Source organism: Hibiscus syriacus, unplaced genomic scaffold (genome assembly GCF_006381635.1).
Source record: "Hibiscus syriacus cultivar Baekdansim isolate YM2019G1 unplaced genomic scaffold, ASM638163v2 tig00110556_pilon, whole genome shotgun sequence".
Lineage (NCBI taxonomy): Eukaryota > Viridiplantae > Streptophyta > Magnoliopsida > Malvales > Malvaceae > Hibiscus > Hibiscus syriacus.
Window position 1 is genome coordinate 4,471,643 of NW_024062779.1, and position 71,818 is coordinate 4,543,460.

The 71,818-nt window shown below is 32.8% G+C and overlaps 5 protein-coding genes and 2 pseudogenes across 11 annotated transcripts; 5 read left to right on the forward strand and 2 right to left on the reverse strand.

Moving 5' to 3' along the window:
* Positions 1-2,141, forward strand: part of LOC120131753 — a 3,336-nt pseudogene extending 1,195 nt beyond the window's left edge.
* A 4,413-nt stretch (positions 2,142-6,554) lies between these two features.
* LOC120131505 (pyruvate dehydrogenase E1 component subunit beta-3, chloroplastic-like) lies at positions 6,555-28,402 on the forward strand. 2 transcript variants are annotated; one of them, XM_039148491.1, is made up of 6 exons: positions 6,555-6,560; positions 19,092-19,097; positions 26,087-26,256; positions 26,338-26,438; positions 26,534-26,577; positions 27,309-28,402. In XM_039148491.1, the coding sequence occupies exons 3-6, from the start codon at positions 26,148-26,150 to the stop codon at positions 28,279-28,281; spliced, it is 1,227 nt and encodes a 408-aa protein (XP_039004422.1). In that variant the 5' UTR covers positions 6,555-6,560; positions 19,092-19,097; positions 26,087-26,147; the 3' UTR covers positions 28,282-28,402. The 2 variants fall into 2 exon arrangements, with proteins under 2 accessions (XP_039004422.1, XP_039004421.1); XM_039148490.1 differs by lacking the exons at positions 6,555-6,560; positions 19,092-19,097 and having other exon boundaries at positions 26,019-26,256.
* On the forward strand, positions 10,661-14,120 carry LOC120131506 (peroxisomal (S)-2-hydroxy-acid oxidase). 2 transcript variants are annotated; one of them, XM_039148492.1, is made up of 12 exons: positions 10,661-10,767; positions 11,317-11,473; positions 11,638-11,762; positions 12,247-12,293; positions 12,404-12,481; positions 12,595-12,719; positions 12,828-12,894; positions 12,981-13,043; positions 13,128-13,197; positions 13,286-13,386; positions 13,488-13,592; positions 13,769-14,120. In XM_039148492.1, exons 2-12 carry the CDS (start codon positions 11,337-11,339, stop codon positions 13,952-13,954), a joined length of 1,104 nt encoding a protein of 367 aa, XP_039004423.1. In that variant the 5' UTR covers positions 10,661-10,767; positions 11,317-11,336; the 3' UTR covers positions 13,955-14,120. The 2 variants fall into 2 exon arrangements, with proteins under 2 accessions (XP_039004423.1, XP_039004424.1); XM_039148493.1 differs by lacking the exon at positions 10,661-10,767 and having other exon boundaries at positions 11,362-11,477.
* On the reverse strand, positions 17,637-18,460 carry LOC120131508 (protein TIFY 5A-like). 2 transcript variants are annotated; one of them, XM_039148497.1, is made up of 3 exons: positions 18,284-18,457; positions 18,159-18,247; positions 17,646-18,014 (listed from the first exon to the last, which is right to left on the reverse strand). In XM_039148497.1, the coding sequence occupies exons 1-3, from the start codon at positions 18,339-18,341 to the stop codon at positions 17,811-17,813; spliced, it is 351 nt and encodes a 116-aa protein (XP_039004428.1). In that variant the 5' UTR covers positions 18,342-18,457; the 3' UTR covers positions 17,646-17,810. The 2 variants fall into 2 exon arrangements, with proteins under 2 accessions (XP_039004427.1, XP_039004428.1); XM_039148496.1 differs by having other exon boundaries at positions 17,637-18,014; positions 18,159-18,460.
* LOC120131507 lies at positions 22,401-25,240 on the reverse strand. Of its 2 annotated transcripts, none has more exons than XM_039148494.1 (5): positions 24,849-25,240; positions 24,640-24,751; positions 24,406-24,498; positions 23,831-24,061; positions 22,401-22,840 (listed from the first exon to the last, which is right to left on the reverse strand). In XM_039148494.1, exons 1-5 carry the CDS (start codon positions 25,154-25,156, stop codon positions 22,607-22,609), a joined length of 978 nt encoding a protein of 325 aa, XP_039004425.1. In that variant the 5' UTR covers positions 25,157-25,240; the 3' UTR covers positions 22,401-22,606. The 2 variants fall into 2 exon arrangements, with proteins under 2 accessions (XP_039004425.1, XP_039004426.1); XM_039148495.1 differs by having other exon boundaries at positions 22,405-22,840; positions 23,861-24,061.
* Positions 28,403-47,584: 19,182 nt separating the features above from the next.
* LOC120131478 (F-box/kelch-repeat protein At1g30090-like) lies at positions 47,585-49,811 on the forward strand. Of its 3 annotated transcripts, none has more exons than XR_005516925.1 (2): positions 47,585-47,772; positions 48,122-48,263. XR_005516925.1 is itself a non-coding variant. In XM_039148465.1 (2 exons), the coding sequence occupies exon 2, from the start codon at positions 48,483-48,485 to the stop codon at positions 49,695-49,697; it is 1,215 nt and encodes a 404-aa protein (XP_039004396.1). In that variant the 5' UTR covers positions 47,654-47,713; positions 48,270-48,482; the 3' UTR covers positions 49,698-49,811. The 3 variants fall into 3 exon arrangements, 2 of the variants coding, with proteins under 2 accessions (XP_039004396.1, XP_039004397.1); XM_039148465.1 differs by lacking the exon at positions 48,122-48,263 and adding an exon at positions 48,270-49,811 and having other exon boundaries at positions 47,654-47,713; XM_039148466.1 differs by lacking the exon at positions 48,122-48,263 and adding an exon at positions 48,270-49,811 and having other exon boundaries at positions 47,697-47,772.
* A 14,913-nt stretch (positions 49,812-64,724) lies between these two features.
* Positions 64,725-66,976, forward strand: LOC120131510 (annotated as a pseudogene).
* Positions 66,977-71,818: the final 4,842 nt, after the last annotated feature.

Consider the following 71,818-nt stretch of genomic DNA (forward strand, 5'->3'; position numbering starts at 1 on the left):
AGTTTGTTTCTCAGATTCAAGGTAATATCATAGCGGCAAGGAGAGCTTTCTGCTTCAACTTCTGTTCAAGGGATTTAGCGTTTTTTTTTTAAAGAAAGAAAAAGACTTTAGGTATTTTTTTCTCTTTTGGCTCCTACGTATAAACAACAAAATGTCAGATAAATCTCTCATCTCAAGGTTTCAGGCCTTTAGATTTCAACCAGCGTGTGTTCTTTGCGACGGCCAATGAGTTTGTGAAATGCGTATTTTGAAGCATCAGATAATTATTTTACCCTTTATCTAAAATTCTTAACTTTTCGTTTCTTTTTGTTGCAGATTGTGGCTGCCATTTTTCAGGCTATGTTTTTGAAAGCACACAAGCTGCAAAAAGTTTAAACGAGAAGGGTGGAAGGCTAGCCTCCTGACTTGGACCGCGATATATCAAAGCAAAGAAAGGTCTTTTATCACTATACATAGAGCTGAATTACTGTCTGTGTAATCGTCATCAATGCATAGGACATTTCAGCTTCAGCCCGACCTTCAATTGGTCGCTTAAACATTTCTCCAAAATCCCAGATTTCCTTTCTTTCTTGACGAGTGAAACAAACAATAAAAGAGAAGGTAAGAGGGGGTTTGTGGGAAAGGAATGAAAGTGGAATGGAGGTGGATGAGATTCAGACACGAGCTTCTAAATTCTCAAGAATTGGTAATGGTGGGAGAAGTGAGTCAAGCAAGATAGGTCAGATAGGCAGTGACAACTACACTGATGATAAAGAAGATAGAGCGCTCGTCAAAAGGGCTAGTGCAAATGGTGGTGGAGTTGCCGATCTTAACAGGCTGCGAGGTTGGCACCATTCCTCGAGAATTATTAGGGTTTCTCGAGCCTCGGGCGGAAAAGATCGGCACAGCAAGGTTTGGACTTCAAAAGGGTTAAGAGACAGGAGGGTGAGGTTATCTGTCACCACAGCTATACAGTTCTATGATCTACAAGATCGGTTGGGGTATGATCAGCCTAGTAAAGCAATAGAGTGGCTAATTAAAGCAGCTGCTGATGCAATCGCGGAGCTTCCTTCGCTTAACACTTCATTTCCTGATACCCCAAAGCAATTAAGTGATGAGAAAAGAGCAACTGAACAATGGTTTGACTCGGCTGATGTCGAGTTAAATGGTGAGCCAAATAACTACCAACAAAGCCAAAGTCAGCAGCACCTTTCTTTGTCCAAATCAGCTTACAGTAGCACGTCTGAGACTAGTAAGAACTCGGCTTTATCCCTTCCGAGGTCAGAGACCCGCGTGAAACGTGTAAAGTCCCGGGAACGAGCAAGGGAAAGAGCAGCAAAAGAAAAGGAGAAAGAACAAAAGTCTGCCATTTCTCATCAACAAAACGTGAACCCCATTTGTCAAAGCTCTTCCTTCACCGAGTTACTCACCTGCGGCATTGTCAGTGTCAGCAACAATGGCACTAATCCTACAACTTCAGCTCATCAAAACCCCCGGCTGTGCCCTGTCACTCATATGGATTACTTCACAACGGGTCTCCTCGGACCTTCTTCTTCATCTTCCAGAAACCATTCCGCAGGTTTCCCTGGACAAATCCAACTAGGAAACCCTTTGCCCCAACAAATATTAATACCACCATTCACCGTGTCGGGTGAAAACCATCAAGAGCTGCAGCATTTTTCGTTTATTCCCAATACTGACCATCTGATCCGGTGGCAACAACACAAGCGGTTCCAGGGGTGACTACAACCTCAACTTCACAATCTCTTCCGGCCTTGCTGGTTACAATAGGGGGACCCTTCAGTCCAATTCTCCTTCCTTTTTCCCTCATCACCTCCAGAGGTATTCTTCCATAGACGGATCACCACCCTTCTACATTGGCACACCACCGGCGGAGAACCAGCACCACCACCACCAGCTTCCAGCTGGACTAGACGGCCGCTTGCAGCTCTGCTACGGGGACGGAAGCAGGAGTTCAAATCAGAAAGGAAAAGGAAAGAACTAACCAGTTTACTGGAAACGTTCCCTCTTGCCCCATATTTTTCCCTGGTAAGCTCAACACTCAACAGGCATTAATCAACACCCTCATTTAATTGAAGTTCTTTACGATTAGTGGTATTTGAATTTCAAATCTATCTTCTTTGCTTTAGTTTTCCTAATTAGGTTCTATAATTTTGTGCCTGTTTAACTATATATTTATTTTATCTTCTTTTCTTGCCTAGTACCATGAACCACACAATTTATTGGTTTCTGAAAAGAAATCAGGCATTGGGGACAGTATTATATTGTGTTTTGCCATGATTCTTGCACAGGTTGTAGTGACTAAGTATCGGCTGGTTGTCTCCTTGTCTGTTGTCTTCCTCCTGGTTCCCTTCCCCCTGACATATATGAACCTATGCTGTTAGTTTCTTGGTGGCCAGGCCTTACTGGGCACCGAATTAGAACCATTAAACTTAACATTTCAAACAGGATGTGGCTTTGTTAACCTCAGCTGCACCACATGACAATGGATCGGCTAGAATGTCAGGTTTTTTATTAGTGATAAACGGTAAGCTAGATATCTGAAAAAAAAAAAGGAAATCTCCATGCACATAAGGCCTGGAGCTCTCAAACTTCTTGACCAAGGCTTACTTCCAAGGTAAGTGTTTTTTTTCTAGGTTTAGCAAGGATAAGGCCAGCTTTTAATATATTTATATATTATTGAAAGTGAGCTGTCAGTTGTCACTGTTCTTACAGTGAAAATTGCTAAAATATAGAGGCAATATATATATATATTCAATCTAAGGTATAATTAAATTTGTATGACCTCACAATTAACGTCAAATCAAAATCAATAATGACCAGAAAGATCAATAATAAAAACATATTATCAATTTTTCATAATGCTATAAGTAACATATGACAACAGTCATAAGTTTCAAATTAGAAAAGAAAATCTCATTAACAATGAACCTTTCTAAGCAGAAATTAGAGAACTCACTACATGCACAATTGAGAAAGAAATCGGAAATTGTGAAATGTTTGAGTTGTGATGATTATTAACATAGAATTTTAAGTTTTGCTAGTTATTTTTATTCAAGAATCTAATTGTATTCTCTAAAAAAAATTAATTATATCAATATGTAAAATGCATTCAAGTCTTGTCAAATAATTTTTTAAGACCTATTACTTTTAAGTTATCTTACATTTTATTTTTCTCCAAAATATTGGTATTGAATATACATGTTTGTATAAAATTTAATCTTTAATTTAGATATATAAAAAGCTTAAAATAGTTAGATATATTTATATTGTATCATATCCACATTCAATATGAAAAATTATGATGCTTTAAACTGAGGTTAGGATATTTAGCTTGCAAGCCTCGTGCTCTTGATGATTTACAACTTTAACAGCTGTGTTTTTTTAAGGGGAAAGGAAAGAAGTGATGTTCTATCTTGAAATAGAAGAAGAAGACCATAGGGTGTAGTGTTTTGTAGCTTTGAACAAGATTTTAGGCTTTTCTCTAGGGCCTTAAAATCTAACTGGATTTTCGGCAAATATGTTTCTGCTTTTCTTGATGATAGTATGCAAACTGCAATGACAATGGGATATAGATTTCACCCTCAGAATTTTTTGTCCAGTCAAAGCTAAAATTATTGGGAAAATACAACTTGTTAGTGTTAATTCTTGAAGAATTCCAAAATTGAACCACCTTATTTCAGCTGTGGTGTTGTGCAGTTGTTTTATGTTTGAAGCAAATGTGCAAATTTTTTGGATGTCGAAAGAGAAGATGGAAGCAGTGAGCGTGTGCCATTCCTTCCCCTGCATTGTTACTGGTTTCTGGTTTTATTCATGATTGCTGCTGCCTTTGGCGTATTGGGATTTATCCATGCCTGCAAAGTCTGTGTGTTTTCCAACTAGACACTATTTGATTCAATTTCATTTTCCAATATTCTGAAATTTGTCTATATATCTGCCTCTGCCTCTTCACAACATCAAACCCCATTTTCTTGTTCTGAAATTATGGAGTTAATTACTATTTAATAAATGCATTGGACCTAGGTGATTTATTAACTTGTGCTAATTTGGGAGCAGGGACAGGCAAGGGAATTGGTCTCTTTAATTTGTTTATTTGTGTTTTAGTCCCTTGGATTTTATTAAATTTTAATTCAATATGATATATATAGTAAAATTGTATTTTAACATCCAAAATAATAAATTGTTATGCTTTCTTTTAACGTTATAACAATTTAAATTAATACAATAATAAAAGTACATTGTGCACCCTAAAAAGGCCATTTAACATTATAACTAAATTTCATGATCTAAATTCCTTCAATCGTTTGAGTGATAGCTAATTTAATCAATTTGTCAAGGTAGTAATAAAATATTTTATTTTATTAAAAGCAATTCATTATTCAATTTGTAAAAGGAAATATAGAAATCTTTGACTAGCTTCACCTGAAAGAAAATTACTAAAAGCCGTTGCTCGAGACGTCCTTAAATTCTTATCTTACATAAATCATATATAAAATTACTATAATTTTTTTAACTTTGGAACCATTGATTTTGATTATAATATATTCAAATATGTATTGTAATTATTTATTACACATTATACTTGTCATTCAAAAATAATAATAAATTTGTTATTTAACCTAATAAGGAACAAAAATTCATCCCTCGGCGTTAAAGGGTGGGGCTGTAAATGAGACGAGACAGATCGTGATTTATGCAAGATCGACTCGGTCAAGGCTCGATAAATACTCGAATCGAATGGACTCGACTCGAGCTCGAGTTTTTAACGAGCCAAAATGAGCTACTTGATACTCAACTCGAAAAGCTCGTGAGCAATTCGAAAATATAATATATTAAAATTTTATTTTTTTAAATAAATTATTAATAATATAAACATTTATGTGTTGTTTTTTTAAAATACAGTAAGATTTTCATGTATTTAAGGTTCAAGTTCGAGTTCGAGGCTTCAATCGAATTAAGATTTTTTTTTTCATTTCGAGCTTTTACGAGCTTCATTTCATGATTTTGAATTCGAGTCGAGCTTGAAAATTTTAAGCTCGCGAGTTTTTGAGTCTTTGTATATGCAGAAAATTCCCGTTGGGAGACTCACCCACTAAAATCAAGTGTGTGACCCGGGTCGATCCAGATTAGTTAAAGCGAAGCCTTGTAATTAGAGGGCAACCAATTAAAAAAATCACATGATCTTGACATTTAATTTGTTGTTACTTCTCGTATCATGTACTTTCTCGTTATGGGGTTAATGTGATTAAGGAGCTTAGTTAGTTGTTAATCAAATTCACTAACTCTATTTTCGGTGGCCATCTCGATCTTTCAAAAGTACCAATTAAGCATAGATTGACTAAACTTTTCCCTTTAAATTCAATTTATTTTATAGAAAAAGGAATGCATGTGTATCTTGCTTCAAACAATTAATGTTGCTGTAGTTATCAAAAAGTAAAGTTTATGCAAAACATCCTTAAACCAAACGCATGTAAAAGGAAGACATGACAAATGAATTAGGTTCGGTGTCGGTAGTTTCTTACTTCAATAAGTTGTTTATCAAGTCTTCAATATTCATATTGCAACTACACATGAACAAAGTAGGAATTGAATAACACAACATTAATTAGCTTATGTAAGTTACATGTTTACATTTTTTCTATGGTGCCTCGAGTAGAGGGCTTGCAGGTGTTGGAAGTGTTTTAAGAATCCCAAATGGTGATTTAAAGGCTTTATTTTTTTTGTTCTTCAGTAGATTATGGTCCGAAGTTAATATGTGTTTTACCCCTAAACTACTACTAAAATATCAAATATATACTTGAACAATGATTTTTATATCTAATTTACCTTAAAATTTTTATAAGTTTCATTTTTTTTCCAAACACCCCATCACACCTCCTTGCAAAACGAAAACAACATTTAAAAAAAAACCATCTTCATATAACGCCTGTTTCCAAATTCCTTAAAAGCTACTAAGTGCTAACGATGTTTCATCGGACGTTCATTTGGGTGGGTCTCTTTGTCCCAGATAAACTTCGTTCGATGAATGCCTAGACATAATTTCGATCAATGCTATACCATTTGTCTACAACTGAGCAGTGATTAATTTAAAGAAAATCTTGTTGGGATTCGACTCGAGTTCAATTCATGAGTGTCTTTCTCATGCATGAACCTACGGGTCAGGATTGGATAATTGAGAGGGTAATCAATGACAGATACATGATTTTATATTGGGGACAAATTTAAACTTAAGAATGATGAACTAAAATTCTAGGGAGACGTAATAGATTTTTAATAAGAAATACATAAAAAAAAATTAAAATATATAGTAATCTTAAATTTTCATGGAGGGCAACTGCCCCACCCGCCCCACGTTCCATCCCTGAGAGTAACCTTCATAAGGATATTGGCCGGCATTAGTGGTTGCATGGAGAGTAGAAGAAAGCCATTTGATAATGGTGCTTGAATGTACGAGGTCTTCACAAGTTTGCATTTTAGGCCACCATGGCTCGTCTTTCTTGTCACCGACACCGTGACCCTCCTCTCGAACTTCATTCCACCGGTTTGAAGCTCTGGGTCTTGTCGAACCATTTCATCGTTCCTGTACTAAAATGAACAATAGTCTCGAACCCATTGTTCAGCAGCAAACCAAATCTCAAATCCATCAAAAGCATATGTATAGCCCGAAGATCATTTGGTGAATCCTTATCATCGAATGCAAGTCCTTTGAATAAAGCAAAATGGAATCAATACGTTGTAGATTTATCAAACAAACCTTGTCAATTTATCTGAATTGACCAAATTTACCTTTTCTCGGGATCAGTGGGAGGGCCTGGTCAAAAAATTCCAATCCTTGAATATTGCTGACATCAATTCCATGTAGGGAAGACTGTCAACTCTAGTAATCCACCTACATTAACAACAACGGTCCGGGACAATGCATTTCTATACAACACCATGTCAAGGAAGTGAGAGTGAAAAAGCTTATTAATTGGATAAACTGCACTAAGCTGCCGATTCGTCGCAACCACAAATGGCTCTATTGTTGTATGAGTTTTTAACCTGTAATCAAATTATTTAAACCTTATTCATAAAACCCCCCTCTATATCAAATTTGAAGCTAAGCTAACCAACGTATGTTATTTGCTAGATATGAATTACCAATGGGTTATGAGCTCATGAACACCAGAAATATTTACAGCAACGTAAGTTTTAGCCAACAGCCATAAGGAACCTTCGACCCCATTTTGTGCAGGTGTATAAATCTCGCTCACATCACCGTATTAATCCCCCTTTAGATCTGGCAAACTCAATGCTTTAAACAGACGAGAGTTTGTTTAAGTATGGTTTTCATTTAGTAAGAGAGGTGATTTGAATATAGTAGAGGTGGTTGGATGTTTGGGAAAAATATAAATTAAAATGTTTTTGGGAGTAAATTAGATATAGAATCATTGTTTAAGGATTTATTTGATGTGTTAACACTAATTTAGGGGTAAAATAAAATATTAATTTTTAAAAATATCTTCACGTCATCAATTTAACGGGATTGACAGTGATCATTTTGTTACAACTCGATAACGTTGGTGATCAATTTGTAACGTTTAAAACTTCAGTGGGGAAAACAGAAGCTCACTCAAACATTAGTGACCCATTGATGTAGTTTACCTTTTTTTAACATTCAGTTGTGTGCTATAATCCAATAAATAAAAACTACAAAATAGTCCCAATACACACACAGCAAAGAACCAAAAATCTAATAAGCAATAGAAAAGAGAAGAAAATATAATACAATTAAAAAGATTCTATCTAGAGTAAGTTGTGAAGAAAGGTTCTATCTAGATAATGCAATAGAGGTGCATTAATTTTTTTTTCTTTTTTTCATTAATCGTGTGAGTATATATAAAGTAATTACTGAATGTATTTAGGGATGGGTATGGGTTTAGTTTCGACCAATCTGACCCGACCCGAAAATTTTATATCCTTCACCCCGACCCGATCTGAAAAATATATATCATCCACCCGACTTGAACTCGACCCGACTCGAAATAATTAAAAAAAAATTATTTAAAAAATAATATATAGAGGGGTGTTATTGTAATTATTCCTAAATATATAAGGTAAAATTATAATTTTTTAAGGTCAGATCGGGTCGGGTATTTTTTAACCTAAATCCGGATCTTACTCGACCCGAACATCATTTTAAAAAAAACGACCTGACTCGAACTCAATTTAAAAAAAAACCAAACCCGATCGAGACGGATCGAAACCCATCGGGTTTGAGTCTCATGCCCATCCCTAAATGTATTATCAGTAAATATATTTGTGATAAATAAGAGTGGACTATAGTAAGTATCCTTATTATAAATTTTAAATTTTTAAAATAAATAAATAAAACATGTGTCATAATATTACCCTTATTTATGAAAAATAATTTGCACCCTCGATGCAATGTAAATGATTTCTTTGAAAATGTATTTTTTTAATAATCTAAAATAATTATAAAATAATATTTATTCATGATTTTTTTAACAATTAATAATGTATAAGCACTATATAGATGCATCCTTTAACCAAAGACCTCAAGAGATAGTAACATTATCTTTAACCATCGAGATCATTTAACAAATTTAAAATATAATTAAGGATAAATTACACGTTTAGTACTTAAATTATCAATTTGGATTCGTTTTAGTATCTAAACTTTCAATTTTCCAAAACCATACATAAAGTTTAGCTTTTGTTTCATTTTAGTATCTCATTAAAAACTTTAGTTTTTGTTTCATTTTAGTACCATGTTCAAAATTTGACGTTAAATTTTGATTTTTTTTTGAAAATTTAGGTATTAAAACGGATTAAAATTGATAGTTTATGTACAAAACGCATTAAGTTTTAATGGTGGATACTAAAATGAAATAAAAAATAATAATTTAAGTACTAAATGTGTAGTTTACCCTATAATTAATTAAATGTATCAAAATTGTGAAGAGAAACCCTCACTAGTATCAACTCTACCCTAATTTACTTTTATTTAAATGTGTTGTGTCTTCCTTTTAGATTTATTATAAGTATTTATCTATAATATATTTAAACGAATCATATCTACTATTAAGTATTTTATCTCACATGCATGCAGAATAATTTATTAAACACTAAATTAAGTTAAAGGTAAGTTCCATTTTTTCTTTTCAATAATATTATTTTAATTAAAAAAATTCTAAATCCATCTGGCATTATTCTATTATCAATTGGTTAAAATTTAAAAATCTGAACCTATGTAGTATTAGAATATTGGTAAACTGAGGGACTCATAAGTCGGCCCACAGAATTGGAAAATATTATTACTTATCGTAATATAATAAACGAAAATATAATTTTGTAATGTAACCATGGAAACATAAATATTAGATAGCCTAATTGGACACCCACTCTCTTCTATTATTTTTAATTAATTTTTAGAAAATGTTAATAAATACTTATAATCATGGATCAAGTAACATTTATAAAATATAATTAATAAAACATTTTTATTAATTTTAGTAAATACTAAGATATTATTTTCCTGGCACTAGAGATCAATAACACAAGAAAACAACAGGGCGTTTTTTAAATAACATAGTAAAAATATTTGACAACAGATAGAAATTAAAATAGAAAATTATTTAATTTGTAAAATACATTTTCATTAATCCTATTTGGTTTTGTTAAACCCCCCCCCCCCTTGCAAACTACGTTTAACTTCTTATCTGAGCCGTCAGCCACGCAGTTGCGTGTCAATGTTTTAAAAGAATTTAATAAGAAAATAACATAATTCTAATTTTATTGCTCCATCTTCTTTTGTGAGGTTTTGCTGGTTCTCCTCAAATAGTTGTTTCAAAAGACCACACGCATTTGATGTCCGTGAGGGCCACCATCCCAATATAAGAAAGCGAGTAGTTCCACTCGCGGCACTCCGAAAGTTGACAACGGAGACGTGATATAGATAAGGTCTTCTTGCCACCTTGTTTGGATTTTTTTTTTTGTTTTCTACCCTTGACCTGTTCCCCTGTGGAATACTTAGGACGTGTACGCACTTATGGTTTGGAGAAATATAAAGAAGGAAACATCAATTTCTCTTCCAATTTTACTCTTAAACAATAGGTTGTGTCCGTAACGATGTAAATATAGTTTTAGATTGAAATTTGATTTTCGACTCGATTGAGTTAATTTTTCATAATTCATGCATAATAAGATTAATTTATTTGTTTTTTATATAATATAAAACTCATTAATCTTTTAGAAGCTATATAGAACAAATAATAACAAATTTCGACTTTTATCAAAATATTAACAAGTATTTAATTAATAGAGCCATTAATATTTTTATTTATTAATTATAAAACACGAACCAAATAATTTAGTGATTAGAAAAATGATTATTATTTATATAAATTTTCAATTAAATTTATTATCTGTTAGTATGTTTAAATATTTATTATTAAATAATTAAAAGTATTTTAAATTAAAAAAATCAAACAATCATTCAGTGGACTATTTTATATTTGAGCGACGGGTGATAATGAAACAAAAATCTTTCCACACAAGCTCTGACGTTTCCGTGACCCGAATTTGGCTTCAAGTGCTAACCTTGGGAAATCAAGCCAGACAATTCTCTCCCTGTATATTTCTCTCACTTCCAATCTCCACACCATATCACTTGTTCTTTTTTCATTTGATTCTCTCTCCACAATTATTTCATATCCTTTTCAGTTAATCTGAGCCTCTCTCTCTCCATTGTTGGAAGTAGCCAAGGTCTGCTCTTTGCTCTTCATTTCTCCCCTTCTTATATTATTCTGTTTGATCATAGTTTTCTTCTAAAACCTTAGTTTACGTGATGATGGGTTTGAAACTGATATCCGGTTTCGGTTGAATAATGATTGAAAGATCGAAACTTGTCAACCGTTTTCTGTTAATTTTATTCATGTGGATTATATATGCAATCATCAGCTTTTTTTTTTGAAAGTTGCAATCATCAGCTTTAGTTACTATCATATGGTCGTTTTCACTATGTTCCTTATAGAGTTGGATGTAGTGGAGATCTCTTAATTCAACAGAAGATTTAAGTGGATTTGTAAAAAGTATGGGTAAAAGTGCTGAAAGGACTCCTAATTGTTCTGTGCTGGGGATTTTTGTGTTTATTCAGGGATTTAGATTGCGGTTGCTGGTTTAAATCCTGGGTCTTATTCACTTAACGATTTGTTGTTTCCTTAAACTCTTGATAGTCACCTTTATTTTAGCTCTCCTATTATGTAATCTCTCTGAATGATATCACTCTGACAATTTTTTTCTTCCGGAACTCAGATTAGTTTGGGAGAAAAAAAATGGAGATAACTAATGTGTCTGAATATGAGGCAATTGCAAAGGAAAAGTTACCCAAGATGGTTTATGACTACTATGCATCAGGTGCAGAGGACCAGTGGACTCTCAAGGAGAATCGAAATGCATTTTCTAGGATTTTGTAAGTTCTGTTAATTTACAAATGAATTAGCTTTCGTGTTGTGGACTTGCACTCAGAAAAGAATCATTACTTAAAAGTTTTCCGGCTATCCTTTGTAGGTTAAGATATATGATAGTTTGTGTTTTCATTTAGTGATGCTATTCATTAATTTTCCTGGAAAATAGGTTTCGGCCCCGCATTCTTATTGATGTTAGCAAGATTGACATGACCACTACTGTCTTGGGATTCAAGATTTCGATGCCTATCATGATTGCCCCAACTGCTATGCAGAAAATGGCTCACCCTGACGGTATGAATACTTATGTTTTGCCATTAACTGCTTAGAACAAGCATATAATCTATACACCAAAGTTATATAAGATATTCACAAGGTTAATGAAATTGCAATGCCAATCATCATTTTTCTACCTACATGATGATTGACATTGCAACTTTGGTGTTTTGGAAACAAAATTCTTTTGTAGAATAGTGATTCATAGAAGCAAAGCTGTAAATAAGATATAAAATTTAAGTTTCTTATTGTGATATAACAGCAAATTCTTTATGAAATTTGTTTGTAAATATTTACGATTTGTTCACCAACTTTGCCATAGAAGTTGAACAACTGGACATAATGTTTTTTTAAGATAGCATTGTTCGATGTTACTTATGGAGCTGGTTTGTTGTCTTTTACTGGAATACTATTATAAGATTGTGTGTATGTGTTGAATACTTGTTCTAAGCGGTTTATCCGTGTCCTAAGTCCTAACTTTAAAGTGTGTTTCTTTATGCAGGAGAATACGCAACAGCCCGAGCAGCTTCAGCTGCTGGAACAATAATGGTTTGATTCTAATCATTCATTCATCTTTACTTTAAATCCGAATTTTTCCATGGCTTTTGTTCCACATTCAGCAGTTCGTTGTTTTAGATTATTTATGTTTTCCCCTTCAGACACTATCCTCATGGGCTACTTCCAGTGTTGAGGAGGTCGCTTCAACGGGACCTGGCGTTCGCTTTTTCCAGCTCTATGTGAATCTGAGAACTCATCTTTACACTGTTCTCTATTTAGTATTGCCTGTGAGCATTGAGATATAAATTGTCTGAATCATCGAGTAATCAATGGTTACTGTTTTTTTGATCAGGTATACAAAGACAGGAATGTGGTTGCACAGCTTGTGAGAAGAGCCGAAAGAGCTGGTTTCAAGGCGATTGCCCTTACCGTGGACACTCCAAGACTTGGTCGCAGGGAAGCTGATATCAAGAACAGGTGAGGCAATAAATGCAAGCAAATTAATTAATTAACAATGGGAAGTTTTGGTAAAAGAAAGGAGGTCTTATTTTGGCTTCATTATTTCTTGCATGGACTCATTTGCAGATTTACTTTGCCACCATTCCTGACTTTGAAAAACTTTGAGGGTTTGAACCTTGGCAAAATGGATAAGGTAGGAGATATGTATCTCTAATCACTCTCTGTTGTTCGTTATTTACTTTACCCATTGTTTCATCAAATCCTGCGATTATCTTGCAGACCGATGACTCCGGACTAGCTTCCTATGTTTCTGGCCAAATTGATCGGACACTTAGCTGGAAAGTAAGTTTCTTTTATACATTACGTTTCCGGTACTGCATCAAATAGAAATATATACTCAAATTGTGTTTATGTTTTATAAAACAGGACGTGAAGTGGCTTCAGACAATCACATCATTGCCCATTCTAGTTAAAGGTGTCCTTACTGCCGAGGATGGTAAGCAAGCTGACCTTAAAGAAAGAACCAACTCGATGAAGCTTCTTTTCGTTCTTGCCATGAAAACTCTACAATGTTAATATTGCAGCAAGGTTAGCCGTAGAATCTGGAGCAGCAGGCATTATTGTATCCAATCATGGAGCTCGCCAGCTTGATTATGTACCTGCAACTATCATGGCCTTGGAAGAGGTACAAATGCTTCTTCTTTTTCTGGTTTGAAAGATGTATTATCAAATCGTGTTTCTGTACTACTGCTAGAGTTTTAATACCTTTTTGGAGCCGACGTACAGGTGGTTAAAGCTGCCCAAGGCAGAGTTCCTGTTTTTCTCGATGGAGGGGTTCGGCGTGGAACCGACGTCTTCAAGGCATTGGCTCTGGGAGCATCGGGAATATTTGTAAGCACTTATATAATTAAGATACGAAAAACAGACATTGGTCCAATTAGCCTATCCTTCCTTTCTGCTGTTCCAATAGACGACTTGGAACATTGAGAATGTTCTGTTTGGAGAGCATTTGAAATCTCAATGGCATAGATGAATTCATTGGGTGTGTTCCAATTTTTTTATTTCAGATTGGAAGGCCGGTGGTGTTTTCGTTGGCTGCTGAAGGCGAAGCTGGTGTTAGGAAAGTGCTTGAGATGCTACGTGATGAATTTGAGCTGACCATGGCATTAAGTGGTTGCCGCTCGCTGAAGGAGATCACGCGCAACCACATTGTGGCCGACTGGGACAAACCTCGTGTTGTGCCCAGGCTGTAACCCGGTTGGTGTGTTTCTATGAAATTGCGCATTGCAAATGGGAAATAAGTTCTGAGAATAAACTTTAATTATCACCTCAAACTCGGCGCTTCATACAAGTGTAAGAAATTAGCTCGTGCAAAAGGCGTTAATTTTATAAATGTTTGCTCCTTTTTATTCCTCCAAATTATGGAATGTCAAACTGGCTCAGCTCAATCTTGACGATGATATATTATAATGTTATATCCTGATTCCAAGAAAATGTGCTTCGTTAAAAAAATTATTGGTTTAAAATAAAAATTAAATTATATATTCGATAAAGTAAAACTAAAATAACCTTTTTAAAACATTCGAAGGTGAAAAAAAGAAGTCATTGAACTCGAATACTCGTACTTAAAATTTTATCCTAATGGACAAAACGTATAATTTGTCGGTTAAATTTAACTTTGTTTTAATAATACAAGATGATTAGAGGATAGTATCTACTCAAAATCTTTTATAATCAATGATAATGTTTCGAACTTAAGTTCACTAAGAAGGATTATCAAATTTAAGGGTAAAATACATAAATAGTCTCCAAACTTTTAGGTCGCTTATATTTTGGTTATCCAACTTTTGAAACTTACAATATATTCATCAAACTTTTAGTTCATTTTCATTTTGGTCCCTGCCGTTGCCTCTTGCTGATGTGGCACTTAACCCGTTAACTTTTTCTGACGTGGCATCTTCTACTTCTTCCTCCTCCTCTTCTTCCTTCTTTCTTCTTCCTCCTCCTCTTCTTCTCACACACTCTCTCAATGAAATGTCATATTCAAAACCTTGCCATTTCTTGAATTCCTTTTCTCACTATTTTCCCAAAAAAATTCAGCTTCTCTCTCTACTTTCTTGGGAAAAAGAATAAAAAAGAAATATGACGGGTATACTTGGAGGAATTTAAAGAGTGGATGGATGAAAATTTGGCACAACTTGGAAGAATTTATCGTGCTTTTAACTAGTGAATCTTGATTTTGGCCCTCAAATTCCAAGTCATCTGCTTCATAACTCCATGTTGACTGTTGAGTTATCATATCTGGTTCAAAATGAATAGCACCATAGACAAACTGAAACATAGTAGAGCGTATCCCGAACAAACATTGGAAAAAAATGCTCGAGAAGTCTTCGTGACGTGAAAAGTTAGGTGTAAATTTATTATGGTCTAGGGAAACATAACTTCCAAACATTATAGAAATGATGAGCATTTATTCTATTTTACTCGTGTTTTATTAGTTTCATGAATCTTCAATGTCAGGTGCTTATGATCAACCGCTTCTCTAATTTGGCTTCGTGGATGTTTTGTATTGCTATCATATAATTCCTTCTTTTTTGCTAATATCCGATCACTTTTTGCTGATATCCGATCCGCCAGCTTCTCTAATTAAGAATTCCTTTTGAGTTTCCATTGCTGTTTATGACGCAAAACTAGCATACTATTCTAAAATATGTTGGGACTGATTGGATGATCCCCGCAACTCCCTCGATGTTTTCCATGGGAAAGTATGTTTGGTGCTTGCCATGGGAAAGTATTCTAAAGCTCTCTAATGCATGATTGTGCGGTATCAATACCTTCTTATGTGTCGGTACTAGATTTTTTTTGTTTCAGATGCTTTGCCCCTGTAATTTTTTTTTCAATTAACTAAATAAATATGAGTATTTTATAATTTCGAAGCTAGAAGATGCTATAAACTGAAGACTGAAGTAAAAGGATTTTGTCTTTAATCCTGTAGCCCACATCAGTTTAAAGGCCTAAAAAACTGTGTTCTATTCGATGCCTAAAGATGTGTGATTCTGCATGTTGAGGGCCTTTAGATAATGATGCATTTTTATCAAAGGACTTATTGTACCTTTGCATTATATCTGATTATCTGAGGAGACCTTTTTATTTGCTGCTACTTCCCTAATCTTTTTTATTCTTTTTCCCGAGAAAGTAGGGAGAGAAGCTGAATTTTCTTGGGAAAATAGAGAGAGAAAAGGAATTCAAGAAATGGCAAGATTTTGGATCTGAGATTTTATTGAGAGAGTGTGTGGGAAAAAGAAGAAGAAGAAGAAGAGGAGGAAGTAGAAAATGCCACGTCAGGAAAAATTAACGGGTTAAGTGCCACGTCAGCAACCACTGACGGAGGTAATGGTAGGGATCAAAATAAAAACGAATTAAAAGTTTGATGACTGTATTGTAATTTTCAAAAGTTAGGTTACCAAAATACAAGCGTCCTAAAAGTTTGGGGATTATTTATATATTTTACCCTAAATTTAACTTTAAACAAAGCTTTGATGGTACGGACTGGGATCTGATTCGATTTAATGTACATACTAAAAACTTGATGCCAATTTAGGCGTTGGTTGGTTATGTTTTGCCATAAATTTTGTGGACCTACTTAGCAGAACTGATGTTTCGGCTTCAATTTCTGTTAACATAGAATCCATACGCGTCTTCATTAGCAAAGGCGTGAAACCCGCGGGCGGGGAACTTAGTTTCCTTGCGATTTCATGTTTTTCGTTTTCTGCCCGTGCGATATGGTCACATATGAGTTACTGAGATTGTCGAGTATTTTGCTTTCTCTTGGGTCGGCTCTTACTAAATTTTATACGCGTTTGCATCAAGTTGCCAGCTTTCCCATTTCCCAAATTCTCAAGTTTATTTCATTCTTTTGGTACATGATATTATAATTTTTGTGTTTCTAGTGTTTTATCTTTCATATAACATTGTATGGTAGTGTGATATTAAAAATTTAATGTTTTAGGGTTGGTTTTGATTTTTAGTAAATTTAAATCAGTAGTTTTTTTAAACAATATTAAATTTATCGTCAAAATCATTTAATTCTATCAATTTTGTTTTTTTTACAAACACTAGTAGTAACACTGATTACGTGGCCGTTAACAACATTAATGTAGTGATCCACTGTAATAATGTGGTGATCCGTAATACTTATGTAACAATTCACGTGTGAATACTGACATGACATGATAGAAGGATAATTAATTTTTTTACTCGAGTTTGAGGATATAATTGATTTTTTAACCGAGTTTAAGAGTTTATTTTATCTTTAATTTTTTTAGAAATATTAAACATTATTAAAATATTCATAAAATTATTAGAATAAAAAATTCAATAAAATATAAAATATCATATAATATCAAACTATAAACATAAAAAGTGTTAAATCAAACAAACAAACACTTTCATCGAAAAGTACTTGATTATCTCTCATTAGCTCGAATCTAGCATTATTATTATTCGAATATATTTTCAATCGAACCAACTTTTGTATTAGACTAATAATAAAGTAATGGAAAATATTACGTAAAATGGTGTGAGAATAGTTTTGACGATTAAAATTTATATATTTTATCAATTTAATTTTAATTTAAAATAATTAAATAAATTTGAGTAAGCATATTTGAGAGCTCATCTTTATTCCCTCCCCTCTAAATTTATTGAATGGTGAAATTTATTAAAATGCCTAGAATAAAAATGAGGATAAATTAATATGTTTTTAAATATTTAAAAGTTAAATTTATTAAATTATTTTAATTTACAATTAAATTGATAAAAATATATAAATTTTAAAAATTAAAATTATTATTATATACTACATTTTTAGTGACTGCGATCATAAAAATAATAGGAATGATTAAACTAACAAAAAGATAAATATTTTAGGGTTTTTAATACGGTAAAAAGAAACAACAAATTAGTGTAACAAAAAAATTGGCTTCAAGCTACTACTAGTCGCTTAATTCATACATAAATTTAGAGGAAAAAAGAAATGGGCATTAATAGCTAAACAGAAAGATAGATCAGTTTCTTAGGTTCCACAAAATCCCAAGCATTGATGATGATCTATTTATGATAATGGTAAGGAGAGGTAGCTTGGATTCGCGTCTGTCGTTTTTGGAGGAACCGTTGTAGCGATCTCTTCATGGAAAGCGCCATGCTTGGGCTATTCACCGGAGATTTTAACGTCGGCATCGCCGGTTCTAATCCGGTCGGGGTTCTTATTGTTTCATCCCTTTCCCGGCTTGCAAGCATTAGAATGGCTCTTGCCTGCAATAAAACAAACCCAGCAATCTGTTTTAGATCTAAAAAAAATTTAAACATTTGATTTGAACGAACAAATAATCAATGATCCCTTAATTCAATTCTAAGGCATGAATTGCATAAAGTTTATCAACTAAAATCAATCCTAACCTGAAGCTCTGTAACATCACAAACGCAAACTCTTCCATTGTAAAAAATCGTTAGCTGTTGCTGCTGGTTTTCGCTTCTTTCTTCCAGTACTCTTTGATCAGCAAAAAAATCCATCATTTCGTGGCTGTCGCCGGCACAAGTAGAAGGAAGAAGGCGAAGTTCCAAGTTGCAGTTTCGTCTCATGTTGATTTATGAATATCAAAGTACCGTTGTTCCAAACAAAGCGACTGAGAGAGGGAGAAAGGTGTGTTTTGGCGAATATGAAGAAATGGTAAATTCAAAGGACAGAAGACAATGATAAGATGGAGGGGGGAGATGAAGAAGAAGAAGGGATTTTATACAAAGGGGCCGGGTTGGAATCTTGTGGTGGGCACAGTTGTTTTGAAAGCAACGCTAAACACGTTATGCACTGAAACGAGGCACACAACACGACTACGTAAAAAATAGCTGTGGAATATTGCTTTTATTTAAGCACGTGCAACATGTATTCTTTTGTTTCCTAATTACGTTTTCCATTTGTATAACAAAATTGAGATTCTAAAGAAGACAGACTAATATAAGTCTAAGAAAATATGTTATTAGAAATGTTAATATCTTTTAAACATTTTTAATAGAGTGTTACCTAAAATATTTTTTTATACCGAAAATATTAACATTAGACACTATCAGAAATATTAAAAAAATATCAACATTTCTGGTTACGCCTTTCTTTTGGTTTATATTATGATGTCATGCATCAAAACTATCCCACAAAAGTACAAAGACCTATTTTTAATTAATGGGTAAATTACATACAAAATCACTTGATTATAGTTTTAGTAGTAAATATATTTCTTTCCCTAAAAATTATAAGTATATTATCTAATTAAAACTTTATTAAAAATATATCATCATGAAATTAAAATTTAGACAAGTATTTTATCTGGAGGGTAGAACAATATTTTAGTCTTTAAAATTTATATATTTTGTTCACACCTTGTAAATATTAAAATTTTAAATATTTTAAGTATTTTTTTATAATTTCTAATGATAATTTAATTTTGTATCTTCTAAAATTTAAATATAAAATTTTAAGTTCATACTCCTAATATAAAATCATATGTCTATCCCTATCGGTGAGTATTAAAAGATTATATTTAAATACTTAGAAAGCTAATATCTAATCAATGTGGGATTTGGTAGTGCAAGTTTCACATTGGTTAGATATTAATTTTTTTACCCCTTTAAATATAATCTTTTAAATATATACTTATTTATTGATTAAAGATAAAATTCATATGTATGTATGTATGTATTATTATTGTTATTTAACTCATGCTCATGCCTTTAACCCATATCATATATATATATATATAATTTAAATAAAATTTATTTATTTTTTGTTTCATTTTCTTCTTTTCTTTTTCATTTTAATTATTGATACATGGTTATTTTAGAGATCATGTGTGCAAAAATATGTCTAATCTTACAAATTTTATGTTAACATTTAATCTTTAAAAATTATATATTTAAATAAAAAACTTTATTTATTTTATGTTATTAAAATATTAGATGGTTAGTTTTTTTAATAGTCTAAGGTAATTATAAGGTATTTTCTATTTAATTTTTTTAACTATTGACAATGTACATACATCGATCTTTCAAAGATAGTTGTTCAAACCCAAGATCTTAAATAAAAATAAAAGGATACAAAATATTTAAGGGTCAAATTTTAAATTTTGAATACATGTTCAACTCACATATGTGGCAATATAGATACCACCAATTAGGTCTAATTTAAAATAAAAAATAAAAAGTTTAAAAGCCACTTAATTTCTTTCGAAAGTTTGAAGACCTTAGGAACTAATAATCCTATTAATTAAATAAATGAATGGACACTGATTTAATTTAACATCACAAAAGAAAGGTAAATATACTAAACATATTGATAACGTGCCACTAATAACATGCATTGAAATGCACCACTAATATAAAACAGGGTAAATTTCATAAATAGTAACAATTGTTTTTAAATTTGTTTTATTTGTCATTGAATTTTTAAAAGTTACATAATAGATATTAATCTTTGAACTTTGTTAAATTAAATAAATAACAATCGTTAAATGTTATTAAGGTAAATTAATGAAAAATATCTTATTTAGCCCCTCAATTATAACTAAAATTTCACTTTAATAGTTTTCAACGTTTTTAAGTAGTAATTCTAAAAAAAATAGGATTTTTAGAATATTTTTAAAATATATGAAAATAAATTATTTTTAAAATTAAAAAATATTTTCAAAAAATTCAGTCATCAAACAATGAAATTAATTTTTTTATTAAGCAAAAATTATTTTACAACTAATTATTTATTTAACTGTTGTTGTATTTTTAAAATAAAAAATTTATAATTTTTGACGTCCGAAAATTTATATTATCAAATAATAAAATTATTTTTTTTTATTAATGATGTGATTTAAGCATTTAACTTTTATTTAAAAAAATTTAATGTAATTTAAAAATCATACATCCATAATTTTATAATATCATATCAAATAATTTTTAATTTATATGGTACAAATTTAATATTTATAATATAAAATTAAAAGATTGTGTTTATTTTATCTATATCTATTTTATTTTCAATTCAACGAACCTAATAAAAAATATTTTAATTAAAATTATGAGTAAATTAAATTTTAGTTATAATTTAAGGGTCAAAAGAGATATTTCTTAATGGTTTTGTGCCCATTTTGTAACAAAATTAAAATTTAATATTCATTATGTAACGTTTAGAAGTTAAATGTTCAAAAGGATAATTTTCACATAGTTTAATGACCATTTGTAAATTTTACTGTATAAAATTAGCGGTGAATTGCAACGAATCACATGCGTTCTAGAATTTTCCTTGATAATTTATTTATTCTTGAAAGCGATGTATCTTTGTATTAAATGAGACAGAAATGGGGTGGATTTCTCTTCGGAAATTCCGAGACTGTTGTTTCTGTTTAATTGTCTTTCTATTAATATTAGTGTTTTAAATAAGTAATATAATACAGATAGACGTAAAATGACAATATTTTGTTTGTTTGTTTTAGTTGGTTGCTTACAACACATAATCAAAGTTAAATATGCAAAGTAAATCGTTGTTTAAAAGTTAGTTATAGACAAATTTAAAAATATGTAGTTTTATTCTTTTCTTTTTTTCATAATCTTCTTTTGGATAGTTTCTTCTAATATTAACTAGCGTTTGAGTTTATGGTAACAATTCTAAAATTCAACAATACTGTTTTATAGGCAATAGGATGGATGATACTTCTAATTAATTTGTTTATAGGGTAAATTATGCAAATAATCCCTTGATTATAATAAATTTTCATTTAGGTCCCCCGAGTATGAAATAGTATAATTTGACCGCTGATTTTTAAATATAAAATTAATGTGATAAATAATAGAATTGATATAATAATTTATTTAATCTTTAATACCTATAAATTATTTTAATTTGATCATACATAAAAATTAACTATTAATATTTAAATCTTACATTGATTTTATTCGTTTACTAACTTATTTTCATCATTATCCCTTTCACCATCATCCACTCGCACCAATCACCGTTACCATATTTCTTTTTTTTCTCTTTTTTAATGAATCATCTTGAAACAACATCATCAACACACTCGCACATATGGTTAGGTTCACTTGTATTTAGTAAATCTCTTTTAGTTTCACATTTTTCTAGACAATTGAATAAAAAAATATCAAAGACTGTGATTAATTTATTATTTTTTTCAATGAATATCTTTTCATTTTTTACTATTAATAGGTTAAGTTCTACTTACGCTGTTTAAAACTCTTATTGTTTTACATAATTTTAGAAACATTAGATTGAAAGAGATCAAAGATTAAAATTACCTCCTTATTTTTTTCCAGTGAATATTTTTTCATTTTCTACCACTATATATATATATATATATATATATACTCACACACGATTCATATTCAAAGATTAAAAAAAAGATTAATTAGAATTTTAGGGTCCAACCATTACGATGACAGTCAATGTCAGTGGCCGACAATGACCGGATTCTAGGATCAAACTGATAAAATAATATTTAATACTAATATATTATCATACTAATATATAATGAACTAGGAGAACCTGTGAAAATAATACAAAATAATTTTTGGTCAAGCATGAACTATAATTAAAGCATAGTTTTAACATAAAATTCAAGTAATAAACTTCACAGCTATTGTAATTACTCAATTAAGCTCTTCAAGGGAATATCTCCACCTATATATAGACTTGGTTCATGATATTTAATTACCTTATTGCAATAGCCAACACCAGTCTCGAATAGAACACTATTCCTTCTTTTGTTTGGCCTGCAAGCTCGATATTGTTTGTAATAAAGCATAATGGGCTCAAAATGATAGGGAAAGCTCACTCATCACTCATGTAGTATTCAAGACCATGGCCACTTAGCATCTCTCCATACAAAACATCGTTCCTCATGATCTGTCTCAACCTCGGTTACCGAATCACTTCCTCCAACCTGCATGTGTTTGTCTTTGTTCCATCTTAATCCAGGACAGCATAGCAGTTTCCTATTTCGATTCGAAGCTTCCTCTCTGTATGACGGCTTAGTGTACCTCGGATGTTGTATGAATGACACATTTTTCCACCATAGCTTTAGAGCCTGGGAAAAAAATAGTAATTGGGAATTATGAACACAATGATTATATCCTAAAGCATCCAGCAATCCAGACCAAGCTCTGTGAGGCTGAGTGAGTTCATAGACCAGACATTCCTAACGGCAACACTAAAACCAATGGTCACTCAACCTCTGGGGTATATCCAAATAAAACACAGTCCAGCTGAAGAGTAACAAACTAATCTTGAATTTCTACGTGCTCCCGAGCTTGTAATGGTGAATGGTGTAAAACATTGAAAGTAAAACTTTTATTACAGGCACCTAAATGCATAGTTGTTCCCACAAAAGATGTCAATTTACATAGCTTACACTGTTGAACTGCAAATTGATTCTGATATATCAATTCAGCACTCAGATCATAATTGCTAAACATAAAAGTTCAACAAAGTTGCAATACAGGCAATAGGCCTTGAGATAAGTCCATATATCTACACTTGAATAGCTTAGCTGATCAAGAAGCATAATTAATTAGAGTTTAAATAAACAATTGACTATGCTTGAAACTAGCTGAGTATTGTACTTCTCTTTCAAGATTGAAAAATGGAGCTCTCTTTATACCTTATTTTCATTAAAAAATGTTTGTTCTTATTTTTGTTAAATCACCCAAGCAATTCCCAAGAATTCTACTGAATTTCCTCTATTCGTCTTACTCTCTCCGACATCTGCAAAGCATGTTGTACTAGTCCGCATTATACAGCTAATGTCAAGGATACAAACCACAAGCAGAAAAACGGGTATTTTAATTCCTTATTTCAGTATAAATGAAAATGCAAACCCTTCTACCCAGTAAAATTCGCCAGAAAGATTTTAGAGTATTAATAGTCTTAAGGGTGATATAAGAAACAAAGAAAAATAGAAGTGACTATAAAACTGCTTTTAGGCTGTAAAATGCTTTTCTATCAACATAATCACACGAAGGCCGAAGCAGTAGAGAACTGATGGAGTTCATAGTAAGCTCAAGAGTCCAACCCATACCAAAGTTGAGCACTTTTTAGTTCGACTTACATGCCAGTATATCCACAGGGCAACTTTATGAGGCATCAACCAGAAAAACAGTGCATGGTCATGCACTGATTCCTGAGAGACTCTTTTGGCTTTCAAGGTGGCGAAAAAATAATCACCAAGCTCAGGATGTTGAACAGAAATTGTAACCAGTAAATTTTGATCAGGAGCATTTGCTCTAAGGCTCCAATTCCCGAGCATATCCTGCACATTTTCCCCACGATGCTCACATGGTTAGAGAAAATGCAATTCTTGAATGATGCATGATAGAATCAAAGTCTGGAATGAATATTTAGTCATATTGATTAATTTATCTACACCAAATAGTCGCCATATTCATGCTGGAGTAAAATTTATAGAAGAATTTGTCAACACTTATTTATAAATCCAATAATGAAAACATCTGAAATTATAATGAGATGTAAACCCCCTGAATTCTTAACGAATAACAATATGTGGATATATAAATACATAACACTAGAAACTAATGAAATGGGTAAAGCTAGAACAACAAATGTACAGGAATGAAGGATTCACAGAGAGTGTACCATGAAAGGGCTGACATGCAATGGTTTTGCCACTAAATCAGAATCTGGGTCGAAAACAAATAATACTCTTTCGCCCCAGGGGGTATTAGTTACCTAAAATACAAATCAACAGCGATGTCAACAAATAAAGTAGTAGAATTCGACATTGAATGAGTTCTATAGCAAAACTAAAGTAGCTAGTATTTATAAGCTTTGGTTTCCATTTGGGGAAAATTCAACAAAGAAAATACAAACCTCAGCAATGCACTTCTTCAGAAGCTTAGCGTTTCCTTCCAAATCATAGCAATAATATATGCTCAATGGATTCTGTTCGTACCCCACGCTTGGAGGAATTGTTAGCAGAAAACTGTCACAGTTATTTCATCATAATACTCAAATAATTGAGATAAAACTTTAAAAAAAAGTGTTGACAAAAGAAGGGGTAAGAAAATTCAGGAACTTACACAGGGCCGTCAGTTTTGGTAAACCTACGAGCCTCTTCGACGGAAAGGTGGTCGGGAGGCGTGTTGGGAGCGTGATCTAGGTCGAAAAGAGCGTAGCGAACGGAGTACCGGAAAGAATGGCGGATGGGGCGGCGACGCTCGTGCCATACAGTACCTTCGTAGAGAGAAACAGCTTCAACTTGGGTGGTGGAGAGTGGAGGATGAGGACGGTGGCGCGTGAAGTAGAAGCGGAAGGGAAGGAAGAGAGAGAGAGCGAGGGAAGTGAAAAATGTGGACAGGATTGAGCATAAGAGATAGAAAACTTCCATTTTCCCGTCGAGCAGCACTTGTTACATGCGACTCCTAACTTGACCTTGTTGTGGTTGGTGTTTTACCACCGTTTCGCATTGCCATATGCAGAAGAGATATGCCTATATTTTGGTAAAATTCATCTGAAGTCTATCCTAATTTAAAATTAAACAAATTGATCCCAATATAAAGGAGCTTCGTGTCAATTTTGAAAACGGAGTACTTAAGAACAATAATTATAAAACGATCAATTTTATGTACTTTTAATTAATATGATAATAAATTAAATATTTGAAATTGTCATATTATATTAAATTAATCATAATTCTAATTATTAATAAACATCATAATAAAGAATAGAAGAAAAAATATCCTATAACAAGTCACATTCAGCAACAAGCCCAAAGTTCTGTCTCAAATACACTCCTTTAACTTCAACGAAACATTACTCTTTATAAGTGAAACCATACCCTCAATGCCTCTAAGACTAATTCTATGCAATCTATCATTATTCTCCTGTCAAATATGATAAATATAACAACACCAAACAACATAAATTACGATCCCTAAAAAGATTTTTCCTTTAGTATGCGCTACAACTAACTCAACATATCACTCTAACAAACCCAAACCAATTAATATGATACCCAAATCATTATTAATGTTATTTAATAAAAAAATTGGTTACTAATGCATCATCATAAATTAGTGTTACATCATTATTAAAAAAATCATATAGAAAATTATGCTAAATTTTTAACGACCAAAGATTAAAATGAATTTAATACGTAATGTTAATGATGATTTAAAAAAATAATTAATTGACCAAAATGAATCTGTTGAAATAATTTAATGACTAAGTAAGAATTTTCCCTAAAAAGAGCCTCAAATTCTCCGCCCATTTTCTTTTCATTTTTTCAAGTATATATATTCAGTCTTCTCTTCGTAACTCATTTGCGGTTCCATTTCTTTGAAATAACAGTTCATTTTTTTTTCGCGGGTGCAAAACCAATGGCTGCGATCTTCCAAGGAGTTGGAGCTGCCGCAACTTTATCATCCTCACCGTCTAATTCTTTCGATTCCAATAACTCCTTTTTATCACCTCCTAGATCCTTCTCCGGTAAGCTACTCATTGGATTTTATTTTATTTTCACTTAATTTTTAACTTCGTTTTTTTTCTTCTAAATTTGATTTTGTGCAGTGGGGAAAGGAGCGAGCTTTTCAGTGATCAGATCTGGTGGAATCCTGAATCTGAACTCTAAGGGTCGAAGGGCTCAACAATTGATTTCCAATGCAGTTGCAGTAATTAATCTCTCTCTCTCTCTCTTGCGTGTAGAATCTTAAGGTTCGATTATTTATTTATTTTGTGTTGCTAATGTAATTTTAATTTTAACTAGACCAAAGCTGATAGCGCCGCTGTCTCTTCATCTTCGAAACCAGGGTATGATTCTATTTCTTACTCTGATTTAACTTACGAATTAGTGTTACATTCCTGTAAGATAACATTGAATTCTTTACTTTCTGTTGTTGTTGTTCTTGCGGTCTTATTTTGGAATCTAATGTATTTTGGCTTTCTATTCAGATTTATCCTCTGCTGGAAAATGTTCTTGTAGTCATAATAAGCGAAATTTTCTTTTCTTTTGTTTGATAACTATTTTCCAATGTACGACTTTTTAAATATAAGAGAATTACCAATGATACCATACTTTCTAGGTTGTACTATGCCTCTGGTTTGTGTAGATAAGTTTCTGTTTGAGATGCCTGTATAACAAAGTATCTAACCTTATGTACGGTTTGAGGTTCAGTAATTTGGTACCATTCATGCAACTGTTACTTCAAGGATTTAGTTCTCTCTATCTGTCAACTGAATGACGTGGACATTTATGTCAGACTGTCAGTTGTCAGATGTTAAATGAAAAGGCTGTCACTTGAGTCCTGGGTGTATTCATGCATGCTTCTATCCATGTATGCATATAGGTTTTTATGCGTGTATAAATATTGTATCTGTTTCTGTGTATTGCTATGGAGTTACATTGCATCGTACAAATTTTTACAGTCGTACTTGTTATAAAAAATTCACAATTGTGTCTGCTGTTTACTTTTTTTATGGACAAATGTTAACAACATCATGTCCTATTATCAGTATTTAACTAGATATATATTGTATTGCAGGCATGAGCTTTTACTTTTTGAAGCTCTTCAAGAGGGCTTAGAAGAAGAAATGGATAGGGATCTTCGTGTCTGTGTCATGGGTGAAGATGTGGGTCACTATGGAGGCTCATACAAAGTGACCAAAGGACTGGCTAAAAAATTTGGGGACCTTAGGGTTCTTGATACCCCGATTGCTGAGAATTCCTTCACTGGCATGGGAATTGGAGCTGCTATGACTGGTTTGAGACCGGTTGTTGAGGGAATGAACATGGGATTTCTTCTCCTTGCTTTTAATCAGATCTCCAACAACTGCGGTATGCTTCATTATACATCTGGTGGCCAGTTTACCATACCTATCGTCATTCGTGGGCCTGGTGGTGTTGGACGCCAACTAGGGGCTGAGCACTCTCAACGTCTTGAATCATACTTTCAATCAATCCCTGGAATCCAAATGGTTGCATGTTCAACCCCTTACAATGCCAAGGGTTTAATGAAGGCTGCAATCAGAAGTGAGAACCCTGTTATCCTTTTTGAGCATGTTTTGCTTTACAACCTCAAGGAGAGAATCCCAGATGAGGATTATATCTGTAATCTTGAGGAAGCTGAGATGGTGAGGCCTGGAGAACATGTCACCATTCTAACCTATTCAAGGATGAGATATCATGTGATGCAGGCAGCTAAAACTTTGGTGAACAAGGGATATGATCCCGAAGTAATTGATATTAGGTCTTTGAAACCATTTGATCTATACACAATTGGGAACTCAGTAAAGAAGACACATCGTGTTCTTATTGTGGAGGAGTGCATGCGGACTGGTGGTATTGGTGCTAGCTTGACGGCTGCCATTACCGAGAATTTCAATGATTATTTGGATGCTCCAATTATGTGCTTATCTTCACAGGATGTCCCTACACCATATGCGGGAACACTTGAGGAAGTAACTGTCGTTCAGCCTGCCCAGATTGTGACAGCCGTTGAGCAGCTCTGCCGATAGTTGCAAATTTGCTATGGCAGAAATGCTGATGCATAGTTGATGTTCCATTAGTCTTTTCATGTTTATTATGAACCCAGTTCTCTTGCAACTTTGTTTTCGATTTCTAATTTTTGTTTGTTACCATTTTTGTGTCAATTTAAAACTTGCTAGTGTTTTTGGATTTAAGTCATTGATGTTGTTCTTGTTAGATATGTCTAGAAATTAAGTTGGCAATTTGAAATTTCATTTCATCTTGGTTGGTGGCCAAACTTTGAACATGTGAATTTCATATTTGGTGGCTAACTTGTACATATTGGAAAATTCTTTGGTAGGTGGCCAAACTTTGAACATATTGTTCTTGAAACTCAACTATAAATAGGCATAAGTATTTCCATTAGAAATCATCTCAAAAACAAGTTCTCTCTTCCTCTTGTATTCTTCATTCTCTTACTTTGGGAATTCCAAAGAATTCAATTTGTTGTAATATTGGCGATATAGTGAAGTTATCATACGGTATGGTGCCCGAGGAGTAGACGATATTCTCGTCGAACCTCGTAAATTTGGTGTGTTCTCTCCTTTATTGTTTTTTATTCGGTTCTTTTCCATTGTGTTTCAATATTCAATAGTTTAACAGGTTTATCCGTTGTGCAACCTTTGGTGGTTTTAATCTTGACATTTTAGGTCAATTTTAAAACTACGTTCGTGTGGGAAATAATCCGTTTTCCCCAACAATTGGCATCAGAGCTTCGGTTAAGGTTATCTTGGTGGTTCCGTTGCTGAAAAGATACAGTTCGTGATATTGAATATTGTTCGTTACAATTAAAAGGCCAAAATACGGATCAATTGAGACATCAAGCTCTTCATCTGGACCGGTGAGGAGGGTGATGTCAAATGCAAATTTCTCGGTGGAGTTGTTCGATGGATCCGGTCATTTTGGCATGTGGCAAGGCGAGGTGTTAGACGTTTTATTCCAACAAGGTCTAGACATCGCCATTAAGGAAGAAAAACCCGAATATATGGAGGAGAAAGAATGGGGAACAATCAATCGTTTGGCGTGCAACACGATTCGATCTTGTCTTTCCAGGGAGCAGAAGTATGGCTACAAGAACGAGACTTCTGCAAGTAAGATGTGGAAAGCTTTGGAGGAAAAATTCCTGAAGAAAAGCTCTCAGAATCGTCTCCACATGAAGAAAAGATTGTTCAGATTTGATTATCAACCAGACACCAGTATGAATGAACACATCACTGCGTTCAATGAGCTAGTGGAATACTTATTGGGCATGGATGAAACCTTCAAAGATGAAGATTTGACTTTGATGTTGTTGTCATCTCTTCCAGATGAATTTGAGCACCTTGAAACAACGTTACTTCATGGTAAGAATAATGTTACCCTTAAAGATGTAACTGCTGCTTTGCATAGTTATGAACCCAGGAAGAAAACCAACAAGGAGAGCAAGTACGAAGCAGCGGAGGTCATGGTGGCAAGAGGTCGCTCGAAAAGTCAAAAGCCAAAGTGGAGAGGGAGATCAAAGTCGAAGTCCAGACTGGGAAAAGATGAATGTGCCTTTTGTCATGAGAAAGGTCATTGTAAGAAAGATTGTCCGAAGCTGAAGAAGAAAGGAAAAGCTGCTCCAGATGCATGTGTTGCAGAGCATGATGCACATGACCCTGACATATCATTGGTTGCTTCATTAACAACATTCCATTCCGATGAGTGGATATTAGATTCGGGTTGCACCTATCATATGTCCCCTAATCGGGAGTGGTTCTCCGATTTAGTGGAACTAAATGCATGAGTTGTTTATATAGGCAATGACAATGCCTGTAAAACTGTTGGGATAGGTTCAATTCGATTGAAGAATCAAGATGGATCAACCAGAGTTCTGACGGATGTCCGATACGTGCCCAGTTTGAAGAAAAATCTCATCTCGTTGGGAGCCTTAGAATCCAAAGGTTCAGTAGTCACTATGAGAGATGGAGTTTTAAAAGTCACATATGGCGCACTTGTGATGATGAAGGGCATCAGGAAAAATAATTTGTATTACTACCAAGGTAGTACAATTATTGGAGCAGTTGCAGCAGCTTCCGGAGGTGATGATTTGGACGCTACCCAATTGTGGCATATGCGGTTGGGACATGTTGGAGAGAAATCCTTGCAAATTCTGGCAAAGAAAGGATTGTTGAAAGGTGCAAAGGCTTGCAAATTGAACTTTTGCGAGCATTGTGTTCTGGGAAAGCAGAAGAGAGTGAAGTTTGACACCACTATACATAATACAAAAGGTATTATAGATTATATTCACTCAGATATATGGGGTCCTTCAAAGACATCGTCTTTGGGAGAAAACCATTATTTTGTAACTTTTGTAGATGACTTTTCCAGAAGAGTTTGGGTGTATCAGATGAAGTCTAAAGATGAAGTGCTTCAAATTTTCCTGAAATGGAAAAATATGATCGAGAACCAGACTGGTAGAAAGATCAAACGTCTTAGGACGGACAATGGAGGGGAATATAAAAGTGACCCATTCTTTGACGTTTGCCATGAGTATGGTATTGTTCGACACTTCACTGTTAGACATACACCACAACAGAATGGGGTGGCAGAGCGTATGAATTCGAACACTATTAGAGAAAGTTCGATGTATGTTGTCTAATGCTGGGTTAGGCAAGGCATTTTGGGCTGAGGCTGTGACATATGCTGGCCATCTCATTAATCGTCTGCCGTCATCAGCGATAGGAGGAAAAACACCATTGGATGTATGGTCTGGAAAACCTGCTACTGATTATGATTCCTTACATGTATTTGGATCCACTGCTTATTATCATGTGAAGGAATCCAAGCTTGATCCGAGAGCAAAGAAGGCTCTCTTTATGGGAATTACCCATGGAGTAAAGGGATTCCGCCTTTGGTGTTTAGACACCAAGAAGATAATTTGTAGCAGAGATGTTACCTTTGATGAATCTGCCCTAGTAAAGAAGGTAACAATTGAATCTGTCCAGACAAGTAGTACTCCGCAGCAGGTGGAGCATACTCCAAAACAAGTGGAGTTTCAGCAGATGATGATCCCAGAAGTTGATGCAGCTGATTCTTCAACTCCAATAGAAGAATTAGAAGATGAAGAGGTTCAAACCCAAGAACCATTAGAGACACCAGAAACACTTGCAGTTACAAGGCCAAGGAGAGAAATTCGTAGACCTGCTCGATTTGTTGATATGGTGGCCTATGCTCTTCCAGTTGTTGATGATGATATCCCTATCACTTACCAAGAAGTAATACAAAGCTTGGAAAGTGATAAGTGGAAAAGTGCCATGGATGAAGAAATGCAATCTCTCCAAAAGAACAACACTTGGAAACTGGCACAATTACCGAAAGGTAAAAGAGCCATTGGATGCAAGTGGGTATTTGTAAAGAAAGATGGATCTCATAACAAGAAAGATGTTCGCTACAAGGCACGGTTGGTAGCTAAAGGCTACGCTCAAAAGGAGGGAATCGACTACAATGAAGTATTTTCCCCTGTTGTGAAGCATTCCTCCATTAGAATATTGTTGGCCTTGGTAGCACAGTTGAATTTGGAGCTAGCTCAACTTGATGTAAAGACGGCTTTCTTGCACGGTGATTTAGAAGAGGAGATCTATATGACTCAGCCAGAAGGATACAAAGATAGTGGTCGTGAGAAATGGGTTTGTAAGCTGAACAAATCGCTATATGGATTGAAGCAATCTCCGAGGCAGTGGTACAAGCGATTTGATAGTTTTATGAGGAGGCTAAAGTATACTAGAAGCAAATATGATCATTGTGTGTATTTGCAAAAGCTCAAAGATGGATCTTTCATTTATCTTCTCTTGTACGTTGACGATATGTTGATCGCTTCGAAGAGTCAAAAGGAGATAGACAAATTAAAGGCTCAGTTGAATCAAGAGTTTGAGATGAAAGATCTAGGTGAGGCCAAGAAGATTCTTGGTATGGAGATAAGCAGAAATAGACAGAGAGGGAAGCTTTGTTTAACACAGAAGCAGTATCTAAGAAAGGTATTACAATGTTTTGGCATGAATGAAAATACCAAACATGTAAGTATCCCATTGGCTTCACATTTGAAACTTAGTTCTCAATTATCTCCTAAAACTAATGAAGAACGAGTGTATATGGCAAAAGTTCCATATGCTAATGCAGTTGGGAGCTTGATGTATGCAATGGTGTGTACGCGTCCTGACATTTCACAAGCAGTTGGAGTTGTGAGCAGGTACATGCATGATCCTGGAGAAGGACATTGGCAAGCTGTGAAATGGATTCTACGGTATCTCCAACAAACCGTGGATGTTGGTTTAGTTTTTGAACAGGATGAAGCACTTGGTCAGTGTATGGTTGGATATGCTGATTCCGATTATGCTGGTGATTTGGATAAGCGTCGATCAACTACTGGGTATTTGTTTACTCTTGCTAAAGCCCCAGTAAGTTGGAAGTCTACATTGCAATCTACGGTGGCCTTGTCTACTACAGAGGCAGAATACATGGCAGTTTCAGAGGCTGTAAAGGAAGCAATTTGGCTTAACGGGTTGATGGAAGACTTGGGAGTTGTTCAAAGTCACATTAGTCTCTATTGTGACAGTCAGAGTGCTATTCACTTAGCGAAAAATCAAGTCTACCATTCAAGGACTAAGCATATCGACGTGAGGTATCACTTTGTACGGGAGATCTTTGAAGAAGGAACGATTCTACTTCAGAAAATTGCGACATCAGAAAATCCTACAGATATGATGACCAAGGTGGTAACAGTAATCAAGTTCAATCATTGTTTGAACTTGATTAACATCCTGAAAGTATGAACACCTTCGGGTGTGTGGCGCTTGTGAGCACAATTAGAGGCACTACAAATTTGGGGAGTTGAAGAAGTTGAGTAGGCTTGGTAATTTCAAGCCAAGGTGGAGATTTGTTAGATTTGTCTAGAAATTAAGTTGACAAGTTGGAAATTTCATCTTGGTTGGTGGCCAAACTTTGAACATGTGAATTTCATATTTGGTGGCTAACTTGTACACATTGAAAAATTCTTTGGTAGGTGGCCAAACTTTGAACATATTGTTCTTGAAACTCAACTATAAATAGGCCTAAGTATTTCCATTAGAAATCATCCCAAAAACAAGTTCTCTCTTCCTCTTGTATTCTTCATTCTCCCACTTTGGGAATTCCAAAGAATTTCATTTGTTGTAATATTGGCGATATAGTGAAGTTATCATCCGGTGTGGTGCCCGAGGAGTAGACGATATTCTCGTCGAACCTCGTAAATTTGGTGTGTTCTTTCCTTTATTGTTTTTTATTCGGTTTTTTTCTATTGTGTTTCAATATTCAATAGTTTGACAGGTTTATCTGCTGTGCAATCTTTGGTGGTTTTAATCTTGACATTTTAGGTCAATTTTAAAACTACGTTCGTGTGGGAAATAACCCGTTTTCCCCAACAGTTCTTTCTTTGCTGAAATGGAAAATAAGCTCTTCTTTAAGCAATGTTACAGGTGGTACTGCAAAATAACTCTGTGCTTCATTTAGTTGCTCCGTCAGGCTACTAGACGCTTATGATATAAACCATTGTAATTCATCTTGTCTATTTTTCCTTACGAATGAGCTAATGCAAATAATATCATTTTACCATTTCTTTATATCTTCTAATTGTCTTTAAATTTTCTTTCTTTTTTATTAATTAAGTTTTCATTGCATTTATTTACATTCAAATTCAATTCCTCTCTGCTGCTGTAAATTAATTTGGGTTTTTGCAGTCTGGCTTAGTATCAGCACAACCAAGGCACGTTTTAAACTAAATTCAATGAAATCCAAATCTAATTGTTTGTCTACTGACATTTCTTCTTGATTTATTATATTTAGGTTACCTTTGAATGTGATTCTTTTGCATTTGATTCGTGATTGTCTTCTGCAAAAGTTTATTCTTTTATGATCATCACAGCAAAGGCTCTGCAATCTATCTCAGTCGTCATAAAAAGGAAAAACATTAACAAAAGCTTGCACACTTCGAATTAAAGGTAACCTTCTCAAATCTGATATCTAAATTTACATATAACCTATCCTAGTGGGTCTTGGTAATGTATCTGAAACCATGATCTTGGTGTGTAACATGGGTAAACATATGTTGGGAAATATGGTGGTTATTTCTTGGGTCTGGCCGTCTGGGTCAATCATGTTCGGCCTTGGAGAGAGAATCCTGCTGGCTGAAGAGTAAGGTGCTAATTAAATGTCATATAGACTGCCTGCCCAGGTATCTTTTATAAAACTAAGCCTTGGCCTTGCTAAAATTAAAAACACTACTCAATCCATATTATTAGATCAATTAGAAGCAGGGTGGTATATTTATTTGCAGATTTTGGAGAATTTCTAGTGAATCTATAATTGGAATTTGATACGTCAGATATTTTATAATAGCTCTCTGTTATCCCTTCCTAAGACCTTAATTAGTTGAACATATTGAAAGCTGCATGAACCCCATTGTTTGGTGCACTGGCCAAGATGGTCCACCTCTAAACCCATGTCCCGGCTTTGAAAGATGTATGCCTTTTCTTTGGGATGAAGTTTGAAACATGAAGAAGTATGGCTGTCGTGGCCTTCCCATTGGCCACAAAAGCTGGACTATTTTTGTTTTTCGTTTCCATTAGTGGAGATCTTTATTTGTCCAGTGGAATGCATGTGAGTGGGTTAGTGGATTTCTGGTAAGCATGTGAAATGTTTCATACCTTGGAAAGGCTCTTGCAACGGTGTAATATCCAAGGAATCATGAAATAGCCATGGGACGTTGAAAGCTAGCTATTTGGATGGGATGACAATGGTTTTCAGTATGGTAGCCGATGCATGCAACCACATCTTTTCCTTGATTCGCATTCAAGCCTACCCATGTTGAAGACAAGAGGAATCAAATCAAATTTATCTATTGACTGCTGAATATTTCCTTATAAGATAAACCATGTTTTCCTTATGAAGCACTGTTTCTAGTTTTCTCGATCCAGATCGAAGATGTTGTTTTCCTGCCTCGTTTCTCTTATCTAATTTCATTAAAAACACCTCTGGCATCATATCCACATATATCAACATTAATTGAGATGTCAAATATAAGTTGATATTGTTACTACTGATGATGGTGCAAGTTTGTTTTGAATTTTCTTTCAACCACATGATAGACATGTGCATGTGGGCATTGTACTTTAACTGTCCTTCCCTATTTATTTTGGTGCCTTTGCCAGATATTATATACACTTTTTTTCTGGCTTTAAAAGAGACGGTTGATATTTTGCTGTATATCTCTCAGGTCAAGCCAAAAGTATAGTTTTACTAATGTTAGTAAAGATTACTAAGGGAGTGAAAGATCACATATGCATATCCATTGATGTAGTTGTTTGAACACAAGATCTTTAGAAAAAATAACACTCTCATTTTACCATTGAGGTTGTTTGATGAATTCTTTGGTATTTAATATATAAATATTTAAAAGAAAAAAGTAGAGTTCAAAAAATATTATTGTCAAAATGTTTGAATATACGAATCTATGATATTTATAGGTAGTATGAATATAAACATATTTAAAAGAAAATGAAAGTCCAAATAGTGAGGTTACTTACCGTCAATATCTTCGGATATACTTGTATTTATGGGTGTCAAGTTAAACTGTAATTGTTAATCAGAATCGTTAACTGATATAATCGTTATATTTTATAGGTTAATTAATTAAATCGTTAAGATTAAACGGTTTCAATTAAATGCATCGCTAAAATATTGGTTAGCGGTTACAATTACGAAAAATGGTTAAAATTTAATAAGTTATAATTAATCATATTTTTAGATCAAATAGAATTAAAAATAAAATCAAAATGATTCCTCCTAGTTTTTAGTTGTCATGTTCGCTATGATATGCTAAAGACCAGTTTAGTCAATACATGGCGAATTGGGCAAAGAGTATTGGAATGACGTGAAGATGATCTTAAGATATATCAAGGGTAACTCAAATATTGTAAAATCCTTAAACCACATTCATACCCGAATACAAGTTAAAGATGTCACATGTTTCTGTATGGTTTTTATTATTCAAAGGTCGATAAATTTTGTTTTTTTAATCTTCAGATTTATCATTTATTATCATACTATTTAATAACATAAATTCATAATGATATATTTTAATTTTCAATTTATATCCGATTTCGTGCAGCCGCTAAGTAGTTTAGTACTCTTTCATATAACCATTTTAACGGCCTAATTCAAAAATTTAATCAATTAACCTTATAACATAATATATTATTATTACACTCCTTCAATTAGCATCTTATTATATTTTCGTCTCTTTTATTTTATCTTTTAATATAACTTTATCCACAATTTGGATTACGCATCTATTATATAACTATGAGAAATACAAAGAAATGTAAAATTTATCTTACTATGACAATTACTACTTTCTTCTTAATAAGGTACTATACGGACATTCCTTATTTTATTTATTATATCTTCTTCGTTTCAGTTTAACATATATAAATAAACCACTGTTAATCATAAAATCTACTTCCGTACTCAACCTATATAACTTATTTATGTTAAATCACATAACGAAAATATGTAATTTATATATTATTACAAAACATCGTATAATATAAGTCCATTTAATTAAAATTTATCCAACTCATTTCATATACGAATTAATTTTATAATACAACTTTTTGTCTATAACCATTCAAAGTTAAATCAAACTTTATGTAGACCTTTTATTGAAAAACATAATAATCAAATTTTATGTAGATCTGTTGGGATTGTTGATGAAGCTAAATTGAACAATCGAATATTACAAGAGGGGGTGAATTGACTTTTTGAGTTTAGGGAGTAAGGAGTATAAAGAGATAGGAAAATTTGCACAAGATTTATAGTGGTTCGACTTCTCAACCAAGTCTACATCAACTACCTTATCTCCTCACTAAGGATTTTCTAACAAATTCACTAATTTATTCTTTCTTTTTGCAGGATAAAGAGATAACATTTACACTCCTTAGTTTTTCACAGGCTTAGCTAGACCAATCCCCTTTTTACAAGGTTAAAAGAAGTAAACAATAAAACCTTTCTAAGGTAGGTATTTACAAGAAAATTAAGCTCACAAGAAAACAAATAAAAGATTTGCAATGAGCTCAAAAACACTAATATTTACAATAGAAAAGAAAATAGGAATGAAAAATTCTTCTCTTGTGTTTAATTGATTGGATATGTGTTCTAACCCTTATTCAAGTATCATCAACTTGTTTTTATATGTCGGAATGAGTTCGTGGCCGTTTCTAGCTGTTAGGGATGTTTTGGAGCCGTTGGGGATTAATTTTCTGCAAAATAAAACTGCCCAGGATAGGGAGTATCGATACTCCATTAATGAGTATCGATACTACCTTTATAATTTTTAAATAAATTGGCCGTTAAAGACCGTTGGGCTTGACCTATATCGATACTATGATCATGATATCGATACTAATGTGTAAAGTAGTATTAGTACTCCTTTGAGTATCGATACCTATTTTGCATTCTGGAATTTGAGCAATTTGGAAAACAACTGGTAGTATCGATACTATTTAGAGAGTATCAATACTTCTCTTACTTTTGGTATTAGTAACACACGAACATTATCGGTATTGTTCATATAGTATCAATACTGTAAGAACAACATTGATACTACGTACACTGAAAAACTATTTTGTGCTCAAATTCTAGTTTAATGGACTTTGAATTATTTTTGAAAACTTTGAACAAATCAATCAAGTCCAAAAAATATTTTGCCATAATTTGTTATATCAAAATATTATAAAACATAGTTCAACAATCACCCCCTTTTTTGATATAACAGAACATTTTAAAATTTGTTTTTGGCAAAATTCCCCCTTAAAAAATATCTAATGAAAAAGAACAATATTTGGAAAATATTAAAGCTCCCCCTTTTTCATTGAGAAATTGAATTTTTCAAACCTTTACTCCCCCCTTTTTGTTATATAAAAAATAATTCAAATTTAAAGTTCAAAAATAACAATGGAGAGTAAGTAGTAAATTTAACATTAAAATCATTTGAAAAATCAAAGTTCCCCCTCAATAAAAGCATCCCAAACAAAAATTTAACTTTAAAAGGAATGACACTTAAAAGACATTGAATTTCAGTAAAGATGAACAAACAAGTTAGTAACATATGAAATTCAATATATCCAAATCTAAACTACTTTATGCAATACCAAATGTTGTATTTAAGTGCATGTGCATAAAGCAATCCAAAAAATATTATGCATTTGAAAAATTGATATCAATTATTACAGAGATATCATTTGTAATAAATCATATGCATAAGCATTTTATGAAAAAATCATTAAAACTTTAGAAAATGTTCATCACAATTCTTTTTAACATACATAAGATAGAAACATAAAATTATTTAAAATCAAAACTCATGCATGCTTAAACCAAATGAGCAACCAATTACGCAAGATAAATAAATATTAAGTGTAGAGGTTACCCATCCTTCTTTTGAAGTGTGGCTAGAGCATTTAAATTTCTTCACTTTTATCATCATTGCTCCCACACACCTACAAGAGACATTTATTTGGATTTTGGTATCAAAATTGCTTTGGATCTTTGGACGTTAGTTTCAACGCCTCTTGTTCCCTTAGGAACCCATACTTGTCTAATTCTAAAACGTTTTCCTTTCTTTATAGGACAAGTAAGTTCCTTGTGACCATGATAATGACAATGTGAGTATTTTGTCATTATGAAACTAGATGAATAATTTAAAATGATTTCTTTTTATTTTGTTAAGCATTCAAGTTTAACTTTTAAATCAAAACATTATTTTTCAAAATTTTCAATTTTCACTTTTGAAAGCTCTAAATCATTTTCAAAATTTCATTTTGTTTTTCAAAATCAACTTTTACTTTCAAAAGAAAATCGTTTTCAACTTTAAATTTTGAAATTATTTTCTTGTATTTGGAGTTCATGATCTCAAACTCCAAAAATAATTCATCGTATGCATCTTGTAACTCATTAAAAGAATATGAATTAGAATCATTTGAGTTAGAAGATACATCGGGCTCTTTAAGAGACATTAAGCACGCCATATTTTTTTGTTCTTCTTTTTTGTTTCCATGGATCTCCTCGAGTTTATTCCAAAGCTCCTACATTTGAACAAGAATAAACTCCCTCATAAACATCGGGACCAAATGCACAAAACAACATGTGCATGGTCTTAGCATTTTGTTGAGCTTTCTTCCGTTCTTGGGCACTCCACTCCTTCGTCTTCTTCATTGGAAAAGAGTATTCGTTCTCGATCATCTCCCATGCATCAAGATCATTAGATTGGATGAATAACTTCATTAATTTCTTCTAATGACGGTAGTTGGCTCCATTGAAGTATGGAGGCTTGTTAATCAGTTGGGAGTCTTCCCTGTGGAATGAGCTGGATGTGGAAGACATCTTCTCGGTTGCATCGGAAATGGATAGAGTTTCTTCAAGGATAGTCTCAAGGTTGTTAAACCTTCTAATGAGTCAAACTCTGATACCAATTGTTGGGATTGTCGATGAAGCTCAATCAAACAACCAAATATTTCCAAGAGGGGGTGAATTGGCTTTTTGAGTTTAGGGAATAAGGAGTATAAAGAAATAGGAAAATTTACACAAGATTTATAATGGTTCAACTTCTCAACCAAGTCTACATCCACAACCTTAACTCATCACTAAGAATTTTTTTAACAAATTCACTAATTTGTTCTTTCTTTTTGCATGATAAATAGATAACATTTACACTCCCTAGCTTTTCACAAGCATAGCTAGAACTAATCCCCTTTTTACAAGGTTAAAAAAAGTAAACAAGAAAACCTCTCTAAGGTAGGTGTTTACAAGAAAACAAATAAAAGATTTACAATGAGCTCAAAAAGACTAATATTTACAAGAGAAATGAAAATATGAATGAAAAACTCTTCTTTTGTGTTTGATTGATTGGATAGGTGTTCTAACCCTTCTTCAAGTGTCCTCAACTTGTTTTTATATGTTGATATGAGTTTGTGACCGTTTATAGCAGTTGAGGATGTTATGGAGCCGTTGGGGATTAATTTTCTGCAAAATAAAATTGCTCAGGACAGGGAGTATTGGTACTCCTTTAATGAGTATCGGTACTACCTTTATAATTTTTAAATAAAATTGTCGTTAAAGACCGTTGGGCTTGACCAATGTCGATACTATGATCATGGTATTGATATTACTGTGTAAAGTTGTATTGATATCCCTTTGAGTATCGATATCTATTTTGCATTCTGGAATTTGAGCAATTTGGAAAATAACTGGTAGTATTGATACTACCTAGAGAGTATCGATACTTCTCTTACCTTTGGTATCGGTACCACATGAACAGTATCGGTATTACGTACCCTGAAAAATTATTTTGTGCTTAAATTCTAGTTTAATGGACTTTGAATTATTTTTAAAAACTTTGAACAAATTCAATCAAGTCCAAAAAACATTTTATCATAATTTGTTATATCAAAATATTATACAACATAGTTCATCAAGATCTTTTATGTATTAAATTTCTTCCATGTTTTTTTTATATTTAACCATGTTTGTCCAATGTCAAAATTGATTGTGCATTATTTCAGTTTAGAAACTAAATCCACCACTCATTTGCTTCTTTCTTTACGTGCAATCAATGAACTTGGCTTTATTGGTAAAAAGAGATTTTCGAAATTTTAACATTTGTTCAATTATACGATGATTAGTTAATTTGTTTAAAGTTAAAATTATTTTTTATAGGTATGGGTTGAGTTTCATATCATGTTGAAATTATTCAGTTGATTGTATGACTAATTATCGATAGATTTGTTCGTAAATAATATATAATATTTAAATTATTCATAATTGACATGCATGACATTATTTGTAAGGTCAAGCATTATTTGTAAGGTCAAATTCGAAGTTACCACTGTCACTTTTGATAAACAATATGTAAATTCTTATGTAAATTTAATTGAATCTTATATATACCCTAGTCATGGATATATAATTGGACCGGGGAGTCGCCATTTACCTAAACTTTTTTGTATTATAATAGCTTTAGCAGCTGTGTACTATCATATGGATATATAATAGCTTTAGCAGCTGTGCACTATCAAATATTCCATATGAATATACGGCCTTATGCATATGTATACCTAATCTGTCCTCATATATTAACATTATGATGCCATGGATGTCAAAATTCCAGGAGAAAATGAATGATGCCATGGATGTCAAAATTCCAGGAGAAAATGAAGATGTGAATAGATTGTTGCAGGTCGCAGATTCAGCTTTATAAATCTGTTAGCCTTTATTGGAAGTAAAGCACTCAACATTTTTGGATTCCTAAATTATTTGATTATGTAAATGATAATGTTAAAAAATAGCCAAATCAATGGCACTTCAGAAGAAAACATAGAGTACTTAATTAATTATGTCAACGATTGCCCAGTTGCATCAACATTTATATATTATACCGGTTGTAGATACTTATTTTGTCCGGAATTTTATTCGAGTTTCGTTTTATTTATATATTTTTTTATATTTACTTTTAGTTTTTATTTATTTTTATTTGGTTGGCGTGAACACAATAGGCCATAGGGTTAATTAAATATATGACTCACATGTGTGTGTATATATATTATGTATGTTGGGTTATATATGCTCTACACGTGTGTGTATATATATATATATTATAGTATGCGTGTATATATAGATATATAGTATAGAAAAATTCTATAACGTTTGACGAGCACCAATGAACACTACTAACTATGAGCATCGTTAATTTAATTTATAAAATTTTAAAATTATAAAATACTCAACATATAATTATAAATTAGTTAAAAATCTAGCTCGACAAGCACCGATGAATACCACTAAATATGAGCACCATTTATTTAATTTATAAAACTTTGAAATTATAAAGTACTCAACATATAATTATAAATTAGTTAAAAATCTAAACGTAAATTATTTAAAATAAATTATTAATTACATTATTTTTTATAATCTTATTTTAAATAATAATTAGATAAAATATTGACCCCTAAATTCTTTTTTCTTACTTTGAAGTCATCACCATCACCGCTACTATCGTCGTTGTCGTTGTCGTCGTCACTGGTGCTATCGATGTCACTATAGATACCTCGTTAAAAACCTTTCTAACTTACATGGAAGAAAAGAGTACATCCCAAACTCTTAAAAAACGCTAATACAAGATCAAAAAATTAGACCATCTTGATCCACCTGCAACAAGTTGAAAGAAGCAGGTGGAGGATTTACAAAATAATGAATCCCAAAATCATCATCTGAAACCAAACTAGCCAAATAGTCAGCAACACAATTACCTCTCCTTGAAACGTGTTGAAAACAAACTTGCCGCTCATTATTATACATCGAGTACTTTATAATTTTAACGTTTTATAAATTAATTTATCGGTGCTAATTATAAAGATGCTCATTGCCGCTCGTCGAGCGTGGAAGAACCATCCTATGGTATATTATATAGATAAAAAATACTAAATATTTGTATTAGCTAAATTTGAATTATATTAATTAAATTGTATGCAATTTCTATTACAGACCCAAATCACAAAACCCAAATACTACAAGCAAATCCAACGTGCCCAATGCAAGTCGTCTGGACGTGTCGGCCCAAAGTGGAAGTAGCCCAACTGTTAAACCTTGGGACCAAACCCTAGTATTTGTAATGTCTATGCGCCGCCCAAACAGTAACCCTCAGATGAAGAGCTGTCAGATGTTAGCCGTCAGACTGAAGAGGATCAATGGCCCAGATTATGCATGTTTCAATTCTAGGGTTTGTAACCTTAGAGTTCTCGTGCAGCCGAATACCAACCGTTAGATATAGCTTTAAGATCTAACGGCTGGTAGGACTCCAAACCCTCCTAGGATCGCGCGTGTGACTCACTCGAGACTGCTCATCTTCACTCACGCTTTCAACCACCCATGCTCTTGACAGTGGTTCCAAGCAGTCTGACAACAGAGAAAGAATTGCTCTGCAAAAGAAGAATCCTTTCGACTGTATTGACTCAAAATGCACAACAAAATATCTGGATGATTGAGCATATAGGAAATGATCCCATAGACGAGCAACTTCTGTCAAATATGATTGAGAGGGTGGCACTGTATCTCATTTCGATCGGCTTTCCATTAAAGAATGATATGAAGGATATACACCATAACTTCCTTGAGATCAAAATAATCCATATAAAAAAAGAGAAAAAATGTTGATGCTAATTTTACATATTTAGCCTTTATTTCTTCTCATTGGGTCATTGTTGCTGTATAGTTTCTCATTTGTTTCATAATTTAGAGTTAGAGAGAATTGAGAAATCAAGATTATCTGGTACAACATCAAAATAAATAGGTGTGTATAAATGTCTCTCATTCTATTATTGTATGCATGCAGCATGCTTCCTCGGCCAATTCTCTTTGTCCTTTACACACATATCAATTTTGTTTATTATCTACATTGAAACAATTGATAGGATTCAAATTGTAGCAACACTCTATCTATGACATGGATCTCAATAATGACGAAATGAAGCAACAGTGTTATGGCACGCTACATCTTCGCCCCTTAAAAAAAGAATTTTGATAGACACTATTTCGTATCTAACTCAATACGAAATCTAATTAAATTGTAAACATATTACATTAGTATATATAAAAATAAATTCTCTTAATTTAAAAATTATACAAAAAATTTAGAATATTTGTCACATGTCTATCGACGACATGGATCCTCATTTGTACATCGATTTTCGTTGCACCCACCAACTTTGTATCATTAATCTTATGCCATCATCTAAACAATAAAATAAATACAAATTAACAACTATATTACTTGTTCAAAATTTTTAAACATTTAATTAATAATTTAAATTTACTTTAATATAAATTTAAGAAATTACTTTGCACGAGAGGAAACTCACCCTGAGCTGTTGTAATTGGCATCTTTCCACGATTTTAGCCTTACAACGTTCACGATATAAAAAGGTCAAAATCGTAGAACCCCAACTATATTGATGACATTGACTAAAAATTTTCATTAGCGGAAGATATTGAGTGTGCACCAAATTCTCAGATTTATCCATTAATAATATCTCTCCAATCAGATGGAGAATATATGCTCTGGCGGCTGCATACATGACCTCTTCCTCGGTAGAACGCTCATCAACTTGAAATTCACTCTTCAACCACGTCACTCGTATTTGAAACTAATCTGTGAAATTTGGTGGTGGCACATTTCCCTATAATTCCTCACAAATCGTGTCTCGGTTGCAATTGTTATGTTTCACCAACGTTGTACCATTTATTGGAACATCGAGTTGGTAAGTCACATCTTCCAAAGTCATTATCGCTTCACCATCGGGAAAGTAAAACGTATGAGTTTCGAGTCTCCAACATTTAATCAACGTCGAAATCAATGCAAAAACCATCCTAAAAACACGAAGAAATGTGGTAGGATACAATCTAGACTGTTATAGACAAATAATATATTGCTTATGTGATGCTGCATTTTTCTTTCCTCAATGATAAATGCCTCGTTCTTCTTCCTACAATTTAAAATTCAAATAATTAATAAAATTTTCAAAACAACAACATTATATTATAATTTGAACTTTAAAATTATAAGAAAAAAAATCTTACCAGAGTCGATTCAAGTGATAAAATATGACTTTATCAATACGTAACATTTGTTTTTAGGTAGATGTTTTATCGTAAAATCTTCAAAAAAAAAAATACAATTTTTCTCTCTATAAATTTTCCTTATCAATAAATCACAATGCAAACCTTAAACCCCAAAACTTTTATTTATAGTTCTAATTTCAACAGCCATAAACGACTAGTTCATGAAACTCATCACACCCACATGACGAGTTCCATAGACTAGCCGTTTATGGCCGTTGGAATCTACCCGTTGTCCAGTGTTCACTCAACAACTACAATTTTTAAATCCAAATGAAACTAATCACATCCACGTGGCGAGTCTCATAGATTTTTTAAATAAATTTATAATTATTTTATAGTATTTTAAATTACAAAAAATTAATGTTTTAATGAAATTCATCGTATAAGCCTGAAGAGTTTCAATAAAATATATTAAACAATTATGCCCCATGAGAACCACAAATCTAAGTCCATTAAAAAATAATATTTGAGAAAACGCGTTATGTTGACATAACGAATTTACTCAATAGTATAACAAATGTCTTATTCCGCAAACTAATATTTGGGTTGGGCTATTGGTCCATATAAGTAATCCTCTTGGATTGTTGGCTCAATTTGACCTCATCACTAATACTTCTTTTTTTTCTTCATTTTTTTATTTTCTCTCATTTTTTAAATTATATTTTTATTATAATTAAGCATTCGAAGAAAAAATATTTGTTCCTTATCCATATCAATATTCTAATATATCTTCTCCTCTTAACCTCATCATTTGATCTGTTTATCTATTTTTTTTTTCAAATTTCACAAATTTATCATTAATGTTACGTCTTAATTTTTTCATGTTTTATTTATAATATTTTTTTTCTTTTTTTCATAATTAAGAGTATACTTGGATAATTTTTTTGGGTTAAAGAGCTTAATTAATTTTTTTACACTCTTCAAAGGTTTTTAATTACTTGTTAATATGGCATGTAAGACAAAATAATAACACTAATATGTTATCGTTTGTAATATGCCATGTTAGCATACTTAATGATTAATATTGATCAAACGGTCAATACAATTGAACTCTATTAGTTACGAGGATTTATTTTATTTTTAAAAAAATAAAAGAAACTGTCTAAATTGTTGAAAATATATAATTATCTTAATTTTTAATATTTTGATCACATGATTTTATTTATTTATTATTTAACGCTCTGAGTTTGTACTTAAAATATAATTTTTAACACGTCAAGTGATTTTAGCGATATAGGAGAATATTGATCTCCCCAGAGGTTTTGGGTTTGAGCAACGTTATCATAAGATATGTGCATTATCAATAGGTTAAAAAAGTTCTGAACAAATATTATCTTGTAACCATCTCAAATTTTTAAAGAAATTTGAAATTTTCTTAGAAAGAATGGAGTTTTGAACTATTGATAAACAATATGTCATAATTGTCAAGTTAGAATTAATTGTATGAAATGTTTTTGAATTAGGATTTTATTCTAAATTTACTTTTAAATTTTACACGAACTAAATTATCAATGATTAAATGAATCGTTGTTGTTTCTAAAATCACTAGTTTATGTACTAATAACTGCAAAGGTAATTAAACGTTCATTTTAAATTTTTAAGAATAGTTAAAACAAATAATATTTTATATATTTTTATATCATTTTTTATTTTAAATTGATTTTATACTAATTTTTTTAATTTATCAATCTTTAATTATTGATATCATTTGTTTCGTACAATAATTTGATTGGAACTTAAATGCGTCTAACTTAATAATTTGATTGGAACTTGAATGCGCCTAACTTGATAAATCTAATAATAACGTAACATTGTGCACTGAAACTAATAGTCACAAACCCATACCTCTTATATCTTATAAAAGCAATAGTGCCAACTGAATTAAAAGTTGATTAATATTTTTTTTTGGTATCCCAAGTGTCCTAGATTTCGCCTGAGCCTAATCTCCGAGGTACTGTCGGGCACGAAAGGTGGGGACCTCTCCCAAGAAGGTTTTTTGCCTCCACAAGGACTCAAACTTGAGACCACTTGCTTAAGTGACAAAGTTGATTGATATTATTAGGCTAACTTAATAATCACATATTTGATAATATTTTGGCTTTACTTCACAAGAGTGATTAGAAGAATAAAGATAATAATTTTTTATCTATAATTTAAATATAAATAATCAAAGATACTATATATTTTTTTATTTTTATATTGAGTTAATTGAATTTTTTATAACTCAATTTTATTTAAAAAAATTAATTCGAGTCAAATTTTAAACATTACTTCAAATAAAAATAATATTTTTTTAAAATAAAGTCAAGTTTCATTTTTCCTTAATTTAAATTCGACGTGTATTTGATTTTTATTCATTTTTTATTCAAACATAATATTTTACAATAATTCTCTCCTAGCAAATTTCAGACTTATCTTTAGAATTGGAGGGGTAATCCAGACCTTTAACAACTGTACTTTCAACTACAGTATACGGTTTTAAATTCCGACACCCGCAGTTAGAAGCGCGTGATTAACTACTTCTTTAGCGCGTGATCTTAAATGGGCTTATGACAGAATCAGCATCAATCCTTTCTCTCCCACCGGAATAATTGTATAATTTAATGATTTTTTATTATTAATAATTTATATTTTGTACATTTGGTATTAAGAGAATACTGGAATAGGGGAGGGACATCTTTCATGCTAAAACCAGCGGTAAATCTCATCAAAAGTCACGATCTTTTATGCCAACTATTTAAAAAAACTCCTTCTTTGTGAGTCTGCAATATCAGTTTTTAATATATTTTCTTCTTCTTTTAAGCTAGCTGGTTTGTTTTAAGTTAGATAGGATAAGATATTTCTGGGTTTAGCCTCTTTTTTGAATCATCAGTTTCTGCTGGTTTTAAATACTTCATTTCTATGAGATATATGATGCGATTCTAATTGATTTCTGGTTTTCTTGTTGGATTAGGTGCAAAAGTTTAGATTTTTTTTGAGTTTCTATTCATGATACTATTGGTGTATTAATTCTGTCCTGTTCGCTTTTTTTGTTTTATCGATACAATTTTCTACCTTGGCATGATTTTTGTTTTATTTAGATTCCCCTAATTTGTATCTCCATAGGCCAAAATTGTATACATAAAGAGTGTGTTAAAGTTATTATCTTTGGTGCATAGGAATTTAAATTTGGGTTATTCAGAGATTATTATTGGTGAATTAAGATAAATCTTGAATGAATTTTTGTTAAAGGGGAAACGTGTTTTTGTTTTAGGTGCGCATCTGCAAATTTCAGTGAAAAGCAATTCTTCCTTATCAAGCGACCAACTTGGAATAGGATTTTTGAAGTTTGGATTGGGATTTGGGTGTTTAGGTTCAATTCACAAGTGAATCCATTTGATGAGAAATAACGTCAGGAAATTCCTAGCTTAAACAAGATCCTTTGGGTGGTCTTGAAGGATTCATATTGTTGTGCTTTGACAGAAAGATGCAAAGGGTTCAATTGTCATCGCAGCAGGCACCCGTGCATAAGCTAGGGGGTTCTCAGATGACATTGTCCCCAAAATTTAGATTAGCAGTGGTTCCATCTTCGTTGTTGAATCCCTCATCAGAGTATGAGTCGTGCCTTAAAGGAGAACCTGTTATTCCAGGTCTTCCTGATGATGTGGCCCTTAATTGTCTCCTTCGGCTTCCAGTTGATAGTCTTGCAGCTTGCAAAACTGTATGCAAGCGATGGCATCTTCTGTTAGGGAATAAAGAGCGTTTTTTCACCCGAAGGAAGGAATTAGGTTTCAAAGACCCCTGGCTATTTGTATTGGCCTTCCACAAATGCAGTGGGAAAATACAATGGCAGGTTCTTGATCTTACCCACTTTACTTGGCATACAATTCCGGCAATGCCATGCAAAGACAAAGTTTGTCCCCATGGTTTTAGATGTGTTTCGATTCCTCATGAGGGTGCTCTATTTGTTTGCGGGGGTATGGTCTCTGATGTTGATTGCCCCCTTGACTTGGTGTTGAAGTATGAGATCCAAAAAAACCGTTGGACTGTGATGAATAATATGAATACCGCTAGATCATTTTTTGCGAGTGAAGTGATCGATAGTATGATATATGTAGCTGGTGGAAACAGTGGGGATCTATTTGAGCTTGATTCGGCTGAGGTCTTAGATCCTGCCAAGGGGAGTTGGGATCCCATTGCAAGCATGGGGACAAATATGGCTTCGTATGATTCAGCAGTTCTCGATGGTAAGCTTCTTGTGACAGAAGGCTGGCTGTGGCCATTCTTCGTTTCTCCTAGGGGTCAGGTTTATGATCCGAGAAATAATAGCTGGGAGAGTATGGCTGTGGGATTGAGAGAAGGCTGGACTGGCTCGAGTGTGGTGGTCCATGGGCACTTATTTGTGGTTTCTGAGCTTGAAAGAATGAAGCTCAAGGTTTATGATCCAGACAGTGATTCCTGGGACGCAATAGAAGGTCCTCCATTACCGGAGCATATATACAAACCTTTTGCTGTCAGTTCATGTGATAACAGAATATATGTTGTGGGTCTCAACCTTCATGTCGCTGTGGGCTATATTTCATGCCCGAATCAAACAGGCAGCTTCGAGAAGAGGAGGTTCGGTGTTCGGTGGCATGTAATCAATGCCCCGGAACGTTTATCTGACTTGACACCCTCGAGTGCAAAGGTTCTGTTTGCTTAGCTTCTCTGAAGTATCACATGTTGTGTAATAATCCGTAATTATATAAAATTACAAATGCTGTAGGGTTGGAATGACTGTTGTGTATTGGTAATCTGATAATCAACTATATTTCACCAATCGCACTTAAATTTACGCATTCGCTGGCTTGATTGATGAGTGATGTGGTGAAAGGAGAGAATGAACTTGTCTTGAACCTTGGTGTTTCTGCTTTAAGCTCTGCCAAGGTACAACTATTTGATAGTGATTGTCCTTGCAAGATCTTGTAGGAACTTGAGTCAATAACTTGAACACTTGTCTACAGTGGTAAGAGAACCAATTTGACGTTATCTTACAAGTTAAGTAATTACGCATAAAGCATCGCCATGAATTATGGGGGAAAATGTGATACTAATATGATTTTGACTTTGCACTACAAATCAAGGGCAAATATCTTGGAGGAAGTTTAAAATCATTACATCATTTGGCCATAACTTTTAGGTTCCAAAAAAAATATTTTTTGTTTTCATATTTAAAAATTAATTTTCAGTTTCAGTTTTTTTTTAAATTAAAAAACATGTTTTAGTATAATGAAAACTTGATTTTAGAGATAAAAATAGTTAAAATATATTTTGTATCTATTTTTTCAAAATAAAGATGAACAAATAGTTATTAAATAATTATATTTTATTAAAATATAATTATTAAGAAGGTTCATTACATAAGCTTAATATTTGAGTTACATAAATTAAACTAATAAGAATTTTTATAACAAAAAAATATTTTAGTTTATAATAAGAATATAATGTTAATGCATATTGTATATCAATAAAATTAAAAATACACTGAAAAATATTGTTGTGAACAAGACACAAAAAAGTATCGTTAAAATAAAAAAATATTTTGTGGTATTTAAGGCCCTAAAATTTTTGGAGGAAAAACTAATGTAACCCTTAAACTTTTTTACACTAAATGTGACCCTTAAATTGAGAAAAAAAATCAATCTAATCTTTGACTAATAGAATTAAATGTTAACCGTAACGATACTTATATGACAATTCACAAAGCTTACATGGAAATGTACAATATTGCTATGATAATTCACGATGTTGTTGTGGTAGTACATGATGGATGATGATGTGGTAAATAGGCTTAATTAATTTTTTTGACCAAGTTTTAATTGATTATTTTAGAAATTTTAAGGACTTTATTAATTTTCTAGAAAATTTGAAAAATATTTAGATTTAAAATATAAAATATAAAAATTATTAAGATATTTAATACATTAAATATAAAAGTACTAAAATTAAATTATTAAAAAATAGTTTAAGGACCAAATTGAGGGTAAAAAATGTTTAGGAACAATATTGTTTTTTGGCAAAAATTTGAGATTTTAGATAACATTAAGTCAAAAATTATTTTTAAAAGTATTTGAATTTGTGCAAATTAAATTAAAAAATCTATATCCTATGTTTTCGTATTTTTTAAAATTTCAAAATAATTTTAAAGAAAATATTGAAAACATCATTGACATTGAAATCCATATTAACATTTTTCATACTTAAACTCAGGACTTTAAAGAATAACGAAAATTTCTTTACTAAATTAATATGAATTAAAACCTGCATAATACACTGGTTAAGTTATAATTTTTTCAAGGCTAAGCCTCGAAGGACGTATCATTATTGTGTTCTCATTAAATAAGTTGTGGGTTTATGATGATGGGACACAATCATAGATGGAGTTCAGATCATAACTTAAAAGAAGCAAAGTATAATTCTTTTTGAAAGTAAAAGATATCCTAAAAACATTTAAATTATATATAAATTAAGGGTAAACTATATGAATGACCACCGAATTATAGGATTATTGTCAATATGACTATCGTTTTCAAAATTGAGTTAATATAACCACTTAATAATTTAATTGGTTCTAATATAATCACATGTCATTAATATTTTCAAAATTAACAATTCAATCAGGAAGAGTCACATGTCACTATTTGATTGAATAAAAAAATAATTAAAAATTAAAATTTATTAAAAAAACCTTTAATTAGGAGTTGACCTGTGTCATAAATCAAAGATAACTTACATTTGAGGGGTTTAAACCCGGGTTACTTAGAAGAACACCCAAGCTACTTGGCCAAATGCTTCATTTTATTAAATATTGCAACAAACTCTATTTATCTTATAATATTGTTAATGATAAAAAACAAAGAAATAAAATCATTCAAATGAGGATTCGAATTTAGAACAATTATAAAATATAAGAGTACCTAAATTTTTTAAACAAATATAATTTTTTTATAATTAAATACATTATATATATTATAAATCGCATTTAATATAAGGTTTAAAATTTAAAATAAATTTATCATTTTTATATTTTTAAATTAAATTCAATATTTTTATACTTACTTTTATAATTTTATACTTATTTTTAGAAATATAAATATGAAAAAAAAATAATGAATTTAACTTAGAAATAAAAGTAAAAAATTTAAAATATTAAATTTAATTTATAAATTTAAAAAAAATTATTTTAAATTTTAAACCTTGCATTAAATACGGTTTTAAGTACATATAATATATTTAATTATAAAACTTTTATATTTATTTATCTTATTTAGGTGCTCTTATATTTTATAATTGGACTAGGTTTGAATCCTCGTTTAAATGTTTTTTTATTTCTTTATTTTTCTATCATTAATAATATTATAAGATACATATAGTTTGGTGCAATATTTAACCAAATGAAGCATGTGGCCCAGTGTCTTTGGTGATTTTCTTTTAGCCAAGAGACCTAGGTTAAACCCCCACAATCACAAGTTATCTTTGATTTCTTTTTTATCTAATCAAGAAGTGAAATGTGTTACATTTCGCAGAGAAATCAATTACCCGAAGATCCAGGTACCCGGATTTGCACACCCCTACCAGATTCAACTCAGGGTTAAGACGAATCGACTCATGAATTTTGGGACCGAACAATCACCATCAACAACGGTCGATGGTGATCGGAATGAAAAATGACGTGGTGGCCGACGATAACAATGGGGGAAAGAAGAAGATTCGAAAACGACATCGTTTTGGTGTATATTTGAGTTTCTCAAAACAACGTCATTCTGATGCTTGTGACATGTCATAACACCGTTGAAAAGTTAACGACAATTGAAAAGTTAACGACAAAGTGAACAAAATTATTTAATCTGTAAAATTCAAGAAGCAAAATAGAAAAATTGAAGCTACATTTAGCAAAATAGGATAGAGAATAAAATTTAGTTAGGAACGATGTAATTTATCCTAAAAAAGAAATTTAATGTTCTTATTTCCGTACTCTATTGGCTATTTAGTCAGATATGCAACCATTGATCTGCTTCGCCTTTGTCTAAATTGCAGAAAAATAAATAATTGAACAATACTAATTTTATCAAAATTCCATGTGTATATGATCAATTTATAAATATAATATGAAAGATGACTGTTAGATTAAATAAATGAAAATTACAAAAGCGTGGAAAACTAATTTAATTGTATACATCTTAGTGTGAACTTGATGTAAAAATGTATGTCTGGCTGTGTCATCTTTCCTTGAATTATGGTACGACCCTTGAGAAATTAAACGAGAGAAGAGGAAGACTTGGGACAATTCCCTCCAAGCGTGGTTCGACGAAGACTTGCTAACTTGATCTTCCCCGTGCGGTACAAACCAAAGGCGTTTTGCTTTGACTGCGCTGCGCACAATTTCCCCCGTCATGCTGTCAACCCAGCGCCACACCCCACGTACCCTTTTGGTCCCCTCTTGTTTTGCTCTCTATAAAATCATAGATCTAAGGCTTAATGCCCAATTAAGTTCCTAAACTATATCATTTGTGTTAAATAAGTATCTACGTTTCATTTAATCCATTTGGTGCCTAATGTTACAAACGTTAACATTTTAAGTGTTTATAATCCAACGACAGTTAAATAAAAACCCGTTATCTATTCATTTTCTTACACGTGTCCTTGATTATTTTTTTTATAAAATTCGAATATATAAAATTAAAAATAAATAAAACATTAATATTGATATTTTAATCCTAATATTTTAACCTAAAAGTAAAAAAAAACCTAAAATTTCCGGACCTCCTTCCCCTTCTCTGCAGCTCTCCCCTTCCCCCATTCATCGTTAAAGAACATCTAGTTCACCACACGCGGGCTCACTTGCTGGCTGATGTTCACCATATGCGGTTCGAAACGATGAAGCGGTTCGACCGGTTGGAAGGCCGGTTGGAGCAGAGGCTCAATTCGATGAAGATCGAAGCGGGGGGGTGGGTCGAAGAAGCGGTTAAGAGAATGGAAGCTGAAGAGGAGGCTAGTTTGGGATTTATCTGTGGAGTTGGTTTGGATTTAGGAAAAAATAGAGTGAAAAATATGATTATCGGAAGAGATGATAAACGTTGTTGGAATTTGGGGTATTGGAGGATCGGGTAAAACTACGCTGGCCAATGAAATTTGTAGAGATAATCAAGTCCGAAGTAAGTTTTTTTCCTTGATGTAAGGAATTGATCAAATGAAGTTTTTGTCAATTCTTCTGGTCGGTAATGCCCGATTATGGTCTAACTAATTGCTTCTGTTTTCAATTTTTAAGGTTACTTCAACGACATAATTTTGTTCTTAAATATATCACAATCACTGGATATCCAACAGTTGAGAGCAATAATATGAGGATTTCTTATAGGAAACGAGGCCATGGGTTACACCAATAACATGTTTGTGAGTGGGGAAGTGGACCACGAACTCTGGTTAATTTGGACAATGTTTGGTCCCTTTCCAAACTAGAACAACTAATTTTCAGGATATCAACATATAAAACTCTAGTTGTTTCAAGATTCAGGTTCTCAACAACTGTCGTTCGTGAAGTTTACAAAGTTAAGTTGCTGAGTGCAGATGAATCGTTGTCCCTGTTTTGTCACTCTGCTTTCGGGCAAACTTCGGTCCCGCCTACTGCCAATGAGACTTTAGTCAAGCAGGTAACCAACTAACTTCAAGGATTACTCGATGTTCTTTTGTTGTTTAAATTTCTGGGAGAACGAAGGAAAATCGAGAGTTTCAGCAGTGAATGGAGAAGGGGGAGAGTTGCAGAGAAGGGGAAGGTGGTAAATTTTAGGTTTTTTACTTTTAGGTTAAAATATTAATATTAATATTTTATTTATTTTAATTTTTATATATTCAAATTTTATAGAAAAATAAAAAAAATATAATCAGAGACACATGTGAGAAAATAAATTGATAACGATTTTTATTTAACGATTGTTACGTCAACGCTTGTAACGTTAAACACTCGGATGAGAAAAAAAAATATAGGCACTTATTTAGCATAAACGGTAAAATTTGTGCACTTATTTAGGCATTAAGCCTAGATCTAAAGCTGTTTCCTACGCAGGTCTTCAAGCAAAGAAATACCGGTTCCGATTCTTTGTTCCTTTTTTAATGGCGGCTATGGGTGCATCCCATGAACATGCTAAGGTAGTCCTAATTGATACCCAGTACGTTGAAACAGACCCCCATAGCTTGAATTCTGTTGTTCAAAACCTCACGGGAAAGGACTGTTGCGTTGCATGAACCGAGGAGAGTTCATTTTCCAGTTTAAAAGCCGAAACAAAGGTGCATGCATGGAAAGGTTGATGCCGAGAGATCATGGAACGCTGCCACTCCTGGCGTCGGCAGTGGTGTTGCTTCCATGTTAGCCAAGGGTTATTCTTTTAAAAACTTGGATAGAATGATATTGGTTCTTGGAGGCGCCGCCTGTGGACGAATTCAAGTGGTTATGGGCTGACTGACTAGCAAACAGATTTGCCTTCTTTTTTACAATTTTTTTTTTTGGATAATCAAATATATTCATCCAAAAGGAAGCAACAAGCTAATACAAGAAACAAGAATTACAACCAATTACATGAGACCTCAAACAATACAAAGCTGTCTATTTACCCTATCCACCCTATTCTTATCATGCCTGTACAACTTAATTCTAACAGCCTCTTTTATAGTATTTACAATTACATCTGTTGAATGCGACAATCCTCTAAAAATACGAAAGTTGCGCTCTTCCCAAATGGAATAAACGAATCCAGTCCAAACCAGTTTCAGAATGTGAACTAACAGGGACTTACCCTTCCAATTTCTAGCCATCCAGCAGAGCATATCATCCCAACTTACTCCTTGCTGCTGCAACCAGCAGTCCTGCAAAACAGAATCCCAGACTGCTCTCGAGTAAGGACATTCCAAGAACATATGGTTCCTAGATTCAAATCCACTCCACACAGTCCACAAGCAAGATCTGTCGCCACTCCAAACCGCATCAATCTGTCCTTGGTAGGCAACCTATCAAGGATTGCCATCCATGTGATTAAAGAATATTTTGGGACGTGAACAGGAAACCATATAAGACGATGCCAATCCACCTTATCTTTTCTGTCCCAAACCCATCGACCTCTAACTTGAGTCCAGTTTACAGAAACTGGGAACAGAACCCTGGCCTCATCTCGCAATTTAATCAATTTCCTAAGTATCCAGCTAAAATGGGATTTATTCCCCACACTCCAATAGTCCTCGTGTTTTAAACTTAATGTTTATCCTATCAATGTAAAATTTTTTTATTTAATAAAAATAATAAAAGTATTCAATTAATATGAAAAAAACTTATATTATTCTCTATTTATCTCCCTATACAAGGGATGATTTTCCCTTTTTGACCTTGTTCGATTCAGAGAAAACTGTAATTTCGATTGGGATTAACGACTGACGGATTGAGGAAATGAGTGGCGGTTCAAGACTTCACGCCTTCATGGCATGTATGAGAAAATAGTTAGTGGTTTTTGGTTCTCGTTTTCAGGTAACATTCCTCCTTCCTATAGGTTTTGTTAAAAATGTATTGCAAAATGAAACGTTAACACTGAAAAAACGAATAAAATATAATCGAAAAAAATGGTGAAAATCACTGTCTTAGAAACAAATTCGTCTCGATGTGTGTAATCTATGCTTCAAGTGGATTGTCCCCGAGGTTTACACGGTCGCTCTGAGGTTTCGTACACCCAAAACCGGAGTGGACTGCATTGGTACTGCTCTTCTGAATCGCCAGAAGAAATGTCAAAAGCCAGGAAGCTGAGTGTTGAGAGGATCTGTGAATTTGAGAGTGAGTTGAGAAGCTTACAAAGCCTCTCTATTTATACGCTGAGCTTCAGGGACAAAAATGTCCAACAAAAATTAGATATAAATCTAATTAATTTCTAAATTAAAACTTTGTTTGAAACTGTTGTAATTCACAAATGAATATAGCCTCAAAAACATTATAAATCCGAGCATTCATTTTTAGCCGTTTGTAACTCATATAGTTATTTCTGTAACTCCTGTAATTATATTTGTAACTAGTTTAATAATCAGCTGTTTGAACATAGATGTAAAACATTCCAAATACATCCAATGTTACTCATGTTTAATTTAAAAAACTGAATGTTTCGATTTTAATTTTCAGACAACTAATTAATCAGTTGTTGCCTTCTGAAAATATAAAACGAACATACCATTAAGCAGCCTATGTAAATTTTATCCAAAAAGATAATATCCGCGTGCGGACGTGTCAAAAAGACATGTATTGACACGAGTACGAGCACTAGCCGGACGAACAATGGCGACAGTGCGTGAGATTGCCCCTTGTTGTCTATCACTCAACAAGGGAGGGAAGAATGAACACTATTAATACCTAAGCTAGTGGTATTTCCACTCAATGTAGGATAGTGTTTTTATGCATTACCAACATGTTTAAATTATTTCATGATCCCGACTCATCATGTCATTCATGATTCTACTGAATCACATTCATCAATTTTAAAATAACTTTCAAATAGTTACCTGCTCTTTATTTACACATAAGAAAAAGGTGAAAATTCACCTTAGAGAAAAAATGATATAAAAAATATTATTGGTTAAGACCACAAATAACGTAGTGAGCTGAGTCCATCTAACCATTTTTCCCTTCCTAGGGCACATAATAATACTTCCCACATACCAGCAAGAAAGTATATGAACAGGATGGAGAAATAAATATATTCTAATACACAATATTGTACAAAAACAATGAAAATATATAAATATTTATATAATAACGCTATGTTTGGTAAGTTTAATGTAAAAGAGGTGTGTTGCATTAAATAATACTTGAGTTTCAACATAAACGAAGAATAGTGGTTATAGTATCTGTATATTTGATTGTAGAAGTTTGTGATATGAATTAAAACATGTATTTTGTTTGTTATTATATAATTAAAATAAATAAAATTTTATTTTATATCAATATATGAATTACTAAACATTTCAATGTATTAAAACATTAACTAAACGATGATCTAAACGAAATTTTAAACGTAAATATTTAAATTAAAGGGTCAAAGTAAAAATAAGTCCTTAAACTATATCTAGTATCGACCTATAAATATTTTTCAGGTGGACACATATCTATTAATAATAAAAAAATTATGTACGGACAAACACAAATAAAATTTCAAAGTGGACACCTTCAGTAAAATGAATAACTAATATAAAGAAATTTGATTTCTAGGTTGGATACAATAAAATTTTAAGGTGGACACCTTTAGTAAAATGAACAACTAGTATAAAAAAATTCGGATTTTAGGGTAGACACGTGCCCGCCCTAGGATGTACATGCATCCACCAATTACTATATCAGCTTTTTGTTTTAAGCCTTTAAATTATATTTTGATTAAATTAAGGGTCTGTTTGGTTGGGGGAAAACATTTAACGAAAATGTTTTCCCCGTTTTCCTGTGTTTGGTTCCTGTAAAACAGAAAAGTCAATGGAATTTGTTTTACGGTCAATGGAAAACTCAAAGCAAAACACGGTAAAATGACTTACCGTTTGGAGAAGGGTAAGTAATTTTCCTTCGTTTTCCCGTCCCTTGATCCACACCGAAATATCTTGCGATCCAGTACCCTCATTCGTTTACGGTGTGCGGGATTTTGGTTTTGGTTCTCATCGTCGTTTTGAGAAAAGAAGGCCAGATTGAATCAACACCTACCATTTCTAGGGTAAAGATCTACTCTTTCTTCTTCTTTGTTTTTGTTTTCGACTTTTCTCTAATGATTTGGAAAGCTCTTATTGCTTTTTTTTTTGTTGAAATTCATGGACATCTTTGAGCAAATTTCTATTTTGGATTATGGGTAAAGTATTTGATTTGGGTGAATTTAGGGGATAAATTTTCTTTTTATCATTAGAAGTGATTAGTCGTCTGCAATTTTGTGTCTGATGTGAATTGGAATCTAGAGGCAGTTTATCTTTGCATTTGCTTGAACTTTTTCTGGAGTTTCTCGTAGGATCTGTGGTATATTCCAAGTTTAAGAGATTTATGCTCTAACTGTTAGATTTATAATTCTTAACTGTTTTGTTGGGACATTTTTGTATGTTGGAGTTGTTAAGAATTTGTTATTTGTCGACACGGTAGTTTGGATTTTGTTTAGCTGAAAAGAAAAAGGGTTTCTGTTGGCATGTCAATTATCATCTATGTGTGTTGAAGCTGATCGTTTTGATTTAATCAATTTTCTTCGTTGAGTAATAACTCACTAGAATTACATGTCCTTGTTAGAAGTAGTAGTTTGGCCCTTCCGTTTCGTACACTAAACTTATTCAAGACAAGCTTTAGGAAATACAAACCTCAAGGACCGATTAACCGAACCTGTAAGGAAGTTGAATGATAGCTTTGGAATTAAAGAGAATTGGTAAGTATTGCAGGTTTGATCTTATATAGTGGCATATGCTTATATGTTCTTGGAAAACATGCCTTGAACTACTTCTGAGTGTTCTAAACAAAAAGAGTCATATAATGGTCAGATGTCGTTTTTAAGGAATAGGTTGTTCTAATTACCTTATCTCTGCACCAACAAATGGCTTCTTTCTGTTTATATCAAATATGTAATTTAGAAGGAGCTATGCGTGTTAACCATATGTTGTTGAGGAGATATGATCCCATAAATCTATTTATAGTGGCTAGGCCAGCATAGTATGAAGAGTATTACTGCTACTATAAAGGTTGGTGGCTTTAGGTATCTTTTGAAGCCATAGGATATAAATATGAGAAAGAGGGGTCTCAAGAGAAAGCCAATGGTTTTGATGAAGAAGCTTCGCAAGGAGGTAAGCTGATCTTTAATTTGATCCTTTTTGTTGCTTTTTAATAAATTATATTTGTGGGATTTATAATTATGTTTAGGGTTGACATAGAGTTACTGGGCATTGTTCATTTGATTTTTGTTTGAACTTGTTTAAAGTTAAAACTCATATATTTTATTCGGCATATAGCATTTGATTCTTATGGTTATTTTTTAATTTCTTGAAAATTTTGTAACACATCTCACTGAGATAAAGTTGATCTTTTACTCCTTTCGATGTCAATAATATATGGTGATCGAACTGTATTAGATGCATCAGTGTTTTGATCGAACTGCATTAGATACATCAGTGTCTTGAAAATTTCTATAGCTTTAGCGAATATTATCTTTGATCGAACTGCATTAGATGCATCAGTGTTTTGATTATTCTGTGAAAGTTTAATCTTACTTTGATGTATTGATATAGAAAAGGGAGGCACCACCTGGTGAGAAACCAGAGCCAATTAGAACCCACCTGCGTAATATGATCATTGTGCCCGAAATGATTGGAAGCATAATCGGTGTGTACAACGGCAAGACATTCAATAAAGTTGAAATCAAGCTTGAGATGATCAGCCATTTCCTCGTCGAGTTTTCTATTTCGTACAAGCCTGAGATGATCATTTGTGGTGTATGAAGAGATAATTCATGTTGATCAAGTTTTGATTGTTGCAACCTTAGGCATTTTAATTAATGACAATTTTTTATTGTTTCAGATAATTTTTAACTAATTATGAATTAGATTATGTATTATTACGGTTGAATATTATTGTTGTTTTAATTTGATAAACCCTTTAATTATATATTCTGACAATATTATTAGTAGTACAATGTTATGTTCTATTGTTTTTTTAATTTGGTGTACTATTAATTAAACATTCTTAAGATTTATAAACTTTTATAATATATTTTTAATCAATTATTAATATTATCTAAAATACATATTTTTATAAAATATAATTATATATAAAAAATGAAACTTTAAAAAAATAATAAATAATAAAACATATTCAATATGTACAACTTTTTCATTAAAAACAGATTTTGAAAACAGTTTTCAGGAAAATTACCTAAATAGTGTAAAACATTTTATAATGTACCATCCAAACACTGGAAAATGATTTACATTTCTGTAAAACATTTTTCAGATTTCATTTTCCGGAAAACGTTTTCAGTGAAACAAACGGACCCTAAGTACTTAAACTATATTAAATCATTTTAAGTCCTCTCATTTTTCACTTAGAAAAATATTTTTCAATCAATAAGATGTTGATACTTCACAGAAAATTATATACTTGTTTTGACTAAAAAAATAATTTAGGGGCTTGAAGAGACATAATTTAAAGATTTATTTTGACAAAAAAATAGTTTAGGACTTAAAGTAAAAAAAGAGAGTATAATTTAGAGAATTTTTTAGTTTAAGCCTTGAATTTTCTAAATAAAAGAATACAAAGGTGAACGGCCTTCAAATAAAAGATTTTCATCGTTCCTTTTAAGATGAAAATTTTTAAATAATTATATTTCTAGAGACAGATAAGCCCAGGAATTGAAAACATTTGGACCATTAATTATTTGGGCTAATTTACGTATCCCATCAATCTGGTTAGACGTAGTCTATTTAATTTGAATATTTTAAGTTCAAGATTTAAATGCGTTAATAATTTAATGTAATAAGATTACTATTATTTATTAGGGTTCTTTTTTATTTTAAGATTTTTTATCTATTTATTTGTTAGAGAATGACATGTGTGAATATATTTTGTTATAATTTTTATGAGTTAAGATCTACTTATGTTGTGTAAAACTCTTTTAATTTTACATAGATTTAAGATTATTAAATGAGTGAAAATAAACGGTTTAGATTAACTCTATTTTTTTGTTTTAATATCAACTGTATATTTTTTTTATTCATTCAATAATCATAAATCTATATAAAATTAAAAAGAGTTTTACGAAATATAATTAGATCATATTCCAACTTTTATTATATATATATATTTTTCCTTTTTAATTTGTAGTATTCATATACTTAAATTGTTGCATAATCTATTTAATAAATCTCTCATTTTTAATGAAAATAATTTATGTTTAATTATATGCTCTTTCATGGATTTAAACTAACGTTACATCTGTAATTAATGTTTATTTGATCATTTTATTAATTTATTATTGATTTGGGTCGTCTCTCTTATTTTTCCAATATTATGTTGATCTATATTATAAATCCATGGAATATATTCACGCAACACAATTGGTGTCGTCTTTTTTCTCCCTCCTTTTTGATCGATGATATACTAAAGCACCGAGAAAGAGATGATAAGATCTAGTAATATATTCAAAGATGAAAATGACGACTACTTTTAACGAAAGGCCTCTTGGGTTATACCACAATCCCATGCAACTTGTCTCTCTTGCTTTGCTCGTCATCATCGTCATCATCATATACAAAGGTCTCCGTTAAAGACACTAAGTTCGAGTACGTTTTAAACAGTTTTCGAGTTCAAAATGACTAAACCCTGTTTTTTTTTAATTAGGACTGATTAAGCCGCCCGCGTTTATGAAATTCCCGAGTTTTAAACGTCAGACGTCGGTTTAAACTTTAAACCACACATGTATTTATTTATTTATAATAAAGAAATTAAATGGCGAAAAAGCAATTATTGATGTATTTCCTCTCGGTTTATTTGTGAACTAGAACACGTAATTTGAAAGGGAAAGGAAAGAGGCGGCAGAAGAAGGTAGGTTTCGTGAGCCATGCATATTACCATCTGAATTTTCACATCTATACATTTCAACCTCCAACCCGACTGGTTAGATTCTAACACGATTGGATCGTCCAAAATTTTAAATACACAAAATCCCTAACTTATTGGATGATGACAAGATTTGACCTGGCATCGAGCTCAAGAGTCTCTCATGGTGGCTACTTGTTTGTATTTTGTACCGTGTACGCGGTTTTCTTTTGAGTCTTCATCAACTTCGACACATATGCCCGCGTGTAAAAAAAGGATCTGCTTTCTTTTGTGCTGGGGGCACCTGCCACCTGGATGCCGTAACATGTTTTTTCTCATGGTTATTAGAATACTTAAATTCAACCTAAATTTAACTTTGAATTTTAAAATTAAACTCAACAAACTTACGTAGCCAAATATCCTTATTTATATCCAAACGCGTCATTTTCATTTGAAATACTAGAAAAAATGAAAAGAACCATAAACGAAGATAAGGACAGTTAATCTTTGGAAATTTCTACGTATACATTCATTATCCGCTCACCAAACCCTACTTTTCAAACGGGTTTCTTGCATAGTTTTATCATATTTTGACAACATTCTCCCCCGTACAAATCATATATTATGAAGACCATTGTTACACATACCTCGGTTATCTCCTTCCCAAAGCAGTGTCGCAATGCCCCTTCTATTTCCTTCCAGTTGTAATTTTCAAATTAATTTAGATGAATTGGATTTGAAGGAGAACCGCAGCTGTCAATTACCTTATCTTTAAAGTGATTCACAAATGGTGCACTTGTTAATTATAAAATCTCCTATAAGAAATATAATTGGTCGATGAATGGAAAAGATCTGTTTAATGTTGATAAAACACGATTAGACTAAAATAATAATAAACCTTTGCAATTCTATCACTTTACTTGATCAGCATGTTTTTAATTCTCATCAGTTACGAATTGTATTCGCCGGCATCAACCGTCGGCTGTATAGGTCAATGACTATATTATCAATGTTGCTAAAATGACTGAATGGTGGTACTATTATATTTTTTTCTTCTTTTTGAATTTTCATTAGAAAATATATGTTATTAAGTATTTGTTAAATCTAAGTAGATTATTAATATTTCAATTAAAATAAAAAGTTTTTTTTACTAATCTAGGATAAGTACAGAAAATATTTGTTCAAAGATAAGTTCTCACCTTTTGACATTGAACACTCACACTTCTGACATCTATAGTGCTCGAACTTGGATCATCAAAGAATAAAAACAATTCTTTTACAACGAAGACCGCTTCATTTTTGAAATAAAAAGTTATTTTAACATATTGGGGGCACATGCATAGGGGTAAATAAAATAAAGCCTTAGTAATATAAAGTTAACTTGTAGTGGCTAGTGCAGTTGTGTTGGTTAAAATGAGTCATGAAACCGGCCTTTCTTGCCCTTTCACAGAAAAGTTATTGACCTTCATGGAGTAATATAAGCCTGAAAAGGTATAGGGATCTAAATCATAGATTTTGTTTTAGCTTAAATTAGAATCTCTGTTATCACCTTTCCATTAATAACTATGAATTTCTCTTCATAACATGTAAAATTTTGCTGATTAAATACGTGACAATCGATAATTACATTCATACATTTTAATAAATGGAAATATTATTTAAAATATTAAGTATTTGTTAACCAAAAAATAAATATAATAGAAAAAGTGTAATACTGCATGGGTAGAAGTTGACGTGTGTCCCAAATTAATTTCAGGCGGGGGCAATTGTGTCATAATACTCCCATTAAGGAATTGGTAGAAGTTGACGTGTGTCCCAAAAGATAGACATGTAGTCGAAGAACCCAAGTGGTTTAAAAAACCCAGCTTCAGTGCAAATCTGAAAACTCCGTGAGACACTGCCCTCCAAATTAATTTCAAACAAGCAAAGAAAGAATTCACTTCCTCTATTCGATTCCCTATACTCTTCTTTCTCTCTTCATTACAAAGTTTTTTTTAAGAGTAATTGGCATAATGATCCAGTTTTTCTGCTATTTTCTCTCTGTTTTTCAGGTACTTTTTTCTTCCAACGTTCCATTTGCATATCATTAGTAATTTCTTTGTCGAATGTGTTTTTTGCTAACTATTTCTTCGTAATTGCTTTACAGATTATGGCTTTATACAGGGAGTTAGTTCTTTAGGCATCAATTATGGCCAAGTGGGCGACAATTTACCTCCACCCGACAAGGTTCTTGAACTGTTGAGCTCCCTTAAGCTCACAAAAGCAAGAATCTACGACACAAACCCTCAGATTTTAACAAAATTTGCCAACTCCAACATTGACTTATCGTTACAGTTGAAAACCAAATATTACCCGTCGTAGTGGAACCCAGCAAGCAGTTCAATGGGTTAGTACCCATATCAAGCCTTATTTTCCAGCCACCAAGATCACCGGGATCGCCGTGGGAAATGAGATCTTTACCGACGACGACACGTCGCTACTAGTATCTCTTGTCCCGGCCATAGTCAGCATCCACGGTGCTTTAGTTCAATTAGGCTTAGATAAGTACATTCAGGTTTCGACACCCAATTCATTAATGGTTCTGAAGGAATCTTACCCTCCTTCAGCTGGTAGTTTCAAGGGTGAGGTCTCGAGTGTCTGTCACAGTTGTTGCAGTTCTTGTCGAGCACCGGCTCCCCATTTTGGATCAATGCCTACCCGTATTTTGCTTACAAGGATTCACCGAACAATATCTCGTTGGACTATGCTCTTTTCAACAAGAACCCAGGAATGGTCGACCCTTACACCAAGCTCCACTATGACAACATGATGTACGCGATGGTTGACGCTGTCGTTGCATGTCTAGGTTGGGTTACGGTGGCATCGAGGTGAGGGTTTCGGAGACGGGATGGCCGTCGAAAGGGGACCCTAATGAGGTCGGAGCTACCGTCCAGAATGCAGCAGCTTACAACCGGAATTTGCTGATGAGGCAGATGAGTGATGAGGGGACGCCTTTGAGACCAAGATGAGGTTGGAAGTGTATTTGTTTGCTTTGTTCAACGAAGATTTGAAGCCCGGACCCACATCAGAAAGGAACTACGGTCTCTTCAGCCTGATGGAATCATTGCTTACAATGTGGGCCTCTCTGCCTTGGAAACATCATCGGCTTCTATTTCTCCTACTTCCTCTGCCACCAAGGTAGTCAATACTAGAAAAATATTTACCGGAGAAAATTATATTATTGTTTATAAAAAAAAGTAACTCAATAATCCTTTATTTTTTTAAAAAAATTGCATTCTCTTTAAATGGTATTTATTTTGGAACAGGCCTCCAAGGTGGATATCAAAGCCTGGTGTCCTGGGTGTTAGTGTACTTGCTGACTTTCCAAGTTTTCATGAGAAGACAACATTAAGCAGAATGGTGACTTCATCCGTAAATTTTGGCAAGTAAAAAAATTGGGGTTTCCTTTAAGAAAAATCATTTATCATTCCTGAAATGAAAATGAAAATAGAAAAGACCATTTGACAAGAGCAACGGCAACCCCAATTTTTTTCACGAGTTAACTCACCAAATCGAACAGCTCTACATAGCCGATGATGGTTTCAAGAGCATCCCATTCAACATGCAAGTTCAACTAAAGGAATCAAACCAACCATTATGATCAATGGGATAATCTCAGAAACTACCCTTTTGTGAAATCGGTTGATTTTCTTTTGTGATCATGTACCTGAGGAGTAAAGAAGAACAAAACTAGATAGCCATTGTATTTCTTTCACTGTAGCAGCGTAAGAATATTTTAGAAGATGAGGGGACGCCTTTGAGACCAAAGATGAGGTTGGAAGTGTATTTGTTTGCTTTGTTCAACGAAGATTTGAAGCCCGGACCCACATCAGAAAGGAACTACGGTCTCTTTCAGCCTGATGGAATCATTGCTTACAATGTGGGCCTCTCTGCCTTGGAAACATCATCGGCTTCTATTTCTCCTACTTCCTCTGCCACCAAGGTAGTCAATACTAGAAAAATATTTACCGGAGAAAATTATATTATTGTTTATAAAAAAAATTAACTCAATAATCCTTTTATTTTTTTTAAAAAATTGCATTCTCTTTAAATGGTATTTATTTTGGAACAGGCCTCCAAGGTGGAATATCAAAGCCTGGTGTCCTGGGTGTTAGTGTACTTGCTGACTTTCCAAGTTTTCATGAGAAGACAACATTAAGCAGAATGGTGACTTCATCCGTAAATTTTGGCAAGTAAAAAAATTGGGGTTTCCTTTAAGAAAAATCATTTATCATTCCTGAAATGAAAATGAAAATAGAAAAGACCATTTGACAAGAGCAACGGCAACCCCAATTTTTTCACGAGTTAACTCACCAAATCGAACAACTCTCTACATAGCCGATGATGGTTTCAAGAGCATCACATTCAACATGCAAGTTCAACTAAAGGAATCAAATCAACCATTATGATCAAATGGGTATAATCTCAGAACATACCCTTTTGTGAAATCGGTTGATTTTCTTTTGTTGATCATGTACCTGAGGATTAAAGAAGAACAAAACTAGATAGCCATTGTATTTCTTTCCACTGTAGCAGCGTAAGAATATTTTAGAAGAATTATTTCCTCAGTCGATGTAAATAAAAAAGTACTACTATTACATTATTATTGTTAGAGGAAATCCAATAAATAAATTTTTATTTCGTCGCAAAGAAAAGCTTTTCTTTCACTTTTGGACGCGGAATCCACACTGCTCTTATATAGTCAAAATATATAAATTCTTCCCTTTTATCTTTTCCCGTCCCTTGCATCATCAGCCAGCTTGTTGCACATCCCCACCCCCAAAAGAAAGTTCAAAGGACCCACCCCTTCAAGACTTAAGATTGTGTGGGTGGAATTGACTGATAAATATACGTAAGTTGTGTAAGCAAAAACAAGTCTATTTTACGATGTTGGGTTTTTTGGATTTTAGTAATGACGTGTTTTTTATACTTTAGTGGAAATAGAATGAATCAGTTTGTATGAGGCCCCATGTTCATGGGATTTAGCATGTGCCTTTGTTTGTATGATATGGGGATATGCTGGTAAAATAGCTGGTCTTTATTTTGTTCTCCCTATATCCTATCATTGACATATTATCATTATTTTGATTACTTTTTTCCACACTATTCCACCATCGATATTTAGTACTACGAGCGGATGCGGGCAGGTAAGATCTCAAACTCATCACCTGTCCACTACCTGCGATGGATACCACTTTCTAAATCCACACCCGTCCACTACCCACTAAAATTATACCCATCCCCGCCCCAATTGGAGCGGGTACAGTACAAAATCCACAAAATTATACTCATTTGCAATCCCTATCAATTTCCCATATTCTAAAGATAGCTTCTTTTTTTTCTCAAATCACTGGCTAAACTTGTTGATGTCAAAACAGCAGAATTATTAGGGGGAGGCATAAGTTAATAATTACTCATATTAGACCCAAAGTCAAAAAGGGAAAACAGAAAAGTCCCATTGTTAACCAATAATTAACTCTTCTCTTTATATAAACTATCCTAAACAAGTGGTATGGGATTTAGGAATATCATTGGATGAATCATAATCAGCCACATTGGTAGTTGGCATTGTATCTAATAAGTAGCACAAAAGGAAATGATTTTCCTTCTTCCCAATGATGTTAATTGGATTTCTATGTAAAGCAGAACTTTTCATTGCCATTTACATGGATTTATTTTCACATTTTATTCCAGTCTATTATTTATCAACTTATTATCATCTTTTGAGAGGGAAAATGGAGAAAACGGCATTTCCTTTGCTTTCATCAAAACTTTATGATGGAATACATGGGAGGTGGGCGGGACAATTGCCCAAAACACTTTGATAGTTTAATTGATTTTAAGTCATTACTATTTTTGAAATTATTATAATTAAGTCATTGTCTTTCCACGATTTATTGGTTTAATTCAATTTTAGGACCCTTTTAGTTTTAAAATGAAATTTTGACTTCTAAATTTTTGTTTAATTACTCTTTAAGATTATTCAATTTTAAAATTGCTAAACTTAAGCAATAACTTCTCTAACTTTTATGGTTTGCTCAATTTTAGAGATCTTATTTATTTCAAGTAAACAATTTGTCTCCCTTACAATTTAATCTTGGCTCCATCCCTACTCTCATCAAAATCTTATGTCAATTTGTTCTTATGCTCTCATCAGAATCACCAGTTGGTCTAGTGGGATGAGACACTAGGTCCCTTAAGTAAGGTCAGGAGTTCAAATCCTGACGTTTGCGAATGGAGCAAACTGGGTTGGGAGGACTGCCCTCGCCTCTGCAGTACCCAATTTGGATTAGTCGGTTAATAGATCGGATATCAATGATTAATTCAAAAAAGAATCTTCTTTAATATATTTGAGGCCCGTTGAATTACAGTTATCATAAATAAAAATTAAGTATATTATGTGTGGTATATTCGAGCATAATATAATTATAAAAGAATAAAATAAAAAAACCAAAGCATATTTTGACCTTATATTTACATAGTTTTCTTATGGGCTTAAGATTGAAAATGAGGGCTTAACCAGTTCCATACTGTTAGTATAATAAGTGGGGTTTGAAGCCCAAAAATCACTGGATTGAGTCCAAAGGAGTAACCCTGCACAACATTGACACTTGTCACTTTCTCATTTATTGTCCTATTTTAATTCATGCAAATGAAACGATCTCTAGAATTTTCATATTTTATTCTTTCAAAATCTTGTGCTCGCAAACAGTGGCGGATGTATATATGGATTAGATGGATATATGACCACCCTAACTTTAATTTAGTTTGTTAGATATATATATTTTTAAAATATATTTACTTTAAAATTAATTTATACATATCTTAAATTATTTTATATACATCCTGAAATATTTTATGACTACCAAATATTTATTACAAATTATTTTTCTTCAAGTTCAAAAATTCATTCACCAGGTCTTAACAAAATTAAAACTTTTAAATGGTTGAGACACAAATTCTCTTTACACTCAAGACTTTATATATTTTCTCAATCAAATTATCTAAAAAGTATATTTTCAATTGGGTTAGCCTGAAAAAATCTATTCTAAATCGGGTCAATCCAACCCTCAAATCCACCAACTTATTCTCGTCTCCCAATTTTATTTCTCACCCATATCCAAACACCAACTCACTCACGACAAGAACATCTTATAGAAAACTATTGAACTATAGTTTGAATTTTGGAGACTGTAACACCCTAGACCAGTATGACATACAGTCGACCGATTATGATGCTACACGGAACCACCAGAGTGGCTAACCAAAATTTGTTTCATCTCTAAACTTTAAGACAACTAATTTCTTTATAAAATAATTTGTAAAAATATAATTAACATTGTATATTGGGAGCTCCCAAAATAAATATTTACATTCATAAATAATAATATAGACTGACTTAAAAATGGATTTACGACTCAACTTTACAACAAAGTTTATAAATATACATGCTCTTCAAAAACTTGAGACGTACTCTAATCTGCTCTGGTCGGGACCTTGGTCACTCTAAAGCTCCTCGACTGCTCCATCTAATCTGCGTAAGGAAACAAATTCCAAACCCTGAGCTAACTAGCTCAGTGCTACACTAACAACTAAATCATACTAGTTGTACAACACTAAAAGGGTTAAGCTATCTAGTCTACTGTTTTGCTCTGCTTTAGTGAGTATATTTGTATACACACTCTCTACTCTATGGTAGACATCATGGTGCGGCTGAGGGGCTACATCTTGGAGCTCACATACCCCTCTAGCCTATCGAGAATGTGACCCAGGAATCTCTGCTTCTGTTACCACACTCTCGACTAACCCACCCCTTGCGAGTGTCGAGCCTTGGCCTTAGTTAGTCAGCTTAAAGTGCCTTGCGCACTCCCTGAGGATATATTCAGACTGAAACTATACTTTCGACTCCACTAGCTTTTCTAAAAAACTCAGGTTTCCTAATCATTTCCTGAGCATGAAAACAATGCTAGTCTTATTTCACCCTACTTTATTTCCATTGCTATGTTTGAATACAAAAATTATGATTGTTCTCACTTGTAGTCTTATTTAGAGTAATTATAAGCTTTTGGTAAAACCTCACCTCATCTTAACTCCACTAATATTAAAACCCTCAAACCTGACCGCTGATATCAATACAAAGCATATTGATATCAGTACTGACTAGGGTATCGATACTCCTATTTGGGTATCAATACTCAAGGAAAAACTCTACCAAAACTAAAGGGTAGTATAAATACTCCAAACCAGTATCGATTCTTCCATGCTATAGTATATATACTGACTAGGGTATCAGTACCAAATCTTGATTCGATGTTTTGAAAAATAATCTCGATATCGATACTAACCCATGAGCATCGATACTCTTTGTATGAGTATTGATATTCCCCTAATACTTAAACATTTTTCTTTTCTACTGAAGAACATTATCGGTACTGACTCATATAGTATACCCGCTTGAAAATATCCTATTTGGGCTCGAAAATGCCACTCAACTCTCTAATTTTCCTTGCTTGAGGTTTCCCACTTGTTTATTAAGTCTTATGTAATTAAAGGGGTCATAAATAAGGCTTGGAAACATGCTAAAATATCTTTATAAATATATACCATGAAAACTTATTAAATGCTTTAAACTCACTTTCTAGCAAAAACTCTTTACTAATGATCTACAACTGGTATAAGGAATCTGCGTGTGTGTTACCTAATTTCTTGGGATGCTAAAACTCCTCTTGAATCAACTAGGATTCACTTTCTCCTTACCTTTAGCCTTTGAACTTTCACCCACCTCCTTAGCTAATCAAAGTAAGATAAGGATATTACTAACTTGTTTAGGGTTTGGGAATAAGGTTAAAAACAATCTAACAACCTAATTTCACTAAAAACAAGCTTGGATTCCATTAATGTAACATCCTCAATACCGGGTTAGTAACCAAATTGAAATGTTTCGAAATTTGGTGATTAAATCAGAATAATTGAATAGTTTAATGATTTATATGGAAATATTTCCTAAGTTGTTAGTAATTAATAAAGGATTAAAGGGCAAAATGGTCATTTGACAAGGAAAATTTTTATATTCCTTTTATAAGATAATGGAACCACGTGGGAAAGGAGAGAATTCTCCAGAGTTTTCTTTCTTCTTCTTCCTCCTCCCGTATCTCCAAGCTCAAAGGTGAGTTTCTTTG

What these genes read in the sequence shown, in the direction of transcription:
- LOC120131506 (XM_039148492.1), top strand. Translation starts at nt 11,337, where the DNA reads ATGGAGATAACTAATGTGTCTGAATATGAGGCAATTGCAAAGGAAAAG. An exon ending in CAGCTGCTGGAACAATAATG is followed by an intron (nt 12,294 to 12,403) that starts GTTTGATTCTAA and finishes TTTCCCCTTCAG; the next exon opens with ACACTATCCTCATGGGCTAC. An exon ending in TTCGCTTTTTCCAGCTCTAT is followed by an intron (nt 12,482 to 12,594) that starts GTGAATCTGAGA and finishes TTTTTTGATCAG; the next exon opens with GTATACAAAGACAGGAATGT.
- LOC120131507 (XM_039148494.1), bottom strand. Translation starts at nt 25,156, where the DNA reads ATGGAAGTTTTCTATCTCTTATGCTCAATCCTGTCCACATTTTTCACT. An exon ending in TGAAGAAGTGCATTGCTGAG is followed by an intron (nt 24,499 to 24,639) that starts GTTTGTATTTTC and finishes TTTGTATTTTAG; the next exon opens with GTAACTAATACCCCCTGGGG. An exon ending in TGCATGTCAGCCCTTTCATG is followed by an intron (nt 24,062 to 24,405) that starts GTACACTCTCTG and finishes GAAAATGTGCAG; the next exon opens with GATATGCTCGGGAATTGGAG.
- LOC120131508 (XM_039148496.1), bottom strand. Translation starts at nt 18,341, where the DNA reads ATGAGACGAAACTGCAACTTGGAACTTCGCCTTCTTCCTTCTACTTGT. An exon ending in GTGATGTTACAGAGCTTCAG is followed by an intron (nt 18,015 to 18,158) that starts GTTAGGATTGAT and finishes GTTTTATTGCAG; the next exon opens with GCAAGAGCCATTCTAATGCT.
- LOC120131478 (XM_039148465.1), top strand. Translation starts at nt 48,483, where the DNA reads ATGCAAAGGGTTCAATTGTCATCGCAGCAGGCACCCGTGCATAAGCTA.
- LOC120131505 (XM_039148491.1), top strand. Translation starts at nt 26,148, where the DNA reads ATGGCTGCGATCTTCCAAGGAGTTGGAGCTGCCGCAACTTTATCATCC. An exon ending in ACCTCCTAGATCCTTCTCCG is followed by an intron (nt 26,257 to 26,337) that starts GTAAGCTACTCA and finishes GATTTTGTGCAG; the next exon opens with TGGGGAAAGGAGCGAGCTTT. An exon ending in TGATTTCCAATGCAGTTGCA is followed by an intron (nt 26,439 to 26,533) that starts GTAATTAATCTC and finishes AATTTTAACTAG; the next exon opens with ACCAAAGCTGATAGCGCCGC.